The sequence below is a fragment of the Dermacentor silvarum genome, chromosome 4, assembly GCF_013339745.2.
Source record: "Dermacentor silvarum isolate Dsil-2018 chromosome 4, BIME_Dsil_1.4, whole genome shotgun sequence".
NCBI classification, from domain to species: Eukaryota; Metazoa; Arthropoda; class Arachnida; order Ixodida; family Ixodidae; genus Dermacentor; species Dermacentor silvarum.
In genome coordinates, this window is record NC_051157.2 from 117,479,064 (window position 1) to 117,551,152 (window position 72,089).

The window sequence follows — 72,089 nt, forward strand, 5'->3', positions numbered from 1 at the left end:
TTGTCCCCCCCTTCCCCCCGAGGCCGAATGAACCCCCCTTTTGTTTAATCCCTTTGCTTTCCCTGCGACTGTGAGTACTGCAACTAAGATGTAAGACGCGCAATCGCCTGTACACTTGCAAACTTGAGCAAAAAGCGCATTTTTGTACAGTTTCCCGTGAAGAAATTGAAAATAATGCTGTTTAGATGATATTGGCAAACTAAGGCAAACTATCACCCCCCCTCTGGCAGATATACTGGGTGCGCTGCTGAATGCTTCGTCTGCTTCTCGCTTCAATGCATCTCTGAAATTTTAAATTACGTAATTTCCAGTACTAAACACGCGGGAAGGCAATGCACATGATGTCAGCATGTCCACTCTTTGCACACAGAGCAGATTACCTTTAGAACAAGGCGCCCAGGCTGCATATGTGTTCAGATGCGCTGACAGCCATGAGCAGCGATGGTCGCACTGAGAAAAAAGACGTGCACACCGAGTGCCCCCCTCCTGGGCCCCTTTCAGGGCACCCTTAAAAGCGAAGTTTGTCATTTCTTGTTTCGGTTATAGGCTAGCGCAAACAAGTGAATACGTTTCATTCCCATTAAGAAATGTTGTAGATTAGGTAGAAAGTTTATGAAAGCGTAGAATATTTTACCTGATCCTATCTCAGTCTGAATATCTCACAAAATCATAAGCAGCACTTTTCGCCTTGTTTCGTATAAGATTTTTCTTTGATGCTGAAAGAAATTTGCATACGTTTAAAAAATACGCTTGGTTCAAACGTCTGAAGGAATTGTGTCATGTCACATAAAGGGTTGCTGAAATCAAAATATAGTCGCGACTTCTCTGTGACTGAGTTTATCTAACACAGTGAAAATAAAATTACCTTTTAAACAACGGACTGAAAAAACGCCCCAGCACATGCACCCATACTAAACAGGGACTGTATTAAGCTGATATGAGAAAGGACTTTCCCATTAACAGATTTTCGGAATTTGGTAAAATTCTTAAAACGATGGCTAACGCCTGGCACCCTGCTTTAAATCTAGAAGTAATGAAGTTCTTCTTAGGTTCCTCTGTGTTGTTTCTTGAACACAACAAATGTGCCCAGAAAAATGGGTCACGTCTACATTTGTGGCAAGCTGTAATCAAGAAACTCCCTTTAGCTGGCTGCAGTGCTACCAGCGAAGAATATTCAGGCAGAAAATTGTTAGCCCAATGTGATTGTGCCCGCAAGGAAAACAATTGTGGTAGACATCACATGCATGTGGAAAATTCTTTAATCCGTGCTTGCAGGAACCCTACACTTAAGATGTATGCCGGGGAAAACAGGAGTAACTGGACAGTTAGTCCAAAAAAGGGCACTTTTGGCCCTCAAGGGACTAACTGCAGGAGTATGTGTGGCGTGTGCAAATTTCGGAGAGTAAGTGTACGATGCCTGGTCCGAAAGAAAGCAGCGGGGAGGACAAACGGCAACAGTTACTCCCCATGCACACCGCTGTTTTCGTCTTTGTCATGAAGTGTTGCGGCAAAAAAGGTGTTGTCTATGAATGGTGAATAGTTCGAAGTTCGTGCACTGTCCATTGAACTACATGCAACGCAGCACTTTGCTTCTTCGGGAGAAAATTGCATGAAATTTAAACGCAAGAATGTGAAGAGCCATGCACTTCGTGTGCGTGCACACCATCAGTGAACATTACTCATTAAACGCGCAAGTCATTATTGTACTGCCACATTTCCTTGGCCAATAGTACCTAAGTTCCTTTCGTTCCAAAGAGATTAAAAACTTAACTGAAGCGATGTGTAGCTCAAAAGGAGCACGCTAAGCGATAGCGAAGTTGGCCTTCTCTGTCGTCTTAAGCGCCCTGTTTGCGCTCGCTACATGAACATCACGTAATGTCTCAGTTTAAATCATCGTAAGAATAATCGGGCAGCCTTCTTTATGTAGTCGCTTATAGTTGTAAGTATGCGCAACGTTAGACTCTCCCCGTATAGCATACACCAAATGCCGAATCTCGTCTGTATTGCCACACCTGCGTTCAGGTGGTTAACCTTGTCTCAGTAACCTGTCGTGTCAACCGAGCTACCTTGGTGAAGTGGTTAGAGTACGTAATTTTTGATTGAGAGGACGTGAGTTCGAATCATATTTGCGGGTGAGTTTATTTTCAGCTCACTCATTTCTTTATCCGCGTACAAATGGCCAATTTTGTTCATTCCATCTTCGAGGAGCGTCGGAAAGAATAAGCGTTACTCCCTTGAGGAGCATCGGAAAAGAGCAACTGTGACTAACAGTTCATCCCCTTTCACTTACCATCTAAAGGAAGGAATGGTTGTGGTAAACCAGTTCCTTCCCTAAAGGAGTAACCTCAATACCCCCTTTTCTCTTTTTCTTCTGAGAGTGTATATCTATTGGCCTCGAGGACATACTGTGGCACGCATCTACTGGAATCTTTCGGTGGTATAGAAAACAACATCGTGTGATACCGGCCTCACAGTGTTTGACCTCTCCAGAGGTTTACCCATGGTTAATTCGAAGTGTTTGCATGTTTTAAGCATTGTATGTGGGTGTCTTATTTAGAAAACCACGTAGATCTTACATCCCAGTCTGGTGTGTAGGGCATAAAAGGCTCTTAACGGAGCCACCTGGTGCTTTTATATTGGTTATTCAGTTCGTATTCACGCATTTACTTGTTTATGTTTCACCGGTGACCACATTTCACCTGCTAACAAATGGTAAACGTTATCGCTCGGCGCAGGACGCGCCTGCATGTATCGGAAGTTTCTCGAACGTTATCGATGCTTCATTCCGTCGTCTGTGGTGACCTACGCTTATGTAATCTGATTGTATACGAGCGACGCGAATTGTGTAGTACATTCTGGAGGACACGCGGGCACCAGGGATTACTATGGAACCTTCCATGACTCATGTATATAAGCCGACGCGTTTCGCCACTGATCAGATTTCGTCGATCACCAACTGTGTTCACCGCTATCGTTGCGCTTGGAGTGCAACTTGCTTTTGTTGGCACAGGTTCGCCCAATAAAAAAGTCCGTTTCGTCATTCATAGTTTTTCAACTGTTTCTTTGCAGTGGTTTTGTCGGGAACCGAGGGGTCGCAGCAGGAGTGCCAGTACAAGAGGACCAGCTCTGCAGGCTGTCAGAACGGACTAGTGCGTGCCGTACTTGCGCGGCTGGCACGCGCCGCCCAACTTTATTGTTCTCGTCAGTCGCAGCCGGCCCCAAGGCGCCGGCCGAGAGCGCCGACCTTAGCGTCCCCGCTTAGCAGCGTCGGTGGGCGCTACAGTTTCAATTGCATAAACTGGCACCACCCATAGCGACTTCCCCCGTATTTGGAGCAGATGCTTTCGCTGGAAAATAAAAACGAATATTATCAGAGTTGACGAAATCACAAATGTATGTGGAAATGTTTTCATGTTGACAACCACCATACTGGAAAAATAGAATTGAAGCTAAACATTTCTACACAATAACCTGTCTGGTTGGGAAAGTAATTAGGAATTTGAGAGTGACTCCAACCAAATAATAGAATTTATTATCCCGACGTTTCAGAGCCTGATACTGATTACAACTTCTCTCTAGCATTGAATCTGTGCGAGGAACGGAACTTTGCACTAAACAAGGAGAATAAGTGTCATGGACAAGTAGCGTGACAACGTGTAAATAGGCACTGATGTATCGACTACGCTTTAGTCACAGAAACGGCTTCTGAATTAATAGACTGAATGACGGTGAACGAACAAGGAAATAAACAGTCTTCGGTAGCGATGATACACTCATAACCTTACACTTTGGGAGAGATACCAATTCACGACAGGAAACAACAACAGCACAACACTTAAAATTTTAAAAACCAGAGATGGCAAAAACTCTACAGAGAAAAGCGAATTTCCTTCCTACAGCAGCTGGGTATACAAGGAGCTAGTAGAGGTCATGCAACACAAGGTAAGACGAACACCGGTAAGTAGTTGAAGGAGTGGAAATAATAAAACACGTTAATTGTGGGTCAAGGAAACAAAGAGAGCTATAGAAGTGTTTAAACAGGAGTCTAGGGATCGTAGAAAAGCCATAAAGTTGGGATTACACGAAGATGAGGTATTCTGTACAATGCCTTTACCATAATAAGTGTACCTGTTCACCTTTCCACTCGCTCGTTCCTGCGTGTTGTCAAGTTTTCAGAAACAGTGCCCAGCAGTCTCATGCGTATTGTCGCATTGTGTAACTTTCCCCCACTTACCTCAACTCTTTCGTTGTTATCTCGTGTGCTTCAGCGATGTTCATAGGGGAGGCAGCGGATGTCCTAAGTCTTCTTGCTGTACTGTTATTCGGTAGCACACACAAAGCTGCGAAAAACCCGAGCGTGTGCAACAGTGGCGTCCTTAGCCTGAGAGAGCATGTGAGTTGGCCACAATAGAGTTGTGGAATACATTTGTGTCACTGTTCCTTTTAGCTGAGGCTATCGCGCGACTATTTCAGTGCACATAGTAGTGTTCGAACATCAGAGAAACAGCCCTATATATAGACCCACGCAGGTTTGAAGTAGATAAGAAAAATACACTGGGTAATGTACAGCACAAGTATGGCCATTGTGTTCGCCGACTGCTAAAAAGTTGCAGTCCCAGTCTCTTGTGGTGGCTGTACAATCATAAAAGGGGGCTGTTTTCTTATGGTTCGTTTCTACGAATGCCAAAAATCATGAGGCAAGGCGCATTGGTCCTACTTGCCCTCTTGGCACCAATTGCTGAAGTCATCGGTTTCGGTGCATTTTTGGGTGCGTATTTAATGCTATTTCCTGTACTTCACTGCCGTTGCAGAATGCAGTTTTCAAACATAGCCGTATACTTTTCGCCGTTTCAGCATTACAGAAACTCAAAACGCGCCGATGCATAAAATATACACTATGAAATGGTGCCGGATGTCGCTTTTTACTCCACTTACCTGTTTTGAGACAATATCATCATGTTTTATGAAGGTCTATGGGAGCAGCTGGAAAAGAATTCGTTCGAAAGTCACCAAAGCAAACATGAAATTAAAATAACAAGATATAGAATTCATTACCGATAGATGTTAACTGAAACAGCAATGAATTGTACGTTTAGTTCATGGCACAAAGTCTGCAGCGTAGTGTATGCATCATATTCAGTTTCTAACACAAGCTGATGCTTTGAGTTCTGAATTTAAAATTACCTTTCAGGTAATATTACAAAGGTAGTCAGTATTTTTATTCATAATAATTTTGGCGGTTCTAGCACACGTTTTGCAGTCCAGCGTTGGTATCAGTGATTGTCAGTAAAGACTATGAGCGTACCTAAAATGTAGTGTCTCCTAACTTGAGAAAAAAATAACAATGCTAATCACAATGACTCGAAACTATTCTCGAGATAACACAGCTGATAAACACTTCAGACAGCAAAATTTATCTGCCCTAAGATATAGGTACATGTGCTGGTCAACTTTCTTGTGAGTAAAGCAGGTCGAGCGAAACGTTTCTGTCGCCACTATCACAGGACTCACTTCCTTATACGGCACCTGCGCATATTTCCTGCGACTGTTTTCCTTCTCGCACCATCTTCCAAAACGTCAATTTGGTCACCTGTTACGAAGCAATTATGAATAGCGAGAAGCATGATGCCGCAATATTTTCGTCGAGCAATCTGCACTGCATATTATAACTGCATAGACTGCAAACACATAGCCGGAAACCAGGGTCTTATTTCCTGAAGATGTAATTACTTCTACTTCAATAAATATAGTCACACAAGAGTCATGAGCTGCTATAGCATAAAGCTACGCCAAACTACTTGTATTTCATTTATGCAATAAGCCCTCCACGATTCCTAAACATTTTTCAGGAAACCCCCACTTAGCCAGTCTGTCAGGCGACGTCAAGAAAACCGAGAAATCCATCTGAGAGGGAGTGTACACACTGATTAGGCATGTTTAAACTGAACAAAAGCAAAAATCATTGTTCCCAATTCTAAACTTCTTTGCCATTAGCTCTCTGCTTTTGGTGGAAAGCTTTTATGCTGAGCACACTTCGCCTGTCTGTCACGCGATGTCAGAAAACTGCAAAAGCTCTATACGTCACAGTGACGTGTACGCACTTAAGTTGCATTATTATAGCGAACGAAACTGAACTTCTTTTTTCGAATAGCCGGAAACTGCCCCGTTCCGAAAGTAATGGAGGTTGTCTGCCTACCGATCCCTCAGACACTGGCTACTCGAAGCTGCCGAGGAGAATGAATTTACTTCTGTATAATAAACATTTTTGCAGGGCAGTATAACTTTTTGGAGTCATTTCGGCACGTTTACGACATCACTTTGCCAAATATTCTTCTCTGAGGATCTGTCTTAGCGGCATTTTTAACCTTCAGTTGCACGCCACTCCAATTTTCGACCAGCCACAGCAAGCTAATCAAAGGGAAGCGGGAAAATCGCGTACGCCGACACCACCCTTCACCCCGCCAACACTTTCACGGCACTAGCTCGGCCCCAGCGAAACCTTATACGCTGATACGTGTTCTTCGCGTCTCGTCAACCAATTGGATTAGAAAAACCTGTGAAGATAAGCAATGCCATTCGTTTTGACCGCAAACAAAAGTGACCTCCTATAAACGAGGAGAGCAATTGAGTGGTTGGTTCAAACAACGCTGTGAGTCAACGCCCGAGGCTTGCGTCGGCGGTTACGTAAATTTGAGCTCAGGAGTTTGGAATAAAAACAGATTAGGGGAATAGTTTTACGTTACAGCGTCCACTGGTCATATAGCATATTGCGTCGTTAAAAATATCAGCGAATAATAAAGACTTCAGAAGAAAGCGACTTCGGGACAGTGTCAATCCAGATGTACTAAGGTCTCCAGTCAGCATATTCGAAACTTGTTTGCATTTCACACTTGGGCTTTAGTTGTTTAGTAAATTGAAGCTATATTTCTACTGCACGGCTACAACACAAAGAAAGCGTCATGCGCAGAAACACAAAAAGAAGATTTTCTGAAAATTTATTGTTCACAGAAACTGTCACAAGTGTCAGTGTAAACACATATGTTATAAAGATGAGTGTTTTTTTTTCGGACTCAGACATACGCAAATACTCAAAGCAATTGACATTGAAGTAGTCTCTCCCGGGTCTATCATGAAGTTGCTGTCAAATTTTCTAAATGAATCCTCCGCATTATTCTTATGAAGATTTGTGAGAGATGACAGTATCGTGGAACTAGAAGAGCTAAATATTTTTTTTCACTGATATACCTATTTATTTATCATTTATCTGCTGCGCATTTCGCTCGATCTGTGCGCTTGCTGTGTTTCTTTTCTTGCTTTCCCGCCTCAGAACCCACTGTCACGTCAGCCAACGTCATTCTTTTTGCTTAGGCTCTATATTCGGACACTGCAACCAGTATTTATCACACAGAAGCTATTTAACGCTCGATTTTATTAAACTTCACCCGCTGTAATTTCCACAAACCAGCCAATCTACGTGCCACGAAAGTACCTTCCACGTGAGCTTACTTACACTTAAACTTGCTGTGTTTCTAGAATAAATTATATATAGTTTTGTAGCAGATTATTATTTCGATGCAAACACGCAAGAAAAACACATTATCGCGAGCGCGCAGAACAAGGGCGTCGTCTTCATCCTCACCAATATTGATTTCTCTTGATATGAACGTGGAATACCATAACATAACCTCGACGGCTCAAGCACCGTCTCGGTGCTTCCTGTGGTACGGTCGAGCAGAAAGTCTAAGGTGGGACAATTGAACTACGCTGTATACGAAGAAGCGGAGAAACAGGAAGACTCCAGCACGGCAGTCTCGCAAAAGATGTCTTACGCATTCCAAGACACGGTAGGGTCCCGAATACCGGAAAAGCAATTTTTCAGTGCCTAACGCGCCGAGTCACAGCCAATAAAAGAACAAAGGCGCCCAGCCTAAATTCAACATTGCGATGATGGAAGTCATAAATCTGCCTTTGATGGTCTTGCGTGAAAGTAAGTCAATAGTGACCGATCTGGTGTGCCTCGCCCGCTCTTGAGATGGCGTCACGGGTGTACTCAGTCGGCGAATCAATGGCGGCGCGAAAAGTGTTGCCGACATGAGGTGCTGGTCAAAGAGAAGATAAAGTGTTAAAACACAAGGAGTATTTTGGAGGGAGAAAATATAAACAAATGTAACGGAGGGCAATGTAAGGTCTCCGCCCTCGTGGTTTGCGGGGAACACACACAGAAAGCAAGTCATTAGCGCCTCGCTGAATCATTGAGTAAGGCCGTAAGGTTGGGGCTGATAACTAGCATAAACATGTGTTTTGTGGTGCAGGAGCGAGTCAGGTCATCAATAATGCTGGAGAAGCAGTAGTGGCCGCGATCAGTGAGGAATTGACGAGTGCCTCCATCAAAAATCAAAGGTTTAAATTCAGGTGTGTTACGTGCCAAAACCATGGTATTATTATGAGGCACGGTGTAGTTGTAAGGCACGCTGTAAGGACTCCGGTGTATATTTGACCACCTACGCTTTTTTTTTAACGTGCACCTAAATCTATATAAAAGACACTTTTTAGTTAATCCTATAGAAATACAGCTTTTGCGACCAGGATCGAAGCCGCGACTTCAATTTCAGCAACTGAACGTCATCAGCACTGCGCTGGCGCGTCTTGTGAGTGGCGTCGATTTTCTACTACATCGCTTACTAGAAAATAACTGACGAATGTAGCACAGCTCCTTAGCAGAACACGTACAATTTCAGATCAGGTGGCGTTGTCCGTACCAAAGCCAACCAACTTGCTGTTAGAAGCAGAGGCAACTAATAAACCCAGGAAGTTATTCCCAACTTGAAAAAAAAATGGGTCAGGTGGAACGTTAAGGGCCTCATAGAGGCCATCAGGAATCAAGGGTGATTTCTTTCGGCGTTAAAATGGTCCAGCATGTGGTGACGTGGGGACGGACGCACGGGCAATGACAGGGTAATAAATATCGACGCCAATCCCGGCCGTAGGTCCGGGAGACACCAACCGGACGAGTGGTCGTGGCATCTTGAACCTGGCCGAGAACGCTCGAATGTAGATTAGAAAGAATGACAGGCAGTGTATTCACTCTCTGTGAACGTGTCGCGATATCCTTCCTTCCTATGCACGAGGAGGCGAATGGACTGGTCGGCGCTGCCGAGTCCAGTTTCTAGAGAAGCCCACGTAAGGTGCCTCACACCGATGCTCATCACTATGGGGGAACGAAAGCGCAGGCGAGGGCGCAGCCAGCTCGGACATGTTGGAGAGAGTGTGGCACAAGTCACGTGCTGTTTTTTGCAAAGGAGCACTAAACCTAGCGTTCGAAAGAGTATCGTTTCTATAGCAACCGCGCTCCTGAAGCTCTTGCGGCTGCTCTCGGTCTCCGAAAAGTCAGGCAAGATTTTTCGGCACGGCTTTTTCACGAAGAACGTTCCGTTAGTGAGGTAAGCTGAGTTTGGAGTCACGTGCGTGGTGTGTGAGCTTTAACGTTTTAGTCTGTGAGTGTGAGCTAGCATCAGAGGCACTCATGTAATCACGGCACGGATCTTCGTGATCTCCTTGAACTTGCCACGGAAAAACAGGCGCGGGTCTGCTTCACTTAAACTGTTACAAAACTTTCGTAGGTTTTGATCTGGCCCCCTTCAGCAGTGCATACTTCCGGTAGCTTGTAGCAATGCAAGTTCAAAGCTCGCTCAATCTGCTCCGGAGAGCTGATTGGAAGCGCGAAGGAAGATAGCACACCAACGTGGCTGCATTTCCAGCTTTAAAACCGTGACGCCAGGGCCTCCCTATTTTGTTTCTTTTCATCCCCGATGTGGTATAAAGCTGGCAGCGTAACCACGGTAACAATACACTGACGTCACCGAGACAACACAGGCTAATGGACCATATGAAGCCGTGAAAGAAGATTTCCACTTGCTAAAACGTAGCCGGTTGAATTATATATTGGGCTAGCATTCTGTTTACCTCTATTTGGATGATGTGGCTAAGTTCGAGATATATGACTACCGGTGGATTGGATCGACATCGCCATTGTTCTTGCGGTGCTTGACCGCACAGGTTTAGTCCAAGGGATGGTTACGAAGATGAAAGACGTTCTTTTATGCGGCAGACAGGCGAAAGAGCGCGACAGCTTGATGGGGCGAGAGGTTTTGTGCTTTCCGGTCTGTAGACGCATGTAGGGGCCCATCCGTGGTAATCATTCGTAACGACTCATCGTAGACGTCAGAATACTTCACATCAGAATAGCAAGCTGCGTAATTATAGGAGAAATATAGCCTTGGAATACGTTCTTCCACTTGTAACTTAGATGTGTTTTTTTTTCTCGTTAGTAGCGGCAGGTAAGGGCATTGACTCTATAAATTACCCATTCGCTGCTCCGTTTAGGTGTTTAGGTGTTTGTCATCTGTGCGAATAATCCTACGCACTCCCGAGCATTCCCTTTGCTGGAAGTAGCTCCTGAAATACGACTCAAAATTTTTTATAATGGTTTTCACCACCCTATTGTAGCCCACAGTCATTGAGAGGCTTTGTGCTAAGATTAAGTGAAGCTCATAAAGTTATCATAAATCGTTGTAAACGAACGTTTGGCCTGAAATATTGCTGAATGTATGTCACCCCCCACATACGGTAACCCCTCGGTGCTCAGTAGCACACCTTAACCATTCAGCCAGTTCGGCGGTTTCTGAAATGAAATGCTATATGACTACGCCCAATTATTACTCGATTTGTTTGACAATCATGCATTGCGCAACATCTTAAGGACCGCTGTTTTGAATTCATATATGCTGTCAGTGAACTAACGAGAGGCTCCGGTATATGGCTGTGAAGGTAATCAGGGCTGTATGTAGTTTTCCACTTGTAAAATAGTTATCCGAATGATTTCATTTCTACTTTGTTATACCATGCTTAAATTTTTGAAGTAGTAAACGTAGCATCTTCTATTTAGTCAGATAGCAAAAATTTAAGGAGTGTCCTATTCCAGTACTTCACTCACTCGCGCTACTCAGAAAACGTTAATACGAGAACTATTACTATTTGTGACAACGGTAAATGATAACTTTTCGCAGAACAGACCCATTTCTGCTTAATTAGACATGATTTTAATGTTGTGGTGTTATTTTGCAGCTGATGTGCTAACAAGACAATTGCTGTGTTCTCTGAGGGAATGAAACAGCCGAAGCAGATATTCATTCTGCAAGATAACCGCAAAGACGGCGAAGTCTTTCGTGCTGAAATTATTTGGGAACCTTTTCTAATCAGCGTTGAGCTCAATCTGAACTACCGTATTCGTCGATATTGAAGACCTTGTCTGAGCACTCATATGATCTGCAGATTAATTAATGGACGATGCTTTTATTCTTACGAGCTTCACACAGCTTTAGAGTCAAGCGTACAGCATACGTGTCTTTTATTCTCTACATACTCCAGGAAGATTGGTGGCGAGACTGCCGGCCTTGTTGAGGCCCTTGTCCAAGGTTGGTGAGTACAGATTTTTCTATATTTGAGTAAACAATCTAGATATGAGGCCTCCGGTTAAACCATTGTTTTGAAGTTTTCTGCCATTATCTAACAAATAATGATCAACATCAACCAAAATCATCATCTACATGAGCCTATTCATGTGCACTGCTGCATGATAGCTAACCTTACCTTATGCTTGAGAATTTCCTAATGTCATTAAACTGCCTACTTTTCTGCTGTACTCGACTGCGTTTAATTTTCCTCAACTATAATAGCCATTGCCCCCGTTTGATCTCCATTCCACCACACTGCCTTCCTGTCTCCTAACGTCACGCTTATTATTTTTGGCTCCAAACTCCTTTTGAGCACGCTGCTGCCGCGCGTAGGAGACGCAGGTACTCGCCTTCGCCATGTCTTGACTTCTCATTCTTTTTCTTGTTTCGCGCGACAACCTTGTAACACTAAAATAATAATAGAGGAAAACGTTACAAGTTGAAAAAGGCGAAGGAACGATTGCGATAGCAAATTAGTGGAGCTATACGAAGCAAGGATAGTAATTTACTTGGCCGTATAAACTTGTAAACATTTACTTACTAGCTAAATAGACAAGCATGGTGCCACGCGCGCACAGGTAAACATGAACTCACCTCGCCTGATTACTATGGAAACTCGCTGTGAAAACGCTGTCGCTCGTTTCGCTTCAACGGGAACTAAACGTGAAAAGCAGGGCGCATACTAAGCTACCGGCACTCGCCGCATGCACTTTGTCGCCATCGCAGATCGCTTTCAAGATGAGGCCCGCGCGGGCGCGCACTTCGCCCGCATCGGAGATCGCTTTCAAGATACGGCGCGGCTGCGCTGTGAGCAGGGCCGGTATATTCTAGCGATTCCTTTTCGATGCTAATGCCTTTTCGCGCCTTTCGCGCTTGGTCAGTGGTCAGAGCGACGATCCGCTCACGTTATCAACGGGATCAGCCGGCCGTGAGCGCTGGATGATAAGACTAGTATAGAATAGAGCATACCGCATAGCTATAAAATGGCGGCCCAGTAGTCGATGGAGCCGAACGCAACCTCCCCCGCCTCCCTCTCCCTCGCCTCGCCCCTATGCCTCGCGGGCGTCAAAGACGACCGCGCGCTCCCTCGCGTTCGCTACATTGAGGCACGATTTCCGGCTCCTCTCGTACGCTTTCACTCGCACACACAGCATACGGCGCACGGCGACGATTTTATCGCCGTTGGACTCTATACGCAACCTCACGGCAACACCGACGGCAGAAATGCGCTTGGAGTGTCCATATAACTGCTATCGCAATAAAATTGATTACGATGTTTGCGAATGTGACGCACAATTTGACATTCATGCGTGATTACGCAATTGTGCGAGTAAATATCGGTTTACGCAAGCATGTATTTGACTAATCAGTCATAACAGAAAAAAAGTTACAGGCCTGCGCTGCACACGCAGCACAGTCACAGCGTCAGCTGGTGGAGCAGCTTAAGAGTAGCAATTTCGGCACCACGCACAACAGGGTATTCGCGGCAAAGTCTCTTCACCTCGTTTTGACGAGAGCGATCTCAACTGTCTGCCCGGCGTAGGCGGCGAGCTGCGGTTTGTAGTGCTATCTGCACAGCAGTCTGCTGAGCGCGATGATGCTTGGTTGTAGCCGCGCACGTAGCTCTACGATTCGCTTCTTCAGCAGCGGTTCGTACCTTGCGAGGAGACGTCATAACGTGTACTGAAGAGGTACCGAGAATACGTGGCGCACATCTCACATCGGGATCGCACTTATTGCGCGCCTCGTCTGAATCGCATCTCATCGTCTGCGCCTGTGCATGCGGCTCCGCAGGCGCCTTAACTAGAAGGCGCCTCCATACTGGCGGAGGCCAGTATGGAGGCGCCAGTATGCAACAACGCGAACCGAAACCGCTATTGGATTGAGTCCATAACAGCTTACGCTGTAAAATTCGCCAGAGTGCGCAAGGCCACTGCTAGCAAAACACCGTTGGTCCCATCATTGTTTCGTCTTTAACATGTTGTCCTGCGTTATCTGGGATACTGGGTAGATGTATGTTTAAGTGCTGTTTCTGAGCGTGTGGATGATCTTTCAATTTTATTTTTCTTCGGCAGGGGAAGTCGCACATCTCTTGGGCCATATAGGTGCAGAATTTTTGGAACTACGTAAGTTCAGTGGTTTACACCGAATGCACCGTGTCCTGATGAAATGCCGGATTGTTGTAGGCATGACATGACAACAAAGTATTCCTTGAGGACATAGTACTGACACCCCACCGTCATTCTGATGAGCATATGAAAACGAAAGTGCTTTCTGCCGGGCTGCAGGAAAAATCTGTTTCATGTACGTGCGTCACGCAGTCATCACCACCCAAATCCTAGAGATGACGATACTTTGGCGTTTCATCATCATCATCATCATCATCATCATCATCATCATCATCATCAGCCTATATCTATGTCCACTGCAGGATGAAGGCCTCTCCCTGCGATCTCCAATTACCCCTGTCTTGCGCTAGCGTATTCCAACTTGCGCCTGCGAATTTCCTAACCTCATCTTCCCACCTGATTTTCTGCCGTCCTCGACTGCGCTTCCCTTCTCTTGGTATCCATTCTGTAACCCTAATGGTCCACCGGTTATCCATCCTACGCATTACATGGCCTGCCCAGCTCCATTTCTTCCGCTTAATGTCAACTAAAATATCGTCTACCCCCGTTTGATCTCTGATCCACACCGCTCTCTTCCTGTCTCTTAACGTTACTCCTAAGATTTTTCGTTCCATCGCTCTTTGTGCGGTCCTTAACTTGTTCTCGAGCTTCTTTGTTAACCTCCAAGTTTCTGCCCCATATGTTAGCACCGGTAGAATGCAATGATTGTACACTTTTCTTTTCAACGACAGTGGTAAGCTCCCAGTCAGGATTTGGCAATGCCTGCCGTATGCACTCCAACCCAATTTTATTCTTCTGTAAATTTCTTTCTCGTGATCAGGGTCCCCTGTGAGTAATTACCTAGACAAACACATTCCTTTACAGACTCTAGAGGCTGACTTGCGATCCTGAATTCTGGTTCCCTTGCCAGGCTATTGAACATTATCTTTGTCTTCTGCATATTCATCTTCAACCCAATTCTTGCACTTTCTCGATGAAGGTCCTCAATCATTTGTTGTAATTCCTCTCCATTGTTGCTCAATAGGACAATGTCATCTGCAAACCTAAGGTTGCTGAGATATTCGCCGTCGATCCTCACTCCTAATCCTTCCCAGTCTAAGAGCTTGAATACTTCTTCTAAGCATGCAGTGAATAGCATTGGAGAGATTGTGTCTCCTTGCCTGACCCCTTTCTTGATAGGTATCTTTCTACTTGTGGAGAACCAAGGTAGCTGTTGAATTCTTGTAGATATTTGCTAAGATATTCACGTATGCATACTCTACTCCTTGATTACGCATTGCCTCTATGACTGCTGGTATCTCTACTGAATCGAATGCCTTTTCATAATCTATGAAAGCCATATAGAGAAGTTGATTGTACTCCGCAGATTTCTCGATTACCTGATTGATGGCATGGATATGGTCCATCGTAGAATATCCCTACCGGAAGCCAGCCTGTTCTCTTGGTTGACTGAAGTCAAGTGTTGTCCTGATTTTATTGGAAATTATCTTGTTGAATATTTTATACAATACCGAAAGCAAGCTAATGGGTCTGTAATTCAATTCTTTAACATCTCCCTTCTTATGGATAAGTATAATGTTGGCGTTCTTCCAGCTCTCTGGTACACTTGAAGTTGTGAGGCATTGCGTATAAAAGGGCCGCAAGCTTTTCAAGCATGATATCTCCTCCATCGTTGATTAAATCTACTGTTATTCCATCTTCTCCAGGCGCTTTTCCCCTGGTCATGTCTTTCAAGGCCCTTCAAACTTCATCGCTAGTTATAGAAGGAGCTTCTGTATCCGGTTCATCACTATTTCGAATGAAAGTAGCTTGGCTGTTTTGGCTACTGTACAGGTCAGTATAGAATTCTTCTGCTGCTTCTACTATGTCATCGAAATTGCTGATGATATTACCATGCTTATTTTTCAGTGCATACATCTTGCCTTGTCCTATGCCTAGTTGTCTTCTTACTGATTTCATGATGCGTCCATATTTTACGGCTTCCTCAATTTGTTCCACGTTATAATGTCGAATATCCCTTACTTTCTTCTTGTTGATCAGTTTTGACAGTTCAGCGAATTCTATCTGATATCTTGAGTTGGACGCTTTCATGTTTTGTGGTTTCCTTATTAGGTCCTTTGTTTCTTGGGAGAGCTTCCCTACAGGTTGCTTTGGTGTCTTACCTCCCACTTCAATTGCTGCTTCTGAGATCAGCCTAGTTACGGTTTCATTCATTAGCTCTATGTTATCTTCATCTTCCTGTTCTAAAGCTGCATCTTCCTGTTCTAAAGTGCCTACCTAATGATTACGAATGTAGCATAAAATGGTGAGAAATGTTGGCGTTAATAAATGAATTTTTCTATTGATAGTATATTTTTGGAATTGGTATACTTAGGTATCCGGTGCTTTATTTCGTATAGAAAGCAAGGCCACCACTCTAGACACCTATAAGCGCAGTAAAGATGGTAGTGCTTGCAAATGTCTTTCTGTCTAACTCAGTTGGCGTGTACGGGCGACGACTTTCCTGGTACTCTGTTGTACCCTACAGCCATCAGATCCCTCGTCGCTCAGTGGCACCGCAGCAGCTCACGCCGTATTCGCCTGTCTGGTCACCCTGTATGTGTATCGGCACGCGCGCCATGTCGACGCAGCTCTATAACGACGCAGTTAAGCCACATATGCACTCACCGTCCCGTCGGTTATACCTATACCACCTAGTAAACTCCGGGTTACTGTTCGAACCGTTTAGCAGGACATATATCGCATGCTTGCGGCTGCGGTCATTACTTCGCCCTTCATCCGAAACTCTAAATAATAAAGAACTGTGCACGTTTAGGGACACGTGTTTGCGATTGTGCAACAGAGATGGACACTGCTTCTTAGAATACACGCTTCACATTTGTGTTGTGACGAATTCCTCTGAAAAAGGAATCAACCTATTCATTTTAAACACGATAGTCGCAATTTCCGTGATACGTTTTAACATGTAATATCGATACAGTTTTGCGGCAACAATTCCGTCAGTGAAATTTTCGGGAGGAGCGTCCTGCATGAAATGGCCATCACGCACGACTTATATCGAATGCTACTGAAGTTCAGTTCTGCAATTCGGACATGTAACCTGAATTGAATAAATAAATATGCATCGAGGAACCATGTTTTCGCAAACACAAGACTGCCGTTTGGATTGTGGCCATCGACAACTTCCCCTTTTAATCTAAATGATGCGAAAGACTTGACCGATCTGCATTACGCGTGCGATGTGCTTACCATTGAGCTACCGCGGCGCCGCATATATATATATATATATATATATATATATATATATATATATATATATATGTGTGTGTGTGTGTGTGTGTGTGTGTGTGGCAACGAAGACGCGAAGTATGCTGAAGACGATCTCTACCGATGAGGAACATGAGAAGTCGCATAATGCTCTCATACTAATTTCCCCTCGTTGGGTAATCGGATGCCTGGGGGCGGGGCAGAAACGCCAAGTATACGATTTCATACTAGAATCACACATTAGGTTTGGCCGACGGCTACAAAGAAAACAAGGAACGCGAACGAGCGAGAGGCAGTAATTAACAAGGCATGCCTGCGCAAGCCCTTCTCACCCTTGCGAAACCGACTAAGGAATTTGTTGCATAAGCCGGGAACGCAACACAGCTATTCAACGTAGAACCTTGTCTCGAAGGGAGAAAATCACAGCGCGGCAAGTCGAGCGCAGCGAAACTTGCGGGCATTCCTGCAGATGCCGGTCTTAATGCGGGCAAGATGATGGTAGTAGGAAAGGCGAGCCACAAGCTGCACCGAAACGAAAGCTGTGAAATGCTACGGGAACCGAGAAGAAAAATACATCCAGGACGAACCTTGGTGAGCAGCCGTATATCCAATAAAAAAGGATAAATACTGGTTCTAGCGTTGTGTAGCAGTATCCTGTGCGAAAGTAACAAACGACATGATGGCATCGCGGTTCTTTGGTCCCGGGCAGATGTGTATCGCAATCATGTGAGACAGTGTGCAATAGGAACGTACGTTCTGTGAAGCCATTGGTGTATGCAAGCGAGAAGTTGTCTCATGAATGGTGCTTGAGGCGAGCAACACTTTGGTGACACTAGAAGAAAAGATAGTCTCCTCCCACCCTCAACGAGGAGAATGCGTGGAGATCGATGGCGTTATACGAAGGCCAGGGTAGGATGTCCGCTTGAACCGATTGGATTGGACAATTGGACCGATGTTGCCACATTCCTGAGGAGCGTACCCACGCCACTCACCCTGCTGGCGCAGTTCACAGAACCGGGAGATGTGCCTCAAATAGCCACAAAAATAACAAGCAGGACGGGTTGTACTCCAACCGGAGTAACGCTGCTGTGCACGTTCTGGCGGTGGAAGAGGCGCCACAGGCCCGTGGCCGGCTGTGTAGGCGCAGGCGTGGGGGTGCCTTGGGATAGTGTGGCAACGTCAACATCTGTATAGGCCCAGGACGAGCACTGGAATCGCCTGAGCACGTGAAACTCAAGGCCGACGCAAACTCCTCCTAATGGTGTTGCTTAAGGTTCGCTGGAGCTGAGGGGTCCTTGCCCGCGCGTCGCGAGAAGACAGCGAAGCACGCAGACTTGAAAAGCACTGGCATCGTCTGGGCTCGTGGAGTGAAACAATGGCAGTCGTGAGGTCGTCAGTGCGGGCTTCGAGCTGGGCTACCGCTGACGGATAAGGTGTAGTCGCGATGACAGAAACTCAAGGGGCGGCAGCCTCGTGAATCTTATCGGCGAGTTCCACCAGGTGGTCTAGCGTGGCGCCATCAGCGGTGGCAAGGAGAAGGTGAAGAGCTTGGCAAAGGCGCTGCAGGAAACGTTCTTTGAGCAGAGCGCTGTGGGTGTTGACGTTACCTTCGCCCAAGAGCTGCCGCAACCCATGTAGCCTTTGGGAGGGGCGTCTATCAACAAGTTCTTCGCTGGTCAAGAGTTGTTGCAGGCGAGTGCGTTCCGAAGGTACGGTACACGTCAGCTTCTTTTGAGGCGCTGATACGGAATTTTACCTTGTAGGCTTATGCCTCAGGAGCGAAGGAAAGACCGGGCTGACCCGAATCGACGCCAGAGTAGAACCGCGAGGCATGGCTTCACGTGCCACGGCCAGCGCCTTCTTTTTTTTTTTTTTTTGTCTCATGCGGGCGCGCGCCATCCTGGTTCTACGCTCTGCCCAAAGGAGGGCGCTACAACCCGTAGGTTGGGTGAGGACGTTGATGAGGTCGTTGACTACTTCCGGTGATAGAGACGAGGTCACTTTATAGTACTGCGTCGTCTGCGAAGCGATCCAGTGCCGGTGGAACTGCGCTTCGGCTTCTATAAACGTCACCTAGGGATTCTTCGTCCAAAAGGGGGGCAGCTTAAATCGCACCTCTGCGATATCGGGAAGGCGAGAGCTTCACTCGGCTGATGGGCTTGCGCGGCGAGGGCTTGATGTGCAGGATCTTTGGTAAGTTCGGTGTTGTTTTAGTCCTAGATATCACCATGTCAGAGTGCGAAAAAAAAACAATGACCGACACGTAAGCTGCAGAGCTGATCGCTGGAGCCTACGCCTCACTAGCTGTTTATTTCCTTCACTATTCTTGCTGTGAGCGCCCCCTTGCATCGTAGCAGATGCGGGCATTACAACGTCTTCAATAATATGGCATTTCTAATGCTTTGGAACAAGACGTAGTTCACGCTATCGCCACATTGCAAAAGTTTCCCCAATTCAGGCGGTGTAGGTGCAGCGGGAATGCCGAAAATTTTACCGAGCTTTGGCGTAAAGGTTACCCAGTTAGGAATATGTGGCTCATGGCTCAAAAACCAGGTTTACGGACATCGGAGAGTTAGAAGCGGACGTTCGGCAGGTTTGAAAATTGTCCCATATGAGTTGAAATTACTGGCTCGGTAGACGCTTATGAGCTAGTCCTCGAACCCATCCTCGCGTAGACCCGCGAAAAGTTGGGAGTCACGCTGACGTCTTCTGAGGGCCCCTATGGAGGGGGAAGGCCACGCAGAGACGGCGGTGTCGGATGTGCCAAGATGGTTTTTAGTGCGCTTACCCGAAGACAGTGATTTTATACAGTGACCCGAAGAGCCTCAGGTTCAAACTGTGAGAGGGCTTGGGGAACAAGAAGTACCTCAGTAGTTTATACACCAGAGCCGCCATTTTGTACCGGTGCCTTTTCAGATGCTATTCCTTCTCGCGCTTCAGTCAGTGGTCACAGCGACGCTTCGCCTGCGTTCTAAGTAGGATTAGCCGGCCATAAACAATGGATTCTAAGAGTGGCTCGGAATTCAGTGGAAGCAATCGCAACAAAATATCAATATCAACCCTAGCCCCAAGCTGTCGGCACAGCAAGCGCTGCGCTGCCAATTTTATGATGGGGCAGCTCACGACGGCTTCATTGTAAGCGAACACTGGCAGCCAGTATGCGATAAGGACAGGTTGAGCGTTATCGCGGTTTTTCTGTCCTTATTTCCGCCAGTTCCAGCAGGCCTCGGCAATAGATAGCTGCCCCCTGGAAGCCCTACAAGTTTTCGTCTATATACCTTCTACCTGGCGTGCAGGAACGTATAGCCTCGAACTGAATGCAATTTTGCCGCCTCACTGTTTTCTTCCGGATCTTCATAATTTCATAATCATCATAAGCGTGCGGATCATCAAAATTTCCAGTGGCCGCTTGCAGCAGTTGTGTTGCAGATGCCCCGCTAAGCGAAAGCACTTGGGAAATTGATCTTGCCAGATGAACTGATACCTGTGGACCACACAGCCACTGCATACAGAGATGCACATAGAAACGTATTTTAAGAAAGATACAGAAGAAGCGATTGCGTAGCACGCGGAACGGCTCTTCACGTACGGCAAAGCGCCGCTATACAGCCAGCCGCACATTCCAGTATGGTGGCTTAGCGCGGCCTGACGGTAGAGGAAGCCACTGGCCCAAGATGGACGTAGACGCATGTGTTGTGATGCAGTTTATTGTGCTTTCGGCAATAGTTAAGCCTAAATCGCTTCACACGCGCGTCTACTTCACTTTATGAGGAGAAGCGCTTTCTCCTGATATATGGTGTTTTAGTGTCCATGTGTGATCTTTTCATTCGTTCTTTTTTGCTTTGTTCTTATTAGACAAAACAGATTATGAACTCCAAGAGTCGGATGTGGCCGACGTATACGGAATAGCAATGGGACCGGGTAAGTGCAGTGGTAACGTACCTAGGCAGTCATGTCTTGGTGAAATGTGTGAGGGCAGCCAGTGTGACTCGGCGATAAACTATTACCGCAGCACTCACTGTTTACTCCTTACCGCAGATAACGAATTTCTTTCACTCAATGAGCATAATTGTAATACCCGCCAGCGCCACTTTGTCCACTACTTTTGAAAGTCAATGACAACATTGACAAAATAAACACTAAAATCATTTTTGAAGGAATCGCGATAATCACATTAGTATGAAGAAAGCGGGCGATTCAACGGGAATCAGCAATGTCACTTGTATTAGTCTAAATGCGTGACTTGGAAGCGATACGGACCAGCTGTAATGAAATTTGGCTTTTTGCACAGTGTCGAAAAGCAAATTAGTGGCGCTGTGGCCTGGCCGAATGCTCCTAATCTGAAACGAACGCCGTTTGCTTGTTATACCGAATACATGACGCTGTAAGCACAAAGGTCCGGTCGAGACACGACTGGCGCTGTCCTGTGTCGACCTGGCCTTTTTTGTTACTGCGCTATGTATTCTCTATAACGATAAATTACCAACATGCCCAAACCTATTTCCTTCTGCTGTTTGCAGTTGCTCCTAAATTTCTTGCGAGCGAATAAAACTGACAACTCACCGCGCTGAATGAGAAAACACCAAATTCTCCTTACACCGATAAAGTATGCTATCAAAACGATGATGTTACGGGGCAATCCATACATGGATCAACGCGATGCTTGGCAGCACGACAAAGACGACGATGAAGACGCTAGCTCTTGGCCCGGATCGGACGTCCCTTGCCCTAGCCTCCTCTGCATATATTTTGTAAATACATCCTTCGCCTCCATCTCGCTTCCGTCACAATATGTTGCCTCGAAGCATAATAGGTGTCATAATTCACTTCAGACCTCGCGAGCTAGTTATCGTTCCTGCTACCGGTACCTGTGCACAGAAGTATATTAATGAGAATATTCCTGTTGCTCAAGGCACTAGCAACACTAATGCTGGGGCAGACAAAACAAATCAAATTATGTTTAAGCGCACATCAGTACTTTATTAAAGCGTTTGTCTAAAGAAAGTACACTTCGCCATTTGAAATGAGAGCGACATACTTCAAATATGCAGAACTGAAGCAACTGTCTTCTCTCCTGGAATGAAGAAGCCCTCCCAAATGAAGCATTTCTCATGCCGTCCCAAGTTTCTTGTACATTTCTCTCTCCGTTGCCTGTCGTCTGCTACTTGCAGAAAATAATGAAATAATGGATTGCTCTCTTTCAACCGCGATGACACGCATAATGGTACACCGTGAAGTTCTTTCCATATCCGTTTTTTTTTTCCTTGGGGGGGGGGGGGGGGGGGGGGGGGGCAACGTGCAGCACACGTTGTAACGTGAGAACCTGCGGCTGACCCTAGATCGGCTGGTTATCGGCGCGGCCACTGGGGGGCGAGCATTTAGTTAAAGTAGCGAACTCCATGGTAACTAATGAGTTCCGAACGATGCAGATCTTCCCAGTTCTTCATTCGCAGTATTTTCATTACAGTGTTCTACCTCGTTCAATGCGGGTCAGCAACACATTGACGTGTGCAAATTGTCCCTTAAGGAAGGCGAGTCACGTTGTTCGAGGGAAAGATTTAAAACGCAAAGGTCAGATGACCCGAGGCTCTGGCCAGCTACACATCCCTGAGGCAAGGGGGACAAGGAGGCTGAGGGGTCAAATTTTGTTGGTGTACAGCAATAACGTGGAACGTGCCGTTCACAAACAGTACGAGCAGAGATAGCGGGATCGTATAGTGAAGGACGTACGTGTCTTCAGTGCAGTTTCTTTGCGTTACTGTTTCTCAGGAGTGCGTTTCAATTCAAGGTGTACACACAACTAACCCAAATATGAACCGACCTACTTAAGGGTAGTTGTAGCTGAAACGTCCAGATTTTGCTGGCTCGTAACGAACCGTGTGTCAGCAGCTCGTCCTTCAACGGCGAATCGAAGAATCAGTTTCGAATCGGGGTTCTACGAAGTGTATGTTGGCGCAATCAAGTACCTTCAGTTTACTATGTTTGACATAAAACAAATACTCGGCAGTGTTGGTTTGAGACTCTTTCTGACTAAGCCTTGTTGTCAAACAAAACTCCCTCAATGCTTTTTTCTGTCAGACGACATGAAGTGCTTCAAATGCAAGTGCATTCTTCGGCATAGAGCTATTTCATCTCTGTCTACCTACTCTTGTTTATTGCATATCTCGAACATGCTTCATACTGTCAAATACTTTTTTAAAGCTGGATGTGTAACAAATTTGCTTTCTTTATTCGTAGCCCCAGGACCCATGGACCTTATTCCAAACCCGAACGATAAAATAACTGGGTATACTGGTGAGTACAGCTGCTACGCTGCTAGCGATGGTTCGTTCGAATGCAACGATTACATGGCGACCATGTGTATCTTCAGATGGCGTTTCTATCAGCTACCAGATCGTTGTAGTGTTGGTTCGCATTCCCTTAACGTGTTTCCCAGTGCACGTGCTTCTTCACTTTCATTGAATTCACTAGATTTTTGTGCGCCACTAGGACGTTCTGTGGAATTTTAGCATGAACATAGCACACTGAAATGCACAAAATATTTTGTAGAATGCATAGCTTTGAAGAAATAGTTGTCGATGAAGTCGATGAGGAAATAGTTTGGGCCTCTGCATAACTTGTTTGATGTAGGAGTGGATATGCCAGTCTTGCAAGAATTTTTCACGCGCCACGCGCCGTAGCGGGAAGTGAACCTGGTGAATGTTTCGGTAAAGCCTTTGGGAAAGCTTTTGAAAGGTGATTGCAAAACTTACAATACAGATGAGCATGTTGCTCAAAAATAACTTCGGCGGTTCATCGAATAACCTTGGTATGTACGTAAACTGGATATGTATTAAAATTTATACGCTGTTGGGAATAATGATGACGGCGCTAAATTTGGAATTTAGAGACTATGCGATGTCAACTGTGCGGAGCAGTTACAGTAAATTGATTATCTGCTGCTGCAAAGGGTCATACTAATCTACTCGCTTCAGTACAGCTCACGCTAAGCGGTCTGCTAAGAGCAGTCGGCTGAAAATAAATACTTATATACGAAGATACTCAATGGCCGCTGCTGCTGAAGAGAAGTTCTGTGTCAAACGCCTTGTGCTAGCATGCACTCCTGGCGCAATAATCCTTAATAACGAATACACTTCGCCTTCTTTCTTTAGGGCCTGGCATTTCCGGTACTACAGAATTCTCAGCGAACAGCACAATATATTTAAGGTGCGGAAACTGCAGCTGTACGTTTGACTGGAAAGCGGACTTTTATGGCAAAACAATCGGCTGCACTACAAAGGTGAAAAAATTCAGCTGTTCGTGTGAACGGAGTAGCTGCACAAGCATGAAGATTGCGCAGTGCTTAAAAAATCTGGCATCAGGAAATTGTACGCTACATCTGCAACAAATCAAATGCCTCTAATTTTTAATAAAATCTTGGTTACCTAAGATTGCTCGTGCGGCGTCTGCTGTTTGCTTCGACTCCGATTTTTGTTCTTCAGAAATGTTGAACGCATGAGTCGGCATTGCTGTTATTAAAATATTAACTGCTTCTGATGTGCACGGCGTTTACATTAAAAAAAAGGATTGCGGTAACCCGCCGTGGTTACTTAGTGGCTATGGTGTTGGGTTGCTAAGCATGAGGTCGCGGCATCAAATCCCGGCCACGGCGGCCGCATTTCAGTAGGGGCGAAATGCAGTAAACACCCATGTACTTCGATTTTGGCGCACGTTAAAGAGCCCCAAGTGGTCCAAATTAATCCGGAGTGCCCCACTATGGCGTGCCTCATAATCAGATCGTGGTTTTGGCACGTAAAACCCCATAATTTAATCAATTTAGTGCGGCAGAACCGATCTCACGATGACTGTCTACGGTAATACGTTATCATTAAATCATTATACCGACACAACGTATTGCCACCATCGAAGCGAGTTGTTTTTGAGGCGTGTATTTCAGCGGGACTTCGTTTATGAGGTGTGCACTGCAGCGGGACTCCTCAGCGGGACTATCCGAAACGCATAGCACGGCCGTGCGTGCGAAAACTAAGAAACGCTTCATGAGGCAACCGGGCTCCTTTATCGCGCTTCTTTCTGGAAACGATACGCCATCTATTGGCGCTGCCGAGGTCTGCCCGTGGCCACCGAGACGAGGCACCTGGCGCACTGGTGCCTGCGAACGCTTAGAATTGTTCCCTGGCTTGCCGCGCACTCAATCACCCAAGTTGGCGAGGTGCCTATTGAAGTGCGGCGTATACCTAGTGCACTCATGGCGCAGCTCTCCAAAGCGTTGGAGTGAAAGACGCTCATTGAAAATTGGTACATACCCCGCGCATATGTGGCGCAGCCTGTTAATACATCGGGTTGCTGTCCTTGAAGAAACCTTGGGACGAGTGTTTGGTTCCGCTCAGCATCAGAGAAATTTAAGGGATGGTTTTCGTCATTATAGAGCTGCACATTCCCGATGCCACATACATAGTTACCCAAGTTGGCGTCAAAGGCGTTCATTGAAGGGCCGCACACACCTACTTGCACGACACCAGCTGTCATCAAAGAGATACATCGAAGACCAGCACAGACTGAGTGGCACGTGGCCAGTGTTACAAGTCGGCGTCACAGAGTTTCATTGAACAGCGGTGCTTGCCCAGTTATACATTGCCACTTATTCAGTGACCCAAGTTAGTTCGACTGTTTGGTTTTGAACCGGGTTCGCTCAGTATAGCAGCCCGATGCGCTACCCATTCGGTGATGGGACTACACCAAGTCACCCAGGTAGGCAATAAAAGGGTTAGATACAAGCATAGATAGATAGATAGATAGATAGATAGATAGATAGATAGATAGATAGATAGATAGATAGATAGATAGATAGATAGATAGATAGATAGATAGATAGATAGATAGATAGATAGATAGATAGATAGATAGATAGATAGAATGCTCAAAGCGCCTGACGTAGGCTAAAAATGGTAATCGCAATAAAAAGCTACTTTTGCTGTTGAGCTCTGCCGATGCACTTCAACTTTTCTTTGTTCCTGTTAAACCTCTTGTAGCGAAAACTTTAGTCGGAATGTAACTGGAACGTAATTATGTAGTACTGGAGTAGGAGTGCACAGTAGAGTTGCGCCAATGATTATCTTCATGACTTCATTTTGCGTGATAATTCGCTTGATTATAATACGTTCGTGGCTAAGATAAGCAACTCCCGACTCAAGCAAGTAGGGCACGGAGGAAGAAAGAAAACTCCTGTTCTAAACTGTGTGAGTCATTATTATTGGCATCGTGTACGCTATTGCTGAAAAGGTGCCGTCGCAGCTGCTACTGCACCTGCATAAAAAAGGGCTGCTGCCTTGTTCGGCGGCTAGGCTAAAGCAAGCAATCATGACTGCTTGCGCATTGGCTGTCTTGATCGTGGGTTTAGTTGCGGGTGAGTGTACTTTCCTGATATATATTTTTCTAGCAATTTTGTTGCGCACAGTAATCATGAAGCATAGGAATTTTTCGCTGCAGTTTTGGAATTGCAGAAATTATCGAAAAAGTAGTACGTGCTCTAATACATTGCATTATACCTCGTGTAATTGCTCTGAGGGCTTAAGAGTGTTTCAGTCAGGCGTTTTGGATGCGCATGAGAGCTTTTTCTGATGAAAATTCAAAGTATAGACAGATAAAAAATTGTCAGCGAGAAGCACATATAAATATCTCGTAAAAGTTACCAATGCTACCTTTCATTTGAAAATTAAGCGGCGCCTCGTACTTCCAGTGTTTCACTTCACCAGTACTCATGCTTAACCTTTTTTTAAGCTCTCTTGCATCAATTAAAAAAATGGGGACACATAATTTGCAACCAAGGCTGATGTTAAGGGTAAGATTTTTCCGCAATGCATAAATAAACTTGTTAATAAACAAAGTAAGCGAACTCACATGTGGTAAGGGCTTTAAAAAACAAATAAGCAGCACAAGCACAGATCCATTGAATAAGCTCTTCTTCTCGTCCTATGTCTAGCTTCCACTTTCATCCTACCAACCCGACAAACATTGTCTTTGAATACGGCTCAGAATAAATGTTACCTAGAAAAGGCATATATCTACGGCATACTTGGAATCCGTACTGCTCAAATCTATAGTGCTTGTTATACAATCTGATGTGCAGCGAATCTGATATTGCGCCTAAATGCGCTCAAAAACGTTATATGTCGGTTGACGGTCACCAGGGTCACTGGGTAGTCGCGGTCCAATGGGTAGCGCAGTGGTCTACTGTGCTGAGGTAACAGGGTCCTAAACTAACCATCGCACCAACTTGGGCCACTGAGCATGTGCCAATGTGTACATACGAGCCGCTCTTCAACGAACTTCTTTCGAGCCGACATGGGTGGCTGTAGATGCGGGGCTGGGTAGGTACCTCTGTTCGAAGAAACTCGTTCACGCCGTCTTGGAGGCTTCGCAGCAGCAGTACTAGATGGCGCCGAGTGTTTTTTTAGGAATGCGCAATAGAGGAATCTCGCTACAGTACATGCCTTATACATAACTCATTTGAACAGTGGCAATGTACGTTGTGTCGTTATATTTATTCAGTGCTATAGGCATTCCGCCTACAGTCATCTTTTTTTTAAATTTTTAACTTGGCTTAAGGCTAGGTACACGATTGTTTTATATTCTGCATACGTCTGTTTGCGCTCATTGTGCTCAGCAGCTCAACGCCTTAGTCACACAGTTAGCGCTACAGTTCCAAAATGTAAAGCATATATGAATGCGCTCAGCGCAGTCTTCATTTCTTTTGTTAGTTATCGTTATTGCACTGCTCTAAATGTCGTTGTCTTGAATGCATTTGGGCTGCCAGTCATGCTGGCGAGGGGCTTCGATTGACATCCGCGAAGTGATTAGGTTATCATGCAGTTTCCGCTTGCGAGAGCGATTCCTGGAATAGTCTATTTCTTCAATGTTGTGCTTTGCCTAAATTGCATTTTCGCAAGGTTAATCTCGGTAACTTCTTGATAGTCTCACTGAAGAATGTGACGTCTTCCACTATCACAATTCGTAGCCCACTAACGCTACTCAGTAACTGGCACCCAAAAATCTGGATCTGTATCTCACCTAATGACATTTGTTTGAACTTTTTATTGTTTTGTACATCATGAATTCAGAGGATAATTGTCGCTGTATATTCACAGAATACACCTGTCGCGCAAGCTAATCATGCTTCGAAATTACAGTAAGGACTATAATGTAGCATGCCAAATTCTACGCCTTCTTGACCTCAAAAGGAATTTATTACAACTGATTGATGAAGTCACCTTCACTATATTTCCAAGGTTTTACGAAGGAAACTTATTGTGGTCAGGTGAAATACAAAACTTCACAGCATTGTACTTAGATGTAAAGTGTTATAGCTTTTAATTGCCTTGTATACCAATGAAGGAAGATTTCATTTGTTGTTTTCCTATTTATTTAGACCACTACGTGAGACTAAGCTCTTGTGTGTTATCTGCTCTACTTGCATTTTATGGCTGCTACGAAGCACAAAACATCTTGTATAAAGGTCAGGGCCTTAGGTATTTGTGCTTCTTGCTTTTTGTACCATTTGGTGTTCTGGTGATACGGGAAAACCAAGAACGGTTGTAAATAAAAACAACTGCTGCACTACAAAGACAAAAATATGTTTCGTGAGTCACGTGGGATGATTTTATTCAAATCCCAATCTTGCCAAATATGTCATACAATTCTACAGTCGATAATTTAAGAACTGAACCCCTGAAGTTCTGGCGCGGCAACAGCGACATAGAACAACTATAATGTTGCAGCAGCCAAGCCAGGCATTGGTGGCAATAACTAGGACTGTGCTGACCATTAAGTGCGCACGGTGCACTGCAGCTCAGCTATATTTATAGGGCTGTATTTAAACTAGGATACAAAGTTATGTGTTATAAGGTTCGAGAGAGAGAGAGAGAGAAAGGCGTTTATTAACTCATAAAAAATAGAAAATTGCACATGTATGAAAAGGCAACCCCAGTGGTTTTTCCGGTGAGGTGCCTGGTTTCTGGGTTTTCAGACTGTGATTTTTACAATGAAAGAAGTATTCCACGTGGTAATACTATAATATGTGTGACGACTCAAAATGGGGTATTTTGTGAGACATAATGACTAGTGGTCACGCTAATCACTACTGGCAGTGGCTTTGACTGTATTGACTTGTGCAGTGCACACACAATGAAATCAAGTGCACAATGAAAACAGTTTTGCGAGATAAGGTTACATGTCAAGTTCTCCGTAACTATCAATTAGCTCTAATTGTATTTTTGTGTACTGAACAACCTCTCAGCTCACTCAATCAAGTAGCCGAATTACTCCATGATGCTCTAGCCTGAAGAACTTTAGTAAGCATAAATTTTATGCATAATAGATGTTTTATTTGCAGCTATTCCAGAGAGTGCCTTGTTGATTATTCCGAAGTCCGAAGCCTGTGCGCTGAATTTATGAATACAGTTGTGTCTGCGGGTTCAAAAATCGTCCCAATTTGAGATGAACTAAGACTCTCTCCCTCAATGCAATGATATTTAGGTGCGCTTTGTTTTCTCGAAATTAGTTGTTTTAGGTAGTTAATAGCTTTCGCTGGGCTAACCTATAAGTGGGAGGGTTGACGCATGTTGCAATTGTAGTATTAGTAAAATTCCAAAGTTGTTATCGCATGATAATATTTAGGATCTGCGGGCTTTTTAAATCCAGTGAAGTATTTGAAGTACAGTCGCCAGCCTATAAGTACGGCGTAGAACCTTGATGGCGCAAGGCTGGATAGATGCTATGAGCGTCCCCTTTGAAATGGGGTGGTGGGTAGCGCCACCAAACTGTCGTGACGACGAGCCGCGTCAACCTCACCAGAGGCAAGTTTGGCGTGTTGTCACGTGCTACCGAGTGCTGCCCAATCTCAGAAGCCATGCATTTCCTGCCTTTGCAGGCCATGCACTCTCCCGTACGCTGCCGCTACTACTGCGCTCGCAATCGACGGGTATCCATGTTGACACGGCAGAACTTTTAATTAAATTGTGGTGTTTTACGCCCCAACACGAGAATGATTATGAGGCACGCCGTAGTGGGGGATTCCGCATTAATTCTGACCACTTGGAGTCATTTAGCGTGCGCCCAATGTACGGTAGACGTGCGTTTTTGCACTTCGCCCCCATCGAAGTGCGGCCGCCACGGCCGAGAATTGATCCCGCGCCGTCGGGCTTAGTAACGCAACACCAAAACCACTACGCCACCGCGGCGGGGCGTTGTTGACACGGCACGGGCTTAACGAGCCAGAAACGACTATAACTAACAAAAATGGGGCAGGATATACCGTGTTGTGCGTTGAATCGTTCACGTCCACGAGTAGCATTTACGTTCTTCTAATGTAGCGTTTATACGCTTCAAAAGGGTACGGTAGACGCTTTGATCGTGCTATAACCAGATGGTCTAAGTTTCTGAAGCAGCAGTGCTGGTGGAGACCGGAAACATCAATGCTTTACAACGATGGCGAGCTCACATATCTTATCGCTGGTGCAAACAAGTGCCGCGTTAAGATAGACTCGCAAATTAGGTAGGCACTGAAATGCTTCTCGTTTACACAGTTGAAGGCGTTAACGTTAACACAGGCATTGCTACTAAATAAGCGTAACTCCCAATGCCACAGCTTTAAAGGCCCGTAGTTGAGCAAGCTGATAGACAAGCTTGTCTTGAAATACGTCCTTGTATTTACAGTCATGCATTTTAGCTCATGGTCAAAACTTAGCATGTGTACTAGAGCAAACGAAAACGTAGTACATTAGTCGAGATGATGGGTACTAATGCCCAATCAATTAAAGTAAAGATCGACCTACAAGCGACTGGACGCCACCGGGCAGACTCTCGCAAAACAACATACGCCGTCAGCCCTCACAACTCCTACCCTTACTGAGTCACCACGTGAATAAGAATCAATTATTGTATTTATTAGGACGCAGCTGTGGTATTTACCGACATATTTGGCACAAACGTTCGCAAAAAAAAAACTTTGTTTACAGCACAAGCGGTGGTCTTGCTTGTCGTAGTCTGCTACACCTAACCCGTGTCATCCCCACAGTGCGCCGCCAGAGCCGTGCCACCGTCTCGTTTCACGCTTCCTATGTATTGTTAGAACAAATACTTTGTAGGGAACCATATTATGCATGTATCAACAAAATAAATCTGTGAAAGTATCAGAATTCTAAGCTTTATATTTAAATGAACGCCGTTCTTGGCAGGTGGCGTCCAGGGACTTTACTGAATACAATGCAGACATATAGAACGCAGCACCTTCTGCGCATCTTGTGCGCAAAACCCGGTAAAACTAAACGATCACGTGGTCGAAGGTGTTGCAGAAGAGTAGACTTAACCAAAAACAATTGTTCTTACTATTCTCTTCTGCGTTATCCTGCCAAATCATGGTAGATCGAAATTTTACAGTGAGCGATCTCTAGACACTAGTCTGGAGAACAGATAACGGGCATTACTGAGTACACTAAAAATCTAGATGCAACACACAGGCGTAGGGAAAAAGTATTAGGCCTCCAGCAGTAATAACAGCAACTAATTCACTTTTACACTGCTCTATTTAGGTATTTCAGCGAGTCCCTTCAATGACCAGCAATAGCTTCTCTGCAGAGTTTCCTTGAATGTACCAAGCATTTATTTCAGCCTTTGCAATACCTTGCGTACCACAGAAAAGTGCCTGCAGGGCTAGGTAGTTAACATCTGTAGGTATGCACCTCGCTTAAATGAGTATTATAGAGGAGTATTATAAATATGCCTCAATGATTCTACACAAGGTACAGAGCGTCGTTTCAACTTTTGCATGTCTGGAAATGCGAAAACATCGAAAAAGCACTGTCGCGAATGCGTTGTCATTCAAATTAGCAACCTTTAATCATGTAAGAGTGAACTCATCAGCCGGTTTTCTTATATCTATTTAGTTGAGATATGCACGTAACTGTTATCACTTGCAACACGAATAAGTAAAGAGCTGTTGCTCATATTATTTGCATACGTCTTTTGAGATGCGCGCGCAAATAAGACTGTTGCAATGCCTTCAGTTTCCAATGGAGTGCGCATTAACTAGAATTTATTTTCCCCAATTTATAAAGTGCATTTATGTAGCTACCTTCTCCCGTGTATGAAGCTGGTGACAACTCTATGTCGCCTTTTCGAGTTATTTCGAGGAAATAAGCAGGGAACTCATGTGAGGGCTATTGTCATTATGTAGGATGCTCGTTTATGATTTCTTCAGTATTTACAGATTGCTGCAAAGAACGCCACGGTTAAAGCGGGCTTACACTTGATCAAATATGTTGACGCTCTAGCTATCTGAGTTCTGTAAGCCGTCTTCAATATGGATCAACCATGAGGATCTTATGAGCCTGCATCATCGCAACTTGTATGGGGTTGATGTACTAAAGCTATGCAGAAATGATCTTGCCTGGAGTACTTGTCACCATCTGGCCCCCTTTATATTCGCTTCTCATCACATGCCTCCCTCTGCCCAAAAGGTTTCAGCTCACCTTGAGTTGTTTTCATCCAGTTCACGTCTGCAGCGAGGCCTTCGACGCATCGTTGGTTCTTCATTCAAACCCTACTATGCCTCATTGTATCTGGCGTTCAGCAAAAAGCGAATTTCCGATCGCCGGTTCCCAAGCAGTCTTGCACGAAGGGTAGAGTGACTACACGCACGCATACACCGATAGTTCAGTCGTTGGCAACAGTTCTGCCGTTTTTAACAGCGGAGCTGTTTAAGCTTTTGTTTAGAACGTGGAGCGTTAGCAGAAAACTGCGCCTGGCGATGACGTCACCGTGTGTTGCCTCGCAACGCCTCGCACAGCTAGTGCGAGGCGTTGCTAGGCGACGCGCGTGACTTCATCGCTCGGCGAGGTTACCACCCTCTCCTAGGTTACCCTCGCCCACGGAGAAAGAAAAACTCAGGAGGCGCAACTCGGCTCCTTCCCGCGTCATCATAATGTCACGCTGGAGCGCGGCGGCGGACTACGGTGGGCTAAAGTCCCTATTTAAGAACTTTACGTCGGACATCGTGACAGCGCCCCCTACCAAACGCCGGACGCCTGACGTATGGTCACGAGACGGTTTGTCGAAGTGATGCAGCGGATGCAGGGAGCGCGGGGCTCGGTCGCTCGGTCTTGTCGTCTGCTCCCGCGCGGATGCTTGATTCCAGTCCGCCATCCTTGCATTAGGTAGCTACAGCTCGAGTACGCTAGCTGAATACGATGCCTGTCACTAAACGAGACGGCAGCTATTACAACGTGTTTTTGCTAAGCTGGCCGGAGCGCCATGACAATGGAACTGACCAGTACTGCCCCAAGGAGCAATAATGACTTTTTCGGCTGGTCAGGGAAGACTGCGCCTCCAAGGTCAGCGTAGTATTTACGCCTGCTGAGCGTTCCGCTGGGGAAATGTGTTTAGCAGACGTTGTCGTTTCTCGTCAGTTCTCGATCCTCGCTTTCTATAGATTTCACTCATTCTTGCAGGCGTTCAATGTCATTTGGAGCTTTGAATGTTCGAGCGTTTTCCGCGTAATACTTATATCGGCTCTTATAGCTTGGGACGAAGCATCGGCGCCCCATTTTCGATAATCAGTAAACGCATACAGAATGAACACTTACATCGTAGAGGAGCAATGCAGGAACTACAGAACTTAGAAGGTATGATTCTGACTGCGCGAAGCGAGCGGCAGATTCTGCTCTACTCTGCTGTTCCGTCTGTGCACGTCTCCCCAAACGTGCCGCAGAAATATAATTAAGTTTATTTCCTGTAGCTATGTATCGCATACTCTCATCGGTACTTTTTACGGTGCATGATGATAAAGATAAACAAATTCTCGTTTTTTGTTACGCCGAAAAATTTGAAAAAGCACGAAGTGCAGTTTTCTGTAAGCGCATGGGTATGGTTGGAAATCATCTGCTCTTTCTATACGCGCCTGGCTATGATCGCAGATCGTCTAGTCCTTCAAGGGCTCTAGTTTCTTGCTCTTATTGCCGCATAAAAAGCATGTGATCTTAAATGTATATCTTGAAAAAAAAAATATTTATACCATGACACTGTCTACAGGTATTTTATTCCTTGAGTGCAAACCGCGCTGGAGCAAATATTTTAGCAGCATCCGACAACCCAGCGGAAGCAGCCTGTAGCAGACGACGCCAGGCGCCGTCGAAGAGCGATTTTTTTTTATTGCGATAGCATTTATATGGACACTTCAACCAAATTTCTGTCGTCGGCGTCGTGGTCGTCGTCCCCGTCGCCGTGAGGTTCCGTATGAAGTCCAAAGGCGATAATATCGTTGCCGCGCGCCGCATGCGCGAGTGAAAGCGAGCGGGGGACGCGCGCTATCACGGAGAGCGAACGCACGGCGGAAAGCAAACGTGACCGTCACACGAAAGACCATGGGGGTATGGCAGGGAGGGAGGCGGGACGACGCTGTGCTGCGGCACCAAATGCTTATCTTGCAACAGGCCGCAAGGGGAACTGGCCACTCAATCTCCCACGCGAAGGCAAGAAAGCGGGAAGGCAGTGCGGGCGCGGGGGGGGGGGGGGGGGGGCAGCTTCCGCTCTTTGTACTTTGCCCGGCTGTAACGGTCGCCCGCACCGTCTCTTATCTCCACACGGCTCTGACCTTTGTATGCGCTGTGCATTCGCCGCTCACTTTCCGTTGAAGCGCTAGACCGCACGAACCTTCGCCCACTGCCGCGGCTGCGCTTGCTGCCAACGTTTTGACAGTCGTTGTCTGCGGTCATTCAGTGTGATCAATTCGTGTTTGCTTGTGCGCGCTGACACCAAGCTAGTTAATTCAGTTAGTAAGTGAATGTGTCCAAGTTTATGCAGCCGATAAAACTACTATCCCTACTCCAAAAATCTCTCTACTAATTTGCTATCGCAATTGGTGCTTCGCCTTTCGGACGAAACTGCGACATTTTTTTTTCTTCCGTGACCGCGGCCGCACGCACCGCTCCGACCGCGAGGGAAGTAGTTCCATCCGTCGCCGCAAGGCGCGCTGCGCCAACATTCACCACATGTTCGAGGTTATGCAGCATGAAATAAGGCGGACACGGCAAAACAATTGTTGGATTGGAAAGAGGAAACCACGTAAGTGGTGGAACAAGGAAATTAAACAAGCTATAGAAGAGCGTAAAGAGGCATCTAGGGTTCATCGAGAAGCCAAAAAGTTGGGATTACAAGAAGAAGAGGTGCTCCTTAGATGGAATACATACCGAGAAAAGAAAAGGGTTGCGAGTGAGCTCGTGCAAGAGAAAATTAAATGCGCAAGTGAACGTTGGGTGCATAACATTCACAAAAGAGACAAAGGCGCCCCAAAAAGATTCTGGAACCCTATAAAAGCACTCGGAGCTCCAACTAGAAACTCGCAAACGGCTATAAGGGATGAAGACGGTAACATCTATGAAGGCGTTGATGCGCTGTGGTACATCACAGACGTTATCAGGCATAACTTCGGCACGAGAAAAAGCGTAGTTCAGACAACAGATCCAGCAACAACAGAGATTCCTGAGAGATCAAAATTTATCATAGAAAGCTTTTATTGGAAAAAGGCAGCAGAAAATGTCCCTAACAACAAGGCAGCAGGACCTGATGAAATCCCAATACAGCTAATCAAAAAGCTCGGTCCAAAAAGCAAGGCACTGCTGACTAATGCCATAGAGCAAGTGATTAGAACAAAGAATATTCCCGTTGGATGGCGTGAAAGCAAGATGAATCTCATCTACAAAGGCAAAGGAGATAAGGATAAGACGAGCTCGTACAGGCCAGTTACAGTAACGTCGGTGATATATAGAATGGCAATGCAAGCCATAAAATTAGAACTGTCGAAGTGGGTGGAGGAAAACGGTGTATTGGGGGAACTACAGAATGGGTTCAGGCCAGGCAGACGCTTAGAAGACAATATGTTTGTACTAACTCAGTGCATAGAGATTTCAGTAGCTTAGAAAAGACCTTTATGGATAGCATTTCTAGATATTAAAGGAGCTTATAACAACGTAGACAGGGAATTGTTGTGGGATATTCTTCAATACGAAGGCATAGATGACGATTTCGTGGAGCTGCTGAGGGAGATATATCGAGACAACCAAGTACAAGTGGCATGGGAAGGCCGAAAAGTAAATGAAATGGTGGGAATTCACCAAGGATTGAAGCAAGGATGCCCTCTGTCACCATTGTTGTTCACGCTTTACGTCAAGGGCATAGAAAGACGACTGGAAAACAGCGAATTAGGTTTTGATTTGTCCTACATGCGTAATGGACAAATGGTGCAACAGAAGGTCCCTGGACTGATGTACGCGGACGACATTGTGCTACTAGCGGACGATAAAAACGATTTACAGATACTTGCGAATATCTGTGGGAACGCAGCGACAAATCTAGGCCTTAAGTTTAGCACAGAGAAATCAGGGATTATGATCTTTAATGAACACACGATTAACCTCGAGGTGTCAATTCAACAGCAAGTAATACCCATAGTGAAGCAATATAAGTACCTCGGCGTACACATAAACGAAGGAAAGAATTACTCAAGCAACCACCAAGATAATCTGAAAATAAAGGGGAAGCGGAATGCAGCATTAATGAAACACAGAGCACTGTGGGGCCACAATAAGTATGAGGTGGTGCGTGGAATCTGGAAAGGAGTAATGGTGCCAGCGCTAACATTCGCAAATGCCATTATATGCTTAAAATCGGATATATTGGCGGGTTTGGAAGTTAACCAAAGATCAGTAGGCCGGTTGGCTTTGGGAGCGCATGGTAATACGACAAATGAGACAGTGCAGGGTGACATGGGTTGAGCCTCTTTTGAAGTCAGAGAAGCACAAAGCAAAATTAGTTTTGAAGAAAGGCTCAGGAACATGGATGAAAATAAATGGGCGGCTAAAGTGCACAAGTATCTCTACATGAAAAGAGTGGACACAGAGTGAAGGAAAGGGTCAAGGAAGTTGGCAACCAAGTACAGGATAATCGAAACTGCAAATAGACAACCAGGAGTCATCAGAAATAAAGTGAGAGAAATAGAGACCATGAATTGGATGCAAATAATTGAAACAAAAAGGACAATGGAGATTTACAAGAATCACAAGAAAGAAATTAGAAGGGAAAATCTGTACGATAACACAAAGGGCAGTGCCTTGCTATTTCAGACTGGAACCGGTTGCCTAAGGACCAAAACATACCGGAACAAATATTCGGAACTAGATGAGACATGTGTATGCTGCAGTAAAGATCCAGAGACCACTCAGCACAATCCTAATGGAATGCGACGGGATCCACCCAGCGAGAACCGTAGGTAACGTGCAACTTCCAGAAGCGCTTGGGTTTAAAGTGGAAGGAAACATCAACAGATCAGCCGTAGAGAAAAGCAAGAGACGATTAGAGGACTGGTGGAAAAAAAATCACAGCATATCCACGGGGTGAATGATGATGAGTGGGCGAAGCTCCGGAGGGAATCATCGGATCTCCCGCTTAAGGGGACGCTAGCACAAACGCGTTAGAAACGTGCAGTACTCTCTAGTAAGGGGGAGCGGCCACAGCGTCTTACGCAGCCATTTACACATGCCGGAACGTGCACCGCGTTTGCCGACGCCATCACATGACTGCTGAGAGAGTATACACCCCCGTATTCATAAACGCTCCTCGACTTGAACTTGACTTGCCACCGCCTTGGGCAGCGCGTTCGAAACGCGTTGAAGGTAAGGCGGAGAGGCCACAGCGTCTTACACCAGCTTCTTACACGGGCCGTAACGCGCTAGCACAAACGCGTTAGAAACGCGCTAGAAACGCGGCCTTTCGTTAACGTTGGGTATTTATTGCCATCCTGGTGCGCGTGTCTATGTGCGCTTCGTGGCGTAGTGACAGCTAAAGCAATTCGAGGAGCACCGCTATCGCGGCGCGCTCGTTCGAGCCAGAGCAGAAGCATGGGCCGTGGGTGAAACGCCCACGAAACGCGCGCTAAGTATCGAGAAGACGCATGCACGCCGCAACGAAATAGACGTTATTGAAGAGAATGACCAAGAACTGAGTGACCGAGAGAGCATCACATGTGCTTTTAACCGATATTACCAGCGGCTCTTTGCCTACAAGCCGGTGGATATCAAAGGGTACAAGGAAAACTAACTGTCACGTATGCCTCAACTATCAGCTGAAACGAAGTCGCTTCTAGAAGCACCCATTACCCTTGCGGAAATTGAAAACGCTATAGATAACCTGAGTCCTAATAAGTCGCCAGGTCCGGATGGCCTTAGTGCAGCTTTTTATAAAATGTTCAAGAACGAGTTGGTGCCTTTGTTGAAAGCGGTGTTTGACGTGGCATTTGCGAACAACGCATTACCACCATCATTCTCGGAAGCACACACCGTCCTTATTCCTAAGACAGACCAAAAAGCAATGCTGAGACTGGTCACATTATACAGGCCCATTTCTTTAACCAACATGGATTACAAAGTTTTAATGAAAGTTCTTGCAGGTCGACTACAGTCGGTCATTAAGGATCTTGTTGGACCACACCAGACTTGTGGTATAAAGGGACGCACTATCGCCACAAATATACACACGATGAGAAGCATTCTGGAATGTTGTGACGATTATCAGTATGTTGTTGCCATTATGCAGATAGATTTAGAAAAGGCTTTTCATTTTGTCCCGCATGATATTTTGTTGTTAGTTCTTGAACATGTGAATGTAGGATCAATCATCACTGATGGGGTAGCTCTGGCGTACCGGAACTGCTCAACACGGCTGATTATTAATAAGACACTGGGGGCCCCCATTAAAATAGAGCGTTCCGTTCGCCAGGGATGTCCACTGAGCCCGCTTTTGTTTGCCATTTATCTAGAAAGCTTTTGTTTGGCAATCATTCAGAACAGTAGCATAAGGGGCTTCAAACTTATGGAAGCCGAAGTGAAACTCTTAGCATATGCAGATGATGTAGCAGTGTGCTGTACGTCGAAAGAAAGCATTACAGAAGTAACCACCATTGTTAAACATTTTGGAAACACAACAGGGAGCACAGCAAATTGGAGTAAGTGTCTGGGTTTTTGGCATGGTGAATGGCAGTCAACACCGGAAACATTCGCCAACATTAGATGGATTAAATCGCCAGTTAAATACTTGGGCGTATCACTCGAACATTACCGTCGTAATGAGGACTACTGGCATGAAGAAGCTAAGCGAATCAAGGAAAAAACAACTAATTGGAAAGGCACTCATCTGTCAATGTTTGCGAAAGCCACTGTATGCAACTTGTTTTTAATAAGCAAGATATGGTACGTCATGCAAGTTTTATACTGTTCTCGTAGAAATGTGCAAAAAATCCACAGAGTTTTTGCTGTGTTCATTTGGGCATCAGAATGGGAGAGATGTAGCCGAATGAACTTGTTTAAGCGAGTCAAAGACGGGGGCCTAGGCCTGTCCCATCTTTTCGTTAAACAGCTAGTGAACAGGTTTACATTCTTTCGAGACGTGCGCGACCCCTTTCTGCGCACCATGTGTCAGTTGCGACTGAGCAAGCATCTGCCGGCTTATGTGGTAAGCAATTCAAGTATGCCTGGTTCTCTTCGAGGGTACCTAAGGGAAGTAGTTGACAGTGTCCGTTTTCTATCCGTACGTTTTTCTAATGATTACCTTTTTTCGGTGTCACGGAAGAAATTATACAGGGATACACTTGACATGATCATACCGGTTCCCATGTATAGAGCCATAAACAGTGGAGGACAGTGACATGACGTTTTAAAGCGTGTTAAAAAAATGCAGGTGCAGCCAGGTACAAAATCCTTTTTCTTTAAATTACATACCGGGACTTTGCCAGTACGGGACTTTTTACAAGAAAAGGGTTTTTATTTACCTTGGGGAGCAAACTGCCTTATATGTAAACAACTGGAAACAATCGATCACGTTTTTTTGCATTGTTGGGAAGGGGTTTATTTTTGGGACGTTCTTCAAAGAACACTACAGAAAGAATTGCCCTTAAATTCATTAGGTATTAGATTTTTAACTGTAGAAAATGAGGACGGACTGCCTTTGGATCTCATTATGCTAATGGGCCTCCACTGTTTATGGCGGGCTCGAATGGCAGGTTTTTATTGTGAGCCTGACCGAAGGCCTGCGCGACAACTTTTCCGGGAGGATGTTTCCAAGCTCATCGATGTAATTAAAGATCAGGAATGCCCCCCGGATTGGCTGACGAGGATTGAGCCCCTCGCAACTTTAAAAGAATTTTAAACCTGACATGACATGGCAGCCAAAATGTGGCTGACCGCACAACATGGATGCATGCAACTGTGAAAGTATGTGTATATGTATGATTATGTATTTTGTTTTTTTTTTTGCAAGAACTGTTGAAATTGGTGTCCACAAAGTGAAAGTTCCGGCAATAAAGAAAAAAAAAAAGCTTCGTGGCGTAGTGGGCTAACGCCGCGCGCTCGGAAGCGAGGGGTCCCTGGTTCGATTCCGCGCTACGGACACAACTTCGGAATTTTTTTTCTCATTTTTCTCAGACTGGTTACACACTACTACTACTACGACGGGGACGGAACGGGTGCCGCTATAAGGAGCTTCGCTCCTAAAAAGCAAGGAAAAGATGGATATGACCAGACCTTTTAATATCATAGGTAGCGGTAGAAGGTAAATTTTTGAGAAAGAAAAAGAATAATGAGAGGTATACGAAAATGCTAAATAAAGCACGTGCATAGTATACCTGATTAAATCAAGCAGGCTAGGTGACTATTTGTCACCACCCCGTTTCAAAGGGGATGCCAATAAGTCATCATCATCATCATCATCAACGTGGCATTATCACGACACGTGCTCGCGCTGGCGCCGGCCCATAGTTTCACATGCTGATATTCTTTCTCCGTGCCCTCGCCACAGCGCGAGGCGCGGCCACGGCGTAAGGCGCGGCAGACGGATCCGGCATTCGTCCATAGAGTAACATACGGATATAAGTTACTGTATGATTCGTCGGCGTGCCTCGGCTGCAGCCGGCGTCGAGATGCGACACGGTGCATTTCGCACCGGCCTCGTTACCCAGAATGGACCGCATCCGCGTCTCGTCGAGCGAGATGGGGGGATAACCGCGATTATGCAAGACGCGAAAAGCGACCCAATACTATAGTCCAACGTGTGCGCCGCGCCGCGCCGCCTAGACGCATGCGCATTTTATATACGAAACTAGGAGTTTCACGATGATAGGAAACTGCGAACTCGCTGCACGTTCCGCCACCAGTATCCATCATCCAATCATGTTCGACGAGACGCGGGTGCGGGCCATTATGTGTGACGAGGCCGGCGCGAAATGCAGCATGTCGCATGTCGACGCCGGCTGCAGCCGGGGCACGCCGACGAATGCCAGATACGTCGGCCACGCATCGCGCCAGACTATAGACGGTTTCAGTGTTTACAAGCAAACCTCGCTTGCCGCTGATTGGTTGCCCCAACGGAACTTCCGGCAGGAGAGCTAGAAGCACTTCCGGATATGTTGTTTGAAGGCATCCGCGACGTGCACTGCTTGCACTGCTTGGTGGACTGCTTGGTTTGCACTGCTTGGTGTAATCTGTGATGAGCTGATTCTACGTCGTGAATATTGTCGAGATGACGAGCGACTACTTTAAGGCGCTTAGCACCGAAGCAAAAGATCGGTATCGCCAAAAGCTGATATTTAGAGGCAGAGAGCCGCCCGATCCGCTGGACGATGATATCGTGCGATTTTCGTTTTCGCCAGGTTCCAAACACCTTCCCTCGGTTACAACCACGGAGAAATAAGCGGAGCATCTTAGTGAGGACATGCAACGAACGCAGACTGTTGTCTTCAAGGCAGGTAATGGGACTGCCGAAAACAAGAAAAACTTTAATGGCACTTTTTTCTTCTTTCTGGGGTTTTACTTGCCAAAAACAGTTCTAATTATGAGGCTCGCCGCAGTGGAGGGTTCCGGATTAATTTTGACCACCTGCGATTCTTTAACGTGCCCTACAACACAAGCACACGGGCGTTTTTGCATTTCGCAATGGCATTTTTATTGCTACAAGATAGAGGATGAAGTGGTAAGCTGTGCATGTGTACATGCACATGTTCTCTGCGTCATATGCCTTGTTTCTGCTTTTCAATATGCATTCACAAATAACTGTACATTCTCAAACGTCATTTAGTGCAAGAAGCCTAGGTCGACTGAAATGGGACTAACTTAAAGGCTCACGAATTTACCACACTTCTAACAAAATGAAACCTGTAGTGTTGGGCACGAGATTGCAATCCACAATTGGCCTCCGTTAATTCGTAAAGGCTTTTAGAATGTGGCCGAAACTTCCTACATGCATGCATGGAAATCGCTAACTTTTCTGCGATTCTGCTCTGCGATACCGATAAGAATGCTCACATGCCGTCGCGGTGGCTCAGCGGTTACGGTGCCCGGTTGCTGACCTGAAAGACGCCGTTTGGGCCCCGGCCGTCGTATTTCGATCGAGGCGAAATGCTAGAGTTCCGAGTACTGTGCGATGTCAGTGCACGTTAAAGAACCACCGGTGGTCGAAATTATCCGGAGCCCTCCACTTCCGCGTCCGTCATAGCAGGAGTCGCTTTGGGACGTTAAACATGATAAACCAATGCGCACATCTACCTAGGTAGTAAAGCTGCAGTAGTGCACTTGTGCCCCAGATACGAAAAACATTAAAATAAAACAGCGGCAGCATGGCACCCGCTAAACAATAATTTTAACTCATGTTCGTAGCATGGCGATCCACGCCGAGGCAAGAAACTGGACGAGCGGGCAAACTCGGGGCGAGAGTCGAGCTGCTGTCGCGTGAGTTAATTACACGACATACGGCCAGAACAATCGTGCAGTAGCACTTTTATTATTCAACATTATAGCAGTCCGGCTACTCCATGTAGTAACGTACCTTGGATGACGTGAGCGGAGCAAATCTGGGAGCTCTTGGTAGTCTCCCAGATTTGAAAAACACCGTTGACGAGTAAACGTAATGAAAACAGTCGATGCTCCAAGAGCTACTCGCCGTCATGCAACACACTGAATGCCACAAGTCGCACTTATATCGATATACCCGAAAAATAACACAGAATATGCGCAGGACGAGCGCGCGAGCGAACAAATACCAGCAAAAACGAGCAGAAGGAACGGCTACCGGAAGTTTCCTAGAGGCGCCGGATGCCGGCGCACAGCGTTGCCAGAGCGCGGTGGCGCTGGATGAAACCGTCTATTGACCCTTTTCGCGGAGCAGTTAGCTTTAGAGAAACGAGATGGCGCTCACGGCGGCGCGCAGGGCTTTACGCGCTATACCTCTCCTCAGCGACCGCGCACGAATACGAAACCATTACCGCTTCTACCTTGCTTCTGTGCGATCAGCTGTCGGACATGCAACTGAGTTTTCGCTAACACACTGTGCTCCAATCATGCTAGATTGGATCATGTGGATTGAAGACGTGCGCAGTAGTTGGCTGCAAAAATAGTGACTGGCATGTTAAGGAATAGAATGAATCTGTGTGGCCAAGTTCGCGGACCGCTGCTGCAACTGTCCGAATTTGTTACCGGCCCCTCGTGATGTACGGCTTTCCTCGCGGATACAGAAATTTGCTCATGCGCCAGCCTTGTCTCGCTAACCTTCAAAGAAAAGGCTTCTTTCCCAGAACGTCGGCGAGAGTGAGTACCGCTCGTTAAACAATGACAAAGGGAGTAGCGCCGCTTCCTGTCATAGTAAGTTTCGCGCACGTTATCTATACACATCTGTCCCAAATGGCAGGAAAACTTACGCCCACTCTATCGCCGACATATCAAGAATAAGTGAACGGGCGCACACTTGAATATATGCGCACTGTATACGCACAATAAATGGTGGACTACACTGATGGCGCACGAAATAATGGTCGAAGTTGAATGTTTCGTGACGGTCCACAAGAGTAACCGAAGGAGTGTGCTGGTCTGGGCTGGTTGGTACATCATTGTTAAGGGAACAAACAGCGCCAGGACGGGACGAAGTGAGTAGACAGACAAGCGAGTTTCTAGCTGTAATATACATTTGCTTGAAGGTATTACAATGTACAAAACAGCTACGTTTCATACCTTGTGCGTAGCAAGAGAAATCTATCGGAACTGAGCACAACCACGAGCAATTAGGCAGAAAAAAATCAGATAGTGGCCGCACTGAGGAACTTCACTGAGTCAGAACTGACAAGCCACTGCTTTAAACTATTTGCCGAATAAAGAACAAATAGCAAAACACACTAATCCTGACTAAATCCTGACTGAATTCATGAGCAGAACGTTTGGATAGCTTGGAATACATACTTAGCCCGGCTTTTAGAACAAGCACCATATACGCTGCTTGCGCCGTTTGGACATAGCTTAATCAGCTCAGAAAGCGTTTTTGCATGTTCTCTGAAGCTGTGATCAAAGCTTCGTGTCGTCCACCTAGTCACCGTCTACGATATCTCCGAAAACAGAGGTTTTCTTAGCCACGCGGGCGTCATACACTTTCATTGTAAACAAGGAGGCAGCGGAGACAGTTGAGGCAAGCAATGGACGCGTCACCACGTGATCAAACATGGCAGCGGCCACAGGATCGCCGCGAAAAGGGTCAATAGAGTGCGGCGCTTTCGCTGCCGTGGCGTGCCCGTGCCGAGCGCGCTCGCGCGTCAACGCTACGTCGGACTAAAAAGTGGCCTTTAGAAGGCTGCGCGCCGACCCCGAGTATCGTCCCGATACCCGGGGTCGACTAAGTTTTGCTAAGAACCAGCCAAGCCTAACCAAGTTAAGCAAAGGAAAGCAAAGTTAAAGCTCACCAGCTTCGCTGTTTGCCGAGTCTTTGCACCATTTAGTGTGAAGCTGCCCCTAATTTTTTGTTGTTGTTTTTTATTCCGCATTGCGACGTAAATGCAACGCAATTCAATATCAAACAGCAATGGCATAAACGATTGGTGCGTGATATTACAGGGACGATACACTACATGAGTGAGAGGAGACACCAATTAATTTTTCTTTCGCTAAGATATTGCTGTTGATATCCGTAGCGTATAAGCCGCCGACTGCTTGCTTAGTCCATAGAAACGAGTATTTACCAGCGCTATATTCATGGACGGGCGCTATGAAAACTCTATATTTGCCCTCAAGTGCACACGAACACGTCCCACTTAAGGAACCCTGACCAAAGTTTGTCGTCCGGTTTTAGTTCGATATCTTTCCTTGGTTAACTCCCTTATTTTAACGCGATAGCGTTAGGGGCCCCGTGTCACAGAAAATCCGGCGTTAAGCATCGGTGTCTGACGGAAATAATCATGCCGAACCACATCATCCCGAACCACCCTAACCACACAGGCCCTCCGAGTGGCGCAAGGCGTTAGTGAACAAAAATTGAATTTCTCAAAGTAAAATCCATCAGATCCGTCAGGAAAACCATAAAGTACGACTTAACCACAACCGACAGGCGTGATAGCGTCGGATTGTACTTTGAATATACGATAAAAAAGCCTGATAAGCAGCAAGGGATATTTGAATGCTATCGCGTTCCACTCTTAAAGGCGAAGCCTAAGCGTCCTCCAATTCTGATGGTGTTTCGCTGTACTTTGGTTCTAGGTAGGGAGCCTACATGCAACGCCGTTGCATGTAGGCTCCCTAGTTCTAGGCAACATTGAGGGGAATGTTGAAAACCCAGCCTTTCTAAATTTTGGACAAGGGCGCGCCTTGGGGCAACAGCAAACAGTTAATAAAATGAAAGGTGCTAGAGCCTCCACATTTTGATACAAGACGGCTTAAGCTGCTCCTGTAAAAATGTCTTTCCAGCAATGCATTCATGCCTAAAAGTGAAGCCGACTTTAAGGAAATCAGTGTAAGCTTGGTCTTTGTAAGCTGGCTTTCCCACGTTGTGTGTTGCAGTGAAGCCTACTCATAAAGAAAATGTAATGTGAACGGAGCCGGATAACGCTATCGCGTTCCACTCTTAAAGGCGAAGCTTAAGCGTCCTCCAATTTTTTCATCGTCGATCTGACCTTGGGAAAGGGTGGAGGTCATGTGCTTGCGTTGGGAAAGAAGTGGAGGCTTGAAGATAGGGTAGTGCCAGCGGGAGGAGGAGACGCCAGTGTGTTAGTAACTTAATTTTCAACAATTGGGCCAGCTTGCGACATAAAACACTCCATTTTTAGTAGAGACATATAAAGTCAACAGACAATGAAGTCAATGAAACCATAGGGGAAATCGTCCGTGGCTTAAATTGAAATGCCGAAAATCTGGACCACATCTGGACCAAGCAGAAATGCTTTTGGCACGTAAAACCCCATAATTTAATTTTTAAATTCAGCGTTTGGACGTAGTTTTGACATGCCGTTCAAACACTGGACTTCAGCTCAACACTAAAAGTGTCACTTCGTCAACATGAATATCAAAGTGTTGGGTCACTTTGTCAGTAAAGCTGGCGTCTGACCAGATCCCGACAAAGTTGCTGCGGTGCTTCGCTTCCCTCGCCCAGATAATGAAAAGCACTTACGCAGTTTCCTTGGCCTGGCGTCTCACTTCCGCCGCTTCATACACTTTGCTGCCATTGCGTCACCACTGCACAAGCTGCTCACCTCGGGCACTGCCTTCACTTGAATAGACGACTGTGAGTTTGGTTTCGAAGCCCGCAAACCTGCATTAACATCAGACCCAGTCCTCCGTCACTTCGATGAGAACGCACCTACTTTTCTCCACACCGACGCTAGCGCGAGAGAGAGTTGTTGCGTATGCCAGTCACGCTCTCACGGCAGCGGAACAAAACTAGTCGATAACCGAGCAGGAATGTCTCGCAGTAGTTTGGGCTGTACAAACGTTCCGACCATAGCTTTATGAACGACACTTACAGTGATGATGATGATGATGATCTATTGGCATCCCCTTTGAAACGGGGCGGCGACAAATAGTCACCTAGCCTGCTTGATTTAATCAGGTATACTATACATGTTCTTTATCTTGCATTTTTGTATACCTATCATTATTTTTCTTTTTCAAAAATTTACCTTGTACCGCTGCCTATGATTTAAGAGATCAGGTCGCATCCATCTTTTCCCTACTTTTTTTTCCACCAGTACTCTAATCGTCTCTTGCTGATCTCTACGGCTGATCTGTTTATGTTTCCTTCCACTTTAAACCCAAGCGCTTCTGGGAGTTGCACGTTACCTACGGTTCTCGCTGGGTGGATCCCGTCGCATTCCATTAGGATGTGCTGAGTGGTCTCTGGATCTTTACTGCAGCATACACATGTCTCATCTAATTCCGAATATTTGTTCCGATATGTTTTCGTCCTTAGGCAACCGGCTCGAGCCTCAAATAGCAAGGCACTGCCCTTTGTGTTATCGTACAGATTTTCCCTTCTAATTTCTTTCTTCTCATTCTTGTAAATCTCCATTGTCCTTTTCGTTTCCATTCTTTGCATCCAATTCACGGTCTCTATTTCTCTCACTTTCTTTCTGATGACCCCTGGTTGTCTATTTACAGTTTCGATTATCCTGTACTTGGTTGCCAACTTCCTTGACCTCTTCCTCCATTCCGTGTCCACGCTTTTCATGTAGAGATACTTGTGCACTTTAGCCGCCCATTTATTTTCATCCATGTTCCTGAGCCTTTCTTCAAAACTAATTTTGCTTTGTGCTTCTCTGACTTCAAAAGAGGCCCAACCCATGTCTCCATGCACTGCCTCATTTGTCGTATTACCGTGTGCTCCCAAAGCCAACCGGCCTACTGATCTTTGGTTAACTTCCAAACCCGCCAATATATCCGATTTTAAGCATATAATGGCATTTGCGAATGTTAGCGCTGGCACCATTACTCCTTTCCAGATTCCACGCACCACCTCATACTTATTGTGGCCCCACAGTGCTCTGTGTTTCATTAATGCTGCATTCCGCTTCCCCTTTATTTTCAGATTATCTTGGTGGTTGCTTGAGTAATTCTTTCCTTCGTTTATGTGTACGCCGAGGTACTTATATTGCTTCACTATGGGTATTACTTGCTGTTGAATTGACACCACGAAGTTACTCGTGTGCTCATTAAAGATCATAATCCCTGATTTCTCTGTGCTAAACTTAAGGCCTAGATTTGTCGCTGCGTTCCCACAGATATTCGCAAGTATCTGTAAATCTTTTTTATTGTCCGCTAGTAGCACAATGTCGTCTGCGTACATCAGTCCAGGGATCTTCTGTTGCACCATTTGTCCATTACGCATGTAGGATAAATCAAAACCTAATTCGCTGTTTTCCAGTCGTCTTTCTATGCCCTTGACGTAAAGCGTGAACAACAATAGTGACAGAGGGCATCCTTGCTTCAATCCTTGGTGAATTCCCACCATTTCATTTCCTTTTCGGCCTTCCCATGCCACTTGTACTTGGTTGTCTCGATATATCTCCCTCAGCAGCTCCACGAAATCGTCATCTATACCTTCGTATTGAAGAATATCCCACAACAATTCCCTGTCTACGTTGTCATAAGCTCCTTTAATATCTAGAAATGCTATCCATAAAGGTCTTTTCTGAGCTACTGAAATCTCTATGCACTGAGTTAGTACAAACATATTGTCTTCTAAGCGTCTGCCTGGCCTGAACCCATTCTGTAGTTCCCCCAATACACCGTTTCCTTCCACCCACTTCGACAGTTCTAATTTTATGGCTTGCATTGCTATTCTATATATCACCGACGTTACTGTAACTGGCCTGTACGAGCTCGTCTTATCCTTATCTCCTTTGCCTTTGTAGATAAGATTCATCTTGCTTTCACGCCATCCAACGGGAATATTCTTTGTTCTAATCACTTGCTCTATGGCATTAGTCAGCAGTGCCTTGCTTTTTGGACCGAGGTTTTTGATTAGCTGTATTTACCAGTAATTACCGACCATAACGCCCTCTGCTGGTTATAGTCACTGAATAATTTGTCTGGACGCCTTGGCCGCTGGGTACCCCGTTTGCAGGAGTATATTATAACGCTGTGTACAAATCTGGCAAAAAACATCAAGACGCCGGCGCTCTGTCTCTCCCTGCCCCCTACCACTTTCATCTTCGAGAAACTCCCTTCATTCTTCGTCAGGTGATGATGCCGCCACATCGTCGCTTGTGTTATCATTACTAGCCGCTGCTGACCCGGTATCTTCCAATTATTGCGCTCAGTTTGCTTCATGTCAACGCGACGATCCATACTACAGCCACATCATTCAACGTCTATGTGCAGCTTCTCATCCACATAATGCCAGATTGCGTCGCCAACTACAGCAGTTTAAACTCGAGAACACTGTACTGCACCGTTATGTTTATAGTACCGATGGACACTAGTGGTTTTCCGTGCTACCACGTCCACTACGTTCGCAAGTCCTAGAAGCCTTTCACGACGACCCATCTGCTGACCACTTGGGTTTTCAAAAGACGCACAGCCGTATTAGGAGCAGCTTCTTCTGACCTGGCCTGTCTACCTTTGTGGCGAAGTACGTCACTACTCTCGCACTCTGTCAATGCGGGAAACTAACCACTTCACCCCCTGGTGGCCTTTTACAGCCACTACCTTGTCCCGAGACACCTTTCGGCTCGTTGGGGTATACCTGGTTGGACGTCTTCCCATAACGGACCTCTTATCTCCTGCTGCATAATGTCTACCAGTTCCTTATATTCCAGGACTGTTGCAGGAAGCGCCTTCATTTTTTATGTTTTCTGCGATTCTGCTGCTATTTGTTCGTGTGTTGCGTTAGTATATCTCCCAAATTCTAAGGTTAAACGTTTATGATTGCTACCAGGGCTATATTTACGATGTTCATCTATCGTAATTTTGTATACTCGTTCGTAGACCGTTCTGACACTAAGGCGCATTCGATACATGCATGACTGCTTGTTACAGTATTGCCACTTTACGTGTCCATGACACTTAGTATTGCGATAGCAATTACATGGACACTGCAAGCGGATTTCTGCCATCGTAGTCGCCGTGAGGTTCCGTACAAAGTCCAAGGGCAATGAAATCGTCGCCGCGCGCTGTATTTGCGCGTGAAAGCACGCGAGGGACGTGCGCTTTCACGGGGAGTGAACGCACGGCGGAGAGCAAGCGCGACGTCTTTCGTTGCGCGAAAAGCTGGGGGGATGGGAGGGAGAGAGGGTGGCGACGTTGTGCTGCGGCACCAAATGCGTATCTTGCGACCGGGTGCTAGGGGAACTGGAATCTCGCAAGTGAAAGGAGGAAAGCGGGAAGACAGCGCGGGATGGAGGTGGTGCGGCTTCTGCTCTGCGAGCAACTGCATACTTGTACTTTGCGCGGCGGCGGATAGTCACGCGCACCGTATCTTGAAAGCGATCTGCAACACGGCTCCTAGCTTTGTATGCGCTGTGCATTCGGCGCTCAGTTTCCGTTGAAGTGATAGACCGCACGAACCTTCGCTCACTGCTGCTAGCGCGCTTGCTCACGCCAGCGTTTTGATAGCGGTTGTGTGCGGTCATCGAGTGTGATCTATTCATGTTTGCTTGTGCGCGCTGACAGCATGCTTGCTAATTCTGTTAGTAAGCGAATTTGTCCTAGCTTATACAGCTGATAAAACTACTTTCTTTACCCCCCTATAGCTCTCTACTAATTTGCTATCGCAATTGATGCTTCGCCTTTCGGGCGAAACTGCAACTTTTTTTTTCTCCTTGTCAACTATTATAAGGTTATGTTCCTCGCACAGGTGCAACACTAGAGAACCGTCGTGATTAGCATATTTGTCAATCCTCCATGCGCCCATGCCCAACCCCAACACTTCGGTGAAAACAAGTAGGCCTTCACATTGAAAAGCAGTGAAACAGAAAGACAGCACTCGTGATAACCACGAGAGCAATGTGTGATGGCTGTGGTGGTGATCGGAGATCAATACGACGACCCCTTCGGTTATTACGGAGTACAGACTGTCAGCGACAAGGACAACATGGAAGGGCGAAGGAGTGCGTACCTAGTTCTGTTGTTCGGGAGCCTACTATCTTCTTTATTAAGGTGTATTACTGCGCTAAGTAGTTTGAAGTTTGGAATCCGGCTATCTTCGTAAAATCAACCTCTAACGCCGTGGCAACATAAGTAATAGTCACCAATAATTTGGTTCGAACCAATAACTCTGCGTGTACGATCTGGACACTCTATCGATGCTCCGCAGCCACGTTGCTTTGCAATGCGGAGCTAATTTTAGGTTTCAGACTAAGCACTTGACATCACGGCTGCTCGGCTTCAATTGCGCATTTTGAATATATGTATGGAACTTATTCATAAAAAGGTAATTAGTGAGTATTTTTATATATACTTGATCATTTTCATTTCTCATAGGCTATTTCCGTATCTTCCAAAGTTCGTTTGCACAGGCACAACAGTCTGTCTAACACGGGGGATTTTAAAAAATTATTAAAACTTGAAGAAGTGGTTGTCTACATACACCACAACTGATCTTTATAGATATGAAACCGGAATATTGATCCACATGATCTAGATTACGTCAGCAGGCACACAATATTATCATGCCAATTCACAGTGTTTTATTGGGCAGCTCTCGCCAAATACCATCCTAATTATTCGACTTACTATTGCGCGCTTAAGCAGTCCGCTAAAGAGAACAGATCTATTTGGATAAATTCTTTGCTTAAACTAAATTTCGAAAAAATACGTCCTCGTGACATTTGGCGAAAGACAATCGTATATTATTTACCACCTATGAGCACTGCATTCTTTAATAACCATGTTATCGGCACAAAAATTTAGGAGTTATTTTTTTAAACTAGTGCTAATTAAAGCACTTCTGCCACATGCTGCTCCGCTTAATTTCCAGAATTTTGCATGTGCCGGAAATTGAATATTGAAATTTATATATAGCAATCCTGCTTGAGCTAACACGAGACATTGCAATTTGTGGTTAAGCATACCAATTCATCAATGATCTTAAGTCACGTGCATCTTACTCACTTTTCTCTGAAAACACCATATGCAGGAATATTTCGTCATTTATTTAATAAAGCTTTCCTCTGTGTGTGATCTTTTCATTTGTCCTTTTAGCAGGAGGAGCCGGATATTGGTTGGGCGACATATATGGCATAGCGATGGCACCTGGTAAGTGGAAAGGTCAATAACATAGCGAACAACGTCTTGTTGAAATGCCTGACAGGTACTAGGGCTGGCGGGGCGATAAAGAATTCCTGGAACACAAGTTACTGCCGCACCACTGATTGTATACTTCTTTCCCTCGATGAGCAAAGTTCATAAACATGCCAGCAATACTTTTCTGACTATGTTTCTTTAAGTTAATTACGACGAGCCTGTGCGGCAATGGCTCAGCCATCAGCTTATACTGGAGGAGCAAATGGCAGAAACAGCAACAGTGCCATGCTATGCTATGAATAGCGAGCAAGCACGCAGTATTCGCAGTACCATTGAGAATTCAACGACCCGGCTCACGTCGGGGTCCTTCCTATAGGCCTTCTTCAGGGCCCGGGCTCTTGCCTCTCTTCTTCCAGGGTTATGTTCGGGATGCATGTTCCACGGGATCGGCGTGGCCATAAATGTTTCCATGAGGTGCACCAGGATCCACGCCTTCACGTTACTGCAGGCCTTCCACGTAGCCCACCCTTCGGAGGACCGCCTAGGTCAACATGAACCCCTTGATCTGGTTGACTTTATGTGCTGGGAGCCTTCGAAAATTTCGCTCACGAGGTGGTGTTGAGGTATCTCCTTGACTCGGTCTAGGGCAGGAGAATGTACGAGTACATCAGGAACTTTCTAACAAACAGGACGGTGACCGTGTTTCTGGGAAACTGAGGTCAGAAAAATGTGGAGTCCTGAACAAAATAGCCTCCCCAGGGAATCCCACAAGAGTTCATTATCTCCCTGCCTCTTTTGAAATCATTATATATATATATATATATATATATATATATATATATTGGTGAAATTTGGAGTAGTGTTCATAGTGTCGTGTTGCACTCGTGATGTTTCTGATGCGTCGGTTTTGCAATGCGGATTGAAACACCCCAAGAGTCTCAACGCGCTGGCTTGTACGTGAGAAAGGGTTTTCTATGACCCTTGTCGACACATGCGTCTCTGACGTAATGGTTTCAAATTAGGGTTGTGTGCTAGAGATCCCGTGGTTCAATTATGCTGGCGTACTTTTAATGATGTTGATTTAATTATTTTTTATACCGCCGTACTTTGTTGAAAATGAGTTTCCAAAGTCACAAAGCCGATGAAAGGCCAAAAGGCATAGTTTAGGCAAATCCATAGCCATCATTCTTATGCTGGCTAAACCACCTTGCTTTCGGCCGCCGTAAACACTGGCACCACAGTTCCTTCTAGTAATTATTGCATAGAGTTGCTCTTCGAGCAAGTAAAAGCACCAAGTCTAATATTGTGGCAGGAAGAAAGTAGGCCCACGCGATTGTAGAATAATGTATATTTACAACTTATGTTTGCGGCGTTCCGGCAACGGCCAGAGTCTTTGTCTTCCTCTAGTACGTGTCACCTTCTTCTTTCCCTTCCCCGTAACATCACCATCTCGGTGGAGTTAACGCCGCCCCGGTGCAGATTATAGAGCCTCACTTAATGTGGGGACGTAGGGCTTGAGCCTAGCGACGTGAACAACATCGCTGGTGACGTTGGTAGGCACTGAAGACTGACCTACTGCGGTGATCTCGTATGTCACGTCAGACAGTTGACTTAAGGTCTGTTACGGACCAGAATAACGGTAAAGCAGTTTTTTCGACAAGCCGACGCGACGTGAAGGCGTCCAGAGAAGGACAAGGGAACCAGGTGAAAAATGGTGGTCTCGGTTCCGAAGGTCGTAGCGTCGCTTTTGAAAACCATGCGAAACTGTGAGGCGATGAAGGGCGACCTCTCGGGCCTGGGCGGCTAGGGGAAAAGCATCGCGAGCGTAACCAGTGCTGGATGAATGTATTTCGGAAGGTACCAACGTGTCGAAGGGCAAGGTGGGGTCGCGGTCATACAAAAAGTAAAATGGTGAGAATCCGCCAGTGTCGTGACTGGGCGAGCTATATACGAAAGTGATGTATGGTAAAGCGACGTCCCAGTCGCGGTGATTGTTGGAAACCTACATGGCCAACATTTCAGTTAGTGTCCAGTAGAGGTGAGGTCCTTCGTTTGAGGGTGGTATGCGGTAGCAATCTGGTGTTCTGTAGAACAGGAGCGGAGTAGATCATCGACGACCATCGATAGAAAGTAGCCGCCACGATCCGTAAGTAACTGGCGAGGGGCGCCGTGGTGCCGGATGACGTCGTATAGTAAGAAGTCCGTGACATCTGTAGCGCAGCTGGTTGGCATCGCTCGCGTGATGATATATCGCGTGGCAAAATCCATTTGTTGCCTGCAATGCAAATTGGAAAGGGGCCAAGGAGATCGAGGCCCACACGGAAGAAGGCTCGGTAGGGATATTAATTCGTTGAAGCAAACCAGCAGGAGGCATAGCAGGCGTCTTCTGGCGCTGCACAGGTCGCAAGAAGCGGCATAATGGCGCACAGCCCAATAAATGCCGGGCCAGAAGAAGTGGCGCCGCCGGTGGTCGTAAGTACGAGTGATGCCCACATGTCCAGCATTAGGAGCGTCGTGAAGCTGCTGGAGCACGGCTAGTCGGAGCTGCTTTAGAACGACTAGGAGGAGCTCCGGGCTATTAGAACGAACGCTACGACAGTATACAGTTCCATCGCACAAGGTGAACATCCGGAGGGAAATGTCATTGGGCGATGAGCTTAGGCAGTCCATAAGTGTTCGAAGAACAGATCTTGGCCCCTGCTCGTCGCCAATATGGAGAAAGCCGGAGAGGGACAGAATACAGATGTCCGAGTCAGCATCATTATCGTCCGGTTGATCCACGGGATTGCGGGTCAGGCAGTCAGCGTCTTTAAGCAGGCGCCCTGACTTATACATAACAGAAAATGTACATTCGTGCAGACGCAATGCCCAACTTGCAAATCGTCCAATTGGGTACTCCAAAGAGTAGAGCCAACAGAGGGCATGATGATCAGTTACGACGCAGAAGCTCCGAACGAACAGGTAAGGTCGAAATTTCGTGACCACCAACACAAGCGGGAGACATTTCCTCTGAGTAAGGGAGCAATTTTGTTCGGGCGTGGAAAGTAGGTGGCTGGCGTAATCAATGACACGGTCTTGGCCCTGTTGACGCTGAGCGAGGACAGCGCCGATGCCATGACCTCTCAGATAAAACATCATGTTTGCTAACATCAATGTTGGATCCCACCTGTTGTTGTCGCACACTCTCTCGTATATCGCAAGCCAATCCTCGACGTCGGCGTTGTCCGTGCCACAAAATGTCCCCAGGTCCCGCGGATGAGTGAGGATGGCCGTTGGCATGGACTGCTGAGGCGTTGTCGGTTGTGTCGGTAGATCTTCCATTGTCGCGGTAGGTAGGTGACGTCCGCTGCTAAGTTTCGTGGTTTCGTATACTTAGATTTAGGTGCACGTTAAAGAACCGCAGGTGGTCCAAATTTACGGAGTCCCCCACTACGGCGTGCCTTATAATCAGATCGTGGTTTTGGCACGTAAAACCCCATAATTTCTATGTACAAACCTGATTCACTTTCTACATAATCACCGTTAACTTCTAAGTACTTTTCGTACCGCTGCACCAGGTTCTTTAGTCCGTCTGCATAGAAGTTCACCGCCTGGGAATTGAACCCGTTGACAACGGCGGTCTTGTGTTTCTTGTTGTCTCCAAACCGTTGTCCCCCAAGCCACTGTTTTAAGTGCAAGAGGAAATAGTCACCTGGTGGAAGGTCGGGACTATGGGGTGGGTGATCGAAAAGTTCACAAACAAGAGCTTGAATCTTCTCCTTGGTTCGGGCAGCTGTGTGAGAACATGCGTTGTCATGGAGGAGGATAATTCCGGACGACAGTTTCCCGCGCCGGCGATTTTTGATCGCACGTCTCAGTTTGGTGAACGTTTCTCAGTATACGTCAGCTGGTACTGTGGTCCCACGCTCCATGAAATCAGCCAAAAAGAACGCCCTTTTCGTCCCAGAAAACGGTAGCCATCATTTTCTGATTTGATTAAGGAGACTGCTTGGGTGTTTACGGTTTTGGTGAAGAGGAGTGGCACCACTGCATTGATTGTTTTGTTTCTGCAGTGACGTAGGATATCCAAGTCTTGTCGCCTGTAACAATGTGCGAAAACAGCTAATCTCCGCCTTGTCGGTATCAGTCCAAAAACGCTCGTCCACTTGACATTCTTTGCTGTTTAAGTTGGTCGGTGAACATTTTGGTACCCACCTTGCGCACACTTTGTGATATCCGAGCTTTTCAGTTCCAATCATGTAAATTGTAGTGCGTCCAACCAGACCACTAACTGTAAGTCGTCGATCTAATCTCAGTTCCCGGTCCACTTGTTGAACAGTTTCATTGGTCTGGATGCTGGGCCTGCCACTCCGCTCTTCATTGTGCACATTTGTGCAGCCATTTTTGATGTATCGGCGCCATTTTCTGACCTTTACTTCACTCATCACTGTAGGTCCATAAACTAAGCCCACCTGCCCATGAATTGGAGAAGCTGATGATTCTTTTGCATGCAAAAATCTAATTACAGCTCGCACTTCGCAACAGGCGGGAGCAACGGTTCTTGCTGACATTGTCGTTGGAATTCCCCGACGAATAGACGACTACTGGGCCAAAACAATAACTTCATTACCTTCGCGAAGAATTAACCGATGACGCTGCACAAATAAAACTTATCGTGACTGTGTGAATATTTAAATATATACTAACGGCCCTTACTTTTTGAATAACCCTCGTATATTTACAACTGATGTATATTGTTGTTGTTGCCTCAAAACATAGTGTACAGGCAACGACCAGAGTCTTCGTCTTCCTCTAGCTCGTGTCATCTTCTTCCCTTTCACCGTAACAGTACTTAGTTTAGCATTTGACTCGACGTTTTTTTTCTTATGACATACTCGCTCGCGCGAGCCCTAGAGGACCATAATAAAGTTTTTCATTCATCCATCCACACAAATGTCTTTACAGGAAGAGCGGGGGTGGGGCTGCAGAATATTCAGCACTCTCCACCCTTGTACCCAACATACAGGTGGTTGTTAAACGTGATAGAAACGGTTAGCGTAGGTAACTGTACGTGGGCGTAGTTAGATCAAGATAGATGTGCAATGATTTCTATAGCGATAGATTCACGGTACGTCGTGCAGCGATAGCCACGTTGCAAAGCTCTAGTGCTTATCAACGAATGAAGCGGCTGTTGTGTATTTGCATTTCAGTTATATAAATCTAGCAGCCGATGTACTTACTTATTTCGATACATTCAATTTCTGATGGTGTTACAGAATGCTGTCGTGAAAGAACACTAAAATATCTATAAGCCGATGGTACATTATTCACTGGTAGATATAAATGGCGGTGGTGTTGTGAATGGTGACGACTCATGTAGTCAAGTGATTCCATTTATTGGAAGTTTTTCAATGAGTGATTCTGAAAATGCAATCGTGCGATGAAAAAGCACGTCGACGTTCTCGTGGCGAATCGTCCTCGATGACATAAACGATGGCTGACAAAGGAGTTAGTTCATTTTGTAAGCCTGGATTGAGTTAAATTTTGTGGAACAATAGACGAGACAATTTCCTCGCACTGAAACATTGACAAAATGCGCACTACCTTCATCGGACATGCACCAGAGAAGCATAAGGAGCTTGAACAAATTAACGTAATGCAGTCCTGCACTGACTCAAGTTGATCAATACTTTTTTTTTACTCGAGTGCCTCACCACACATAAGTAATCAGTCTTTGACATTAACAGTGCTTTATTTATTATTTATATTGAGAAGACGCTGCGATTCAAAAATTGTGGTGCAAATCCACAAACAAAGCAGTAAGTACAACTTGATGCCAATTAGTGACTAAAGCGCGAGGTATAAATGCCGAAAAACCACAATCTGATTATGAGGCGCTCTATAGTGAGGCAGTCTTGGATAGTTTTTAACGTGAAACTAAATCTATGTACATGGGCGTTCTTGTGTTTCTGCTCCTTCCTAATGCAGTCGCCGTGGTCGGTGTTGCACTGACGACCTCGAGCTCAGCAACAAAATGCTTGATGTTTTTCTTGACGTTCTTGATGTTTTAATAACGCACAGAATACAATGAATAGGAATTGGAATGTCGATTCTAAAGCACAATTATCGAATCATGAGATCTCGTAACTAAATTATAATATAGTCGCGTCAGCGAAGCATGTCATTCCAGTAGTTCTTTAAAACAACTATTCTTGTCCTTCGTGGGGCAGAACTGCGAACCGGTCTACAGATGATGTATGGTTTACATAGAAATTCATTTACAATGGCGTTCGTCTGTTTTAGTAAGAGATTTCTGATTGCGTACTCACCAAATGCAGATATACAATTTTAACCTTCGGAGCTTTTTATGCCTACCTAACTTATGCGTTCGACGTTTTTTCTCTTTTTTTCAGGTATTGACACCACTGTTACACGCCCAGACTTGGTATCAGGTGGTACCAAGTACGCAAAATGCAATCAATGCAGCTGCAAGATCGCTTGGGAATTAACAAATTATGGAAAGGGTGGCAGCTGCAAAAAACAGTTCGAATTTACTTGTACGTGCAACAGTTATAGGTGCGACAAAAAGGAGACGCAGTTCTGCATGGCTAAGTTGGTTTCTCCAATGTAAAGGATGTTTGTAGCAGAAACGTGTTACTGAGTGATCACTAAATAAAGCTTAGGTTATTCACCGCTGTATTGTTGGCTTCAATGGCAAAAAAATCTATTCAGTCATATCTTGGTTGCACACTCTAAGAAAAAAAGAAAGGAGTAAGTAGGGAATGGAGGTTAGTCTTTTTGCAGAGTAGCTGACTTGCTACAACTGTTCGTCTCTTCGGGAGCAACTGTCGGGCGATTAACTGCTACAACTTTTTTATTGCAATTATATGGACATTCTAAGCGAATTTCTGCCCTCGGTGTTGCCGTCGCCATCGCCGTCGCCGTGAGGTTCCGCAGAGAGTCTAATGGCGATGAAATCGTCGCCGCGCGCCGTATGCTGTATGTGCGAGTGCAAGCGCGCCTTTCGGGTGAAACTGTGACAGCGAGGCTAATAAGCCAGCCTTAATTTGTAGTTAGTATCGAGAAACTATTAAGAAAGAAAATAAACTTTCTTGCCGATGAACCCGCGTACCCCCGGTCCCAAAGCGAGCGTCGTAACCACTAGGCTATACAGCCACGCTCGCAGAACATGCATTTATGCGAACTTTATGATTGCGTGCGAGCGTCGTCGTCTTCGTCCACAGCTGGCGCGTTCGTACGCTCGTGCTCTGCGAGTGGAAGAGGTTTTGAGCCCTATGAGAGTGAGAGAGAGAGAGAGAGAGAGACGCAGTCACGGAGCGGGTCTCCTGTTACGCGGTGTCGGCATGGGAATGTGGTGTCGGTGTTGCAAGCTGCGCTATGACTGCCGTCACTGCGCGTTGCAAGCTGCGCTATGCAACGCGCAGTGACGGCCGTAAGTTCGAGACGCGCGAAAAGAAATTATCATCACCATGAGTAATAAGATGAAAAGTTCGCGCGCACTTCCGGAAAATGCTGGGCTACAATCGCCCAGATTCGCTGTTTCAAGCGTTGCGCGGCCGTGTGCAAGGCTTTATTGCGATAGCAATTATGTGGACACTTCAAGCAGATTTTTGCCGTCTCTGGAATTTCCTGGTGCCTCGGCGAATTGAATGGAAGGTTCCATTGAATGGAAGGTTCCACATGACGCGGAACCTTCCAGAGGCGCTCCTGGCCAGAGGTCATCACGGCCGTGGAAGAATGCTCAGCGACACCGAGGACACTGAGCTATACTCCGTGTCGGGTGATGACTAATCGGATGATAGCTTCATCTCTGTTCGCAGAAAGAGGGCCAAAAGGAGGAATGTCAACGAGAATGCATCAACGCAAGCGAGCACGGCGACTCTGAAGTCAAGTCCTGAACGCTGGCCCCCCTCCATCGTGTTTGTACACGAGGAACCCTCAAGCAACCCCCGATTGCTGAACAGGCAAGAACTATCTGTTTTCTTGGACGGGGTTGTGCCGAATGAATTTAAGGACATTCGGATAAATACGCGCAAAAATGTCCTCGCAATCGATCTTTACAACGGGAGTGCGCTCGGAAAACTGCAGCAAATCTCGCACCTAGGACGCATCAAATTGCGTGTGTATATCCCGATGGACGATGCATCTACAGCAGGTGTAATCTATGACATCGATGTCGCCTTTCCCAACGCGGACTTTCCTGTCCTCGTCAGACCAGCAAGTGAGGGTGTTGTCATCGCGCATGTGAGCCGCCTTGGAACTTCGCGCTGCCTCAAGCTGATTTTCAAAGGAAATTGCATACCATCGCACGTCAAAGTCGGACACTTCCGACACCCTGTTCGGCCATTCGTACAAAAGCCTCTTCAATGCCATCAGTGCTTTAGGCTTGGACATGTCAAGGGGGTCTGTCCAAACTCGTTGCTGTGTCCCTGTTGTGCTGAGCCTCAAGCGGAGGACACTTGCCGGGCTACTGTCCTGAAGTGCAGCAACTGTAATTGTTGTCATGCTGCCTCGTCTAAGGACTGCCCTCGCATCAAGAAAAATGTTGCAGTTCTCAAGCAAATGGTTCGGGACAATTCGTCCCACAGTGAGGCTGCTGAAACGATCCGGCATCGGCGTCACCGATCCTCCTCAAAAAAGGCAGAGAAACGAAAGGAGAGTGGCCATTCCTTTGTAGCACACACAGTCTCCAGTCAGGACACAAGGGGGCTGAACAGCACAAGAAATTCAGCTGAAAGGAACCTTTCTCAAGAATAATGGCCTGCGCTTCCGAGCCAGCAACTTCCCAAAGAACCGCAGACTGTCAAGCCCACTCGGGAGCCTACTCCTGCCGCTGATGACATGCCCAAAGCATATCGTCAAGTTATCTCAATGCTGCGTCCCCTCATAGATGCCATTCGAGTGATCTTGTCAAACATTGGAACAACGTCTGCTCGAAGTGCACTGAAAGTACTGGACGCCTTAAGCCGAGTGCTTGAATCTCTCGAATAGAGACATGGCCAACCATCACCCATCCTTTCGAGAAGAAGTCAAGGAAGCATCAATCATCCAGTGGAACTCAAGAGGACTAAAGTCACGCCTTTCAGACTTTCGTCAATATGTATATATTAATTTGTTCCCAATCATTGTCATATGTGAGCCTAACGTGTCAAAACCAGTCAGATTATCGGGATACGAAGCTGTTATGTCCACAACAACTGGTGCATGCAGCAAAGTCATCGTTTCTATTCGTCGAGAACTTACCTATGTTCGCCAGCCGATTCCGCTTCACGATGGCAATCAATATGTTTGCCTAACAATCAAAATGGCAAAGTCATGTTTACACTTGTAGGCGTGTATATATCGCATCCAAGTAATTTTGATTCGAAAAGATTAACGAACATCTTGTCGGTGTGTCCTGCTCCATATATCATCATCGGAGATTTTAATGCGCACCATATGGCATGGGGAAGCACAAGGACAAATGCAAAAGGACAAAGACTAGCAAACTTCGCCTGCTACCACGGCCTTTCACTCCTGAATGATGGCAGCCCGTAGATGAGGCGTGAATTATGGCAGCTGTCTTGACATAACTTTCGTCTCCACCCCTTTCACAAGATGTGTTAAATGTTTTTTGGGATATCGAGACATATGGCAGTGATCACATTCCCACGTACCTTGTCATCAAAGGGATGTCCAGGTCCTTCCCAGGGAACACCATTTGATTAATTGACTGGACTAAATTTACCTCTGCCATGGAACATGCTTGTCGAGATGGCTTGTCCTCTGGATTAGAGGAAACAATGAAGTGTGCAATGCGAGACGCCACACGCACGGTCACGGTTTCGTCGAAGCACACGGACTTGGATATAGAGTTGGAGCGGCTTCGTGCTCTCCGTCGTCGTTCGGAGCGGCGATACCGGCGTACAAAATTCATTGATTACCTTAGGACAGCCAGACGACTCCAAAAGAAAATTCAACGTCGCATGGATAGATTGGCATCGCGAGGTTGGACAATGTTTTGCCAGTCACTAGACCCCCCGGAAGCCACTTTTCCACATCTGGAGAACCGTACGTGGTCTGCGTTCCCTCCCTGAACAACGCTTCCCGTTCAAAGCACTGGCGCTCTTCCAAAGGCGGCTGGATGTTGATGTTGCAGAAGATTTTTGTGCAAGGATCGTTGGCCAAGCAACCGGTCCAGGCTCTCCAGCCCCCAGTGACATCCCCGTTTCGCGTGACTGCCGCATGGATCTTCCTTTCACAATGGAGGAACTTGAAGCGGCTCTTGCTCTATGCAGGCGTTCTTCATCCCCGAGACCAGATGGAATATCCTACCGCTACTTGAAAAACCTGAGTGAATGCGCACGTACAGAACTGGTAGATCTCAACAACGTATCCTCGCAAGATGGCATGGTTCCCGAAGAATGGAAGACAAGCCGCTTGGTTCCTCTCCTGAAGCAAGGCAAGTCCCCACTTGAACTCACCTCATACCGCCCAATAGCGCTGGCCAGCTGTGTGGGAAAGATAACGAAAAAGATTATCCTTGCCCGCTTGAAGTGGGACCTGGAACACTACAACATCTTCCCAAATTGTATGGCTGGTTTTCGTCGAGATCGCTCATCGATAGATAGTGTTGTTGATCTTGCTGCGTATGTCCAACACCAAGTCATGCAAAAGATTATCTGCAGCTTTGTTCTTGGATGTCAAGGGGGCATACATACGCATCTCACGAGGCTATCCTCGATGCTCTTGAGATAGTTGGCTTAGGTGGTAGAGTTTTTCAATGGATCTCTCATAACCTTTTTATGAGATCGTTGTTTGTGTGTACCGGCGGTGGTCAAACCGTACGACACTACACCTACCGAGGCATCCCTTAAGGCGGAGTATTAAGCCCCACCCTATTCAACCTCACGCTCATTGGTCTCGTTGAACATCTGCCAGCAGCGATCAAGATATCTATGTACGCAGACGACATATGTATATGGACTTCAGGTGTGACACGCCCTCAGATATGTGCAAAACTTCAAAAAGCTGCTACACTGACAGCTAAATACCTCCGCAACCAAGGTCTTGAAATCTCGTCAGACAAATGTGCACTGGTGGCATTCACTCGCAAACCAATGCCACCCTATGCCATCTCTATAAATGGCCTGATAATTCCTTATGAGAAGACTCACAGATTTCTTGGCATAATCATTGATAGAGATCTTTCATGGAGCCCGCACGTGACCTACTTGAAACAGCGTTTGACAGCAATCTCCCAGCTTTTCAAGTTTCTGGGCGGAAAGACTTGGGGAATGTCAGTACATGCAATGTTGCAATTGTACAGGGCTCTTTTTCTGGGCTTCTTGAGATACAGTTTGCCCGTACTGACGAACAATTGCCAGACAAACCTTCGTGCTCTACAGCCTATTCAAGCTCGGGCTCTAAGGCTTCGTCTTGGTTTGCCGAAATGCACATCAACAGTGGCGACTATTGCAATCGCACGGGACTAACTCACACAAACGCACATTGCGGTGGAAGTGTTGAGAGTGCACATTAGGCACTTTGTCCGGGCCCGTTCCCGTCATCTGGCAACACTACCGTCAGAAAGGCGGCAGGCGTCATTTTGCACTCTGATTTCGGAGTATTACACTCGCCTTCCATCAGGCTTCTCCCCCGCAACTAAGCCATCGATTCCTCCATGGTGTTTGGATCGACCTGCCGTGCACCTCACCGCACCAGGAATCAGAAAGAAATCTGAGCTGTCATCACCTGCTCTTAAACAACTCACTCTGCTCCTTTTGCACGAAAGGTACGCCGACCACGTACATATTTATACTGACGGATCGGCAACTCTCCAGTGTTCCTCTGGAGCCATGGTATTCCCAGCGAAAGCCACCACCATCAGTTTCAAGACGTCTCACCCAACGACATCGATGGCTGCGGAACTTGCAGCTCTTCGCGCAGCACTTCTTCTCATCAGCCAAGAACAACTTTGAAGATGGTCAATATTTAGTGACTCGAAGGCAGCACTGCCGTCTTTGCTATCAGCCCTGCGACGTGGACCACACGAACAACTGGTATTCGAGATTAGAGAACTAATCCATACCTTGACTGAGAAAGGACACCACGTGACATTTCAGTGGCTTCCAAGTCACTGCGGCATCTTAGGAAACGAACGCGCCGATAACGCTGCTCGGTCGGCTCTTCAAGGCAACAAAGAGGAACCAATACCGTTATCAAGGACAGATGCCGCTCGAAAACTTCGAATACTCACCCGCGATATCACATTCTCCCTGTGGAACTGCAGGAAGTCTTCAAAGCAACCGGCTGCACAACTTAGACTCCTCTCTACGCCTTTGCATCCCAGCTGGACTCTGCCGTCGAGACGCTACCCTATTTTTAGAATATGGCTATTAGTGGCCTCTACAAAGTCTTTTGCATTCTGAAGCGGATGGGCCTACGACGCCTCGTGTGATGACTGTGGTAGCGAGGAGACTCTTCAGCACCTTCTCGGTGACTGTCCTCGCTACAATTCACGGAGATGATCGCTCGTACTTGCGATAGCGCGTTTTGACCAAAGACCTCTTACAGAGGAACTTATCTTAGAATGCCGAGATCACAAGTCATCGCAGCGGACGACAACGAGGGCACTGCTGCAGTTTTTAAGGGCCACAGACTTGGACAAGTGGCTGTAGCCCGGACAGATGTTTACAGTGCTGCAAGTGCTACTGTGCTGTGCCACCTGTAACCGATTGTTATTGTGTATATGTGCTCCTTTCTTTCTCTATATCTACTTTCCTATCACTTTACCTCCCCCTCCCCTCTCTCCCCAGCGTAGGGTAGCAAACCGAATCTTCCCATCTGGTTAACCTCCCTGCCTTTCCCCTTTCTTCTGTCTCTCTCTTGCCATCGGTGTCGCCGTCGTCTTCGCCGTCACCGTGAGGTTCCGCATAAACTCCAAGGGCGATAAAATCATCACCGCGCGCCGTTTGCTGTATGTGCGAGTGAAAGCGCGCGAGAGACGCGCGCTTTTACGGAAAGCGACCGCACGTCGAATAGCAAACGCGACTTCTTCTGTCGCGCGAAAGACCGTGGGGGGATAGGAGAGAGGGAGGGGGGCGACGCTGTGCTGCGGCACCAAATGCGTATCTTGTGACCGGGCACAAGGGGAACTGGTGACTGAATCTCCCACGCGAAAGGAAGGAAAGCGAGAAGACAGTGCGGGAGAGATGCGGGGCCGCTTCTACTCTAACAACTGCGTACATTTGCGCCGGTGCGGGCGAGAGCCCGCACCGTATCCTGGAAGCGATCTCCAGACGCTGTGACCTTTGTATGCGCTGTGCTTTCGCCGCTCAGTTTCCTTTGAGGCGATAGACCGCACGAGCCTTCGCTCGCTGCGGCGCCGTGCTTGCTCACGCCATCGTTTTGACAGTGGTTGTCTGCGGTCATCGAGTGTGATCTATTCATGTTTGCTTGTGCGCGCAGACACCACGCTTGTTAATTCAGTTAATAAGCGAATGTGTCCAAGGTTATGCAGCGATAAAACTACAATCCCTACTCATTACAATTGATGCTTCGTCTTTCGGAAAAAACTGCGACATTTTTTTAAAATTTGGCTACTCCTTTAAGGACTAACAGTTGCTCATTTCCAATGCTCCCTAAGGGAGTAACAGTAGTTCTTCCCGATGCTGCTCAAAGCAAAAATTACCTCCACTTGATTTCCATATGATCTTCAACAAAACGAGCAGTTTCGCCCAAAAGGCGAAGCATTGATTGCATAGGGAAATCATTAGATAGCTCTACGCAGTGAGCTTAGTAGTTTTGCAGCTGCATAAACTGCTGTTAACATTTGCTTACTACTTAAATTAACAAGCACGGTGTCACGCGCACACAGGAAAACATGAATACATCTCACTCCGTGACCGCGTACACTATCTGTCAGAACGCTAGCGTGATGAACACTGGCAGCCTATTTATTTTTATTTATTTATTTTGCTAGGTATCTTTGATTTATTTATTCATTTATGTATTCACTTATGTATTTACATATATTGCAGCCCTATTATAGAGCTATAACAGGAGTCGGAAGAGCAAATTCGCATACAGGAGTTATGTTACATGCATTACAATGCATGTAACATATGCAAGGGAACACAAGCAAAAAGAACAAGAAATAAAAAAGGCACGTAACGCAATTGACATAATCGAGCATTGCTCTCATGAGATGACAAAACAGGCAATTACCATACAAGGCCAACACCAGCCAACAACACAAAGCAGTTGACATGGGAAAGTGAAAACAAGCAAATAGAATAAAAAATAAATTACCGTAAAGCAGTCTACACACTCGAGAAGACTCTCCTATGGGATCTAGAAACTTACATAATGGCCAAGAATGGTAAGTACAGCATGAGAAATTGCAGTGTTGTATTTTACGTGGAAGTAAAGCTCTATTTGAAAGTGTTAGTAGGAGCAAAAGAAAGTACTGGCTCGAAGCATAGTAACTACGAGTACAAGTTTTTTTATCCTGTCTAATATGACGGCAGTCGCATAAACAAGAGACGCCGTTAATGATGACAAGCAGAAACTTTACATGAGATAACGCACCTAGAGTAGTTGCAGATTAAAGGACGGCAGTGCCTGAGTAGATGAAGAGTTACGACTCTAATGGGGAAGGAGGAGAAGTTCCGGCAGAACACGCTCTTTCACATGGGCTCCGCGGATTATCAACGTTTTAGCCTAAAACTCCTCAAGTGCACCTGCCTCGAGTATCCGAACGGGTTCCACTCGAGAAAAGCTGCGTTTCAAGACCGAGTTCAAGTCAGTGAGTGAATTTTCGTCATCCCACGCGACTTTCGAAAATTCTAAGCGGAGAAAAGGCCCCGTTAGGCCTCGACAAGCTTATCATATGAGCGACTGCCTCACCACTTGATTAATACCCAGATCGCTCCTACCGAGCGTAGGAGATGGCAATATCAACAGATATGGATGTCCAAATACCCCCCCCCCCCCCCGCATCCGAATAACAATGCGGCCGAAAACGGGGACACAAGACCAATTTCCAAAGCGGGGACTGGCAAAAGTCAAGAGATCGCCGCCCAGAACCAGGTGACGGACGGCTGGCAGTTAGTTCTATCGCGGCGACAGCGAGAGGCTGCCAAGCACAACGACAGGGAAAAGGCTTCCAACAAAAGGAATAAGATTAACGGACAGCCATCAGTTGGCGGCGCGAAAGGTGACGGGCAAAACGGCGAGACAGTCACCGCTCGTCGCAACATGCGCCCGACGAACGGGAAGCCTCTACCAGCATTACCGAAGAATGACATCAAGATAATACTGAAGCCCCACAAGGGACTAATGCTCAAGGATTATCTGAGCATAGAAATACTTATTATTCGGCCTACCTGGACGATAATCCCAGAAAACGGACCAAACCAACAAAAAATCACCGGAGAATATTTCATACTGCAAATCCGAGAGGCAACAAATATCATCATCGTCTCCAAACCTTCACTGGAGGTTGTGGACGTAATTTGTCGCATCACATGCATGGAGCTACGAGGCAAACAACATCCCTTCAACGTGTACCTAGCGGATCCAGAAGACAGCTACAAAAGGGTAGTGCACGGATTCCCAGCACACACCGAATCAGCAAAATCTCCAGCATCACCTGTGAGTCAGGACCCAAGGAGTCACCATCGAAAGGGCCCGAATGCTAGGAAGCTCAGACAACGCTCTCCTAACCTTCTCGGGAGGCACGCACCCCAAATGCGTGTACTACATGTGAGTAGAGATGCGGTGTACGGAATACAGGCCGACAATCCAAATGTGCCTGGAGAGCATGGAAGACGGACACCGGTCGGACGTGTGTCCGAACCCCAAGAACATATGCCGGGGCTGCGGACTCGAAAATCCACCCCTAGAAGGACACGAATGTGCAGTGAAGTGCGCCGTGTGCAGGGCGGCGGGGCACGAGACAAGTAGGTGCCCGAACAAACTGATTGCCGCCAAGCGCGGGAAGACGGACTCGCCAGTCTCGATCGCGGGAGTGGTCGCGACAGAACACCAAAAAGGCTCCGGGAAGCTGGTTCGACTCGACGGAGGAGGAGGACCTCTACCGACGCCGATCGAGATCCATATCGCCACACGGAAGCAGAGCGAAAGCAATACTCCCTCGAGGGCCCCTTCCAGCTCTAGGGCTTCGCTGTGGTCGAATTCGCCACTGCCTCAAAAACAGCAGGTGAGCTGGGCGAGGGTTGTTTCTCCCACTGCTCCAAAACAGAATACTGGCGCAAATGATAAACGTATTCAGAAATTGGAAAAAGAAAACGCGCGACTAAGAGAACAGCTCTCAGGAGAAGAACGCAAACGAAAATCACATGAGACACAAATGTCATAGTTAGAGGCGCGCCTCAATAGCACAATACAAAAGCTGGAAATGCCACGTCAGTCTAAAGAAACAGCGAAAACGAAGGCGGCTGCAGATATAACCATGGTCTCCGCGCAGTCTCCTACTACCCAACTCTCAACTAACGCAATGACAACGGCAGCTCAAATCCAAACAATGATCACGGAAAACCTGAAAATATTCATGCATGAAATGATGAACTTAGTTATTCAAAAGCTAACAAAATTTCGGCAACTATGCACGAACGACTTCGAGAATCACAAGGTATTCGTGGCGGAACAGCTTAAGGTAGTCTCGAAGGCTGTTCCCATCAAAAAAAAAAAAAAACGCGCAATTGCGATAGGAGCGGGTTCGTCAAAACCTAAAATAATCCACTGCGTAACAGAATCCAATGGCTCGGACACGGAAACGTAACGGGCTTAAAATAAGTGTGGGCAACATGGCCAATGACGCTAAGAAATCACAACAAATACAAAATTCACAACAATTGGAGATATGGCAATGGAACTGCCGCTTCTTCTCCAGGAAAGCGGCAGTGCTACATCAGTGTATCAAAAATTCCAAAATCGCTCCGCACGTGATATGTCTAGGAGGTCGGGGCCAAGCCGGCCAAACTGCAGGGATACTAAACTTAGAGCGATCCTCAAAATTCGAAGGTTGCCACGCTAGTGAGCAAGTCGATAAATGCTCAATTATTAACACTTCCGCAAATTTAGGGAGACTCTAATTCCATAGTTATCAGTGTGATGCCAAAGAAACGAAGTAAGTCGCACACAATATTCACAAATATGTACAGTCCCCCCTAAAGCAAAGGGGACGACCTACCCCACATTCTCTCAGCAACAAAACATTTAACAGGCACCAGGAATAAGGCGGTGATAGCGGGTGACTTGGAGATACGAGAAAACCTCGCCCAAAGGTTTCCTACTCGAGCGCACCGCAATGGCCTCGCGGTTACGGGCAATCAATGAAGTCGGCAAACCGACGTGCACGGGTAACAGTGTCAGAAGAGACACGGCGCCCGACCGTGCATTTACAATTGATGTCAGAGACGCACAATGTGTTTCCTTCGACAAAAACCTCAGAAGCGATCACGACATAATCTGATTAGCGCTCTCCACGCCCAACATACGGAGAACAATAGGAATCACTAAGTAAACCGACTGGCCTCGTTATAGAGAACTCCAGAGGGCGCTGGACGAGTCGGATAACGCCCTCACCAACATGCGGGAATGGGCTCAATTCCTTCCGCGAGTACACGGGGACACCACTAAAGCCATTGAGCGCACAGCGGAGGCGCCCGTGATAGACAGCCAATGGGAAGAGAGGCGGAAACTGGCCAAGAGGTGAAAAAGACAACGTATAAAAACACCTTTTCCACCTCTTGGCCAGTTTCCGCCTCTCTTCCTATTGGCGGACCAGGTGAGAGCGCTAATCAGATTATGTCGTGATCGCTTCCGAGGTTTTTGTCGAAGGAAACACATTGTGCTTCTCTGACATTAATTGTAAATACACGGTCGGGCGCCGTGTCTCTTCTGACACTTTTACCCGTGCACGTAGGTATGCCGATTTGATTCTTGGCAGAGCAAGCCCAAGGCCACGCCAACAAGCTAGCTAAAAACGATTGGGCGACGTTCTGTGGAATGCTATCAGGAAATCTGGGAACAACCAGTACGTGGCGAATACTACGGAGCATGCTAGACCCGATGAGCACACGTACTGATAATAAGAAGAAGCTCCAAATTATAGCAGACAACTTCGAGGGTGCAGACCAAGATCTAGTCGATGCTCTTCAGAACAAGTACATAGGACCTTCACTTGCGACGGGATCACCCTTCACGACACAATACGCGGGGGAGGCCAACCTTAAGTTAGACGAAGAAATACCGTACGCGAAAGTGTATGAGGGCACAATCCGCAGTTAAAAGCTCGGCACCGGGCCCAGACTCTATCGCAAATTCAATGATTCGAAACATGGATTCGATAGCCCTAGCGAAAATAACAAAGATTTTCAATAGCGAGTGCTGGGCCAAGGCATAGTTGCCCCAAGAGTAGAAATTGACTAAAATAATCTTGATCTCCAAACCAAAAAAGAATCCCTCGATCTATACACTCTGGCCGGTATCGCTCACGTCCTGCCTGGGTAAGCTCTATGAAAGGGTGACCCATAGCAGATTGCAGCGATACCTGGAAGAGCGGAGCTCATTCCCGGACTTCATGATATGATTTCATACTGGATTATCTTGTCAGGACGCGTTCCCCCTACTTAGAGACGAAATTCTAACTATTATACCGTACGGCGACGAGAGAAAAGTCCTAGCACTAGACCCCAAAGGAGCCTTCGACAACGTTTCTCACGCCGCAATATTGGAGGAACTCGAACTCGCGGGTAGTGGTGAGCGCACATACAATTACTTAAGAGCGTTTCTTTCTAATCGCGAGGCGAGCATCAGTATTGGCCAAATCACATCGGAAATATTTAAAATGCCTAGCAAAGGAACACTGAAAGGAGCGATAATATCTCCTCTGCTCTTCAACATGGCGATGTGTCGCCTCGCGCGCGATCTGGATCGGATACCCGACCTAGGTTACACGCTCTACGCGGACGACATGACTATGTGGACGAGCAGAGGTTCGCTAGGGGATAAGGAATATACGCTCCAAACGCATTATTAGTGGTGGAGAAATTTTCCAGATGGAGCGGGCTGAAGTGTCTCCCGAAAAATCGGATGTCATCCGGATACACGCGAAAGGCTACAAATCCAGAGGGTCGATTAACATCGGGGTTGAGGGCCAATCCGTCCGAGAGGTACCCGCGATGCGAGTCCAGGGTTTGTGGCTTCATAGTGATGGGGGAGCAATACAGACACCCAAAACCCTCACATCGCCCAAATGACAGGTCGCGGGAGGTATCGAAAGGTGGGAATGCGAGAAGACGATACCCTAAGGCTCGTGCAGGCCTTAGTGGTTAGTCGACTCATGTATGGCTTACCGTACCAAATCCTGAACAGGAAGGAGGAAAGGCAGGCCAACACGATAATCCGAACCGCTTTCAAGGCTGCTCTGGGCCTGCCTAAATGTACCACCATGGAGCGCATGTTAACGTTGGGAGTGCACAATACTTTCGACGAACTGAGGCAGGCCACTCTGATGCCATAGATGGAACACCTCAGCTTCACAAAAACTGGTAGGGCAATATTAGCTAGACTCAATATCCCAGCATTCCCCATTTATCTCACCGAACAGGCCGTACCTCTCCCTCCTTCGGTGAGATCCAAAATTACAGTAGCTCCAATTCCCAAGAACATGCATCCCGAGAACAACAAAAAAGGCACAAAGCACGCGCACAACACATTGAATCAATGTACTCTAACAACGATAGGTACGACACGTATTACATGGACGCAGCTGTGTAGGCAGAGGCGACCGGGCAGTGCTACCAAAGGTATCTCGCAGTCGTGAACGTGATCTGCCAGCAGCAAATAACCGCATCGGCCACGGCAGGATCCCCCACCTCGGCCGAAATATTAGCAGTAGCCATCGCACTCGCTCCCGCGGAGCATTCGCAAAGGGACTCGGTCGTGGTCACGGACTCCCAGGAGACATGTCGCATGTTTCTCAAGAGGCACTGACAGCGGCTAGCCTCGCGATAATCCCCAAATCCTTCAACCACCGTCATCGCCTACTCTGGTGTCCGGGCCACGCGGGGGTACAGGGGAACGAAAAG

The 72,089-nt window shown here is 46.4% G+C and overlaps 2 protein-coding genes across 8 annotated transcripts; both read left to right on the top strand.

The window, feature by feature from the left end:
• Positions 1-4,459: 4,459 nt before the first annotated feature.
• LOC119448246 (uncharacterized) lies at positions 4,460-24,342 on the top strand. The gene is made up of 6 exons (XM_037711657.2): positions 4,460-4,768; positions 11,428-11,478; positions 13,589-13,639; positions 20,765-20,830; positions 23,147-23,203; positions 24,061-24,342. Exons 1-6 carry the CDS (start codon positions 4,681-4,683, stop codon positions 24,309-24,311), a joined length of 564 nt encoding a protein of 187 aa, XP_037567585.1. The 5' UTR covers positions 4,460-4,680; the 3' UTR covers positions 24,312-24,342.
• A 1,833-nt stretch (positions 24,343-26,175) lies between these two features.
• LOC119450567 (uncharacterized) lies at positions 26,176-58,655 on the top strand. Of its 7 annotated transcripts, none has more exons than XR_007466466.1 (5): positions 26,176-26,312; positions 29,202-29,256; positions 50,603-50,855; positions 51,952-52,002; positions 58,383-58,655. XR_007466466.1 is itself a non-coding variant. In XM_049665982.1 (4 exons), the coding sequence occupies exons 2-4, from the start codon at positions 50,759-50,761 to the stop codon at positions 58,598-58,600; spliced, it is 369 nt and encodes a 122-aa protein (XP_049521939.1). In that variant the 5' UTR covers positions 26,231-26,312; positions 50,603-50,758; the 3' UTR covers positions 58,601-58,655. The 7 variants fall into 7 exon arrangements, 3 of the variants coding, with proteins under 3 accessions (XP_037569995.1, XP_049521939.1, XP_049521940.1); XR_007466465.1 differs by having other exon boundaries at positions 26,178-26,312; positions 51,949-52,002; XR_007466468.1 differs by lacking the exon at positions 50,603-50,855 and having other exon boundaries at positions 26,197-26,312.
• Positions 58,656-72,089: the final 13,434 nt, after the last annotated feature.

What these genes read in the sequence shown, in the direction of transcription:
- LOC119448246 (XM_037711657.2), top strand. Translation starts at nt 4,681, where the DNA reads ATGCCAAAAATCATGAGGCAAGGCGCATTGGTCCTACTTGCCCTCTTG. An exon ending in GAGGCCCTTGTCCAAGGTTG is followed by an intron (nt 11,479 to 13,588) that starts GTGAGTACAGAT and finishes TTTCTTCGGCAG; the next exon opens with GGGAAGTCGCACATCTCTTG. An exon ending in TGCAGAATTTTTGGAACTAC is followed by an intron (nt 13,640 to 20,764) that starts GTAAGTTCAGTG and finishes TGTTCTTATTAG; the next exon opens with ACAAAACAGATTATGAACTC.
- LOC119450567 (XM_049665982.1), top strand. Translation starts at nt 50,759, where the DNA reads ATGGCTGTGGTGGTGATCGGAGATCAATACGACGACCCCTTCGGTTAT. An exon ending in CAACATGGAAGGGCGAAGGA is followed by an intron (nt 50,856 to 51,948) that starts GTGCGTACCTAG and finishes TTGTCCTTTTAG; the next exon opens with CAGGAGGAGCCGGATATTGG. An exon ending in TGGCATAGCGATGGCACCTG is followed by an intron (nt 52,003 to 58,382) that starts GTAAGTGGAAAG and finishes TCTTTTTTTCAG; the next exon opens with GTATTGACACCACTGTTACA.